Source organism: Notolabrus celidotus, chromosome 11, assembly GCF_009762535.1.
Source record: "Notolabrus celidotus isolate fNotCel1 chromosome 11, fNotCel1.pri, whole genome shotgun sequence".
Classification (NCBI taxonomy): Eukaryota; Metazoa; Chordata; class Actinopteri; order Labriformes; family Labridae; genus Notolabrus; species Notolabrus celidotus.
In genome coordinates this window covers 1,747,002-1,818,932 of record NC_048282.1, presented here as the reverse complement: position 1 = coordinate 1,818,932, position 71,931 = coordinate 1,747,002, and the positions used below count along the sequence as shown (strand labels likewise).

Sequence of the window (71,931 nt, the reverse complement as noted above, 5' to 3'; positions counted from 1 at the left end):
CCTCACAAGGGTAAAGAGCTGGTCCACTGTCCCACGGCCAGGAAGAAAACCACATTGTTTTTCCTGTATCCGAGGTTCAACTTCAGGCTGGAGCCTCTTTTCCAGCACCCTTGAGTAGACTTTTCCCGGGAGCCTGAGAAGTGTTGTTACAGCCCTTGGCAAATGATGAGACGTACACTTCGATAGTTGCAATATATTTATTTTCCTTCAGTACAAACCGTGAAACTAAAAGCAAACAAAGAACATTTCAACTCACGTACAAAAATAAATTAACTTTCATTTAAAAACAGACATACCTCCCTTCGCCTACCAAGGGTGCAAAACATTCATAAGTGTAACCATAGTTTCATAGCAGAGTTTCATAGCAGAGTTTTATTGTGAAGGGGCGAACCCAGCCGTGTGTTGTACTTCCTGTGTGGCGACTACAACACAGGTGACGGTGATTCAAGCAGTCCCTTATGAGCACTGCACGGATGAGCAGCCACCACGAGCGCAAGCTGATTAAGACCCCCTGGAACGCACCCACCTCTCATGGGAGAGGAGAAGAGGAGAAGAGGGGAAGAGGAGAAGGAAACTCTGCTGAGGATTTGCATGGTCAGGTTTTTTTTTGCACCCACCAGGAGTTGGAGTGTGGATTCGGTGGACAGCGAACAGTTAAAGGGTTACATAAGCCTGGAGAACCATTTGGACCACGGACCACTACGAAGCATCCCTGACTGCACACACCCCACGCCACTCGCACCGATCACTGCTGCTGCTCTGCCCGATCACAGCTGCGGCTCAGCTGCTGATCAGCTGTGATCCTCTGATCAGCTGGTTGCGCGGAGATGCAGCCGTACATTTAAATTCCAGAGCAGTTCTGGGGTACCCGCTTCCGATCCGGAATCAAATGAATTTAATTGGGCATTGCTGGCCACTTACAAGTGTGATACCCCTAGAATTGGTGCTCACTCTCTAGTCCCCCTTTTTAAAAATGGGAACCACCACCCCAGTCTGCCACTCCACAGGTACTGTCCCACACCTCCACCGACATTAAAGAAGTGTGCCAGCCAAGACAGCTCAACAATGTCCAGAGCCTTCAGCATCTCAGGGCGGATCTCATCCACCCCCGGCGCCTTGCCATTGAGAAGCTTTTTGACACCCTCAGCGACCTCTGACAAGGAAATGGGAGAGACTTCCCCTGGGTCTTCAGACTCTGCCCCTTTCTCAGAGAACGTGCCAGCTGGATTTTGGAGTTCTTCAAAGTGTTCCTTACACCGCATGACAATATCCCAAGTCTGGATCCGCAGTTCTCCACCCCTGCTGAAAACAGCCTGGGTCCAGCCTTGCTTTCCTTTCCTGAGTTGCCTGACGGTTTGCCAGAACCTCCTTGAGGCCAACGGAAAGTCCTTCTCCATGGCATCCCCGAACTCCTCGCACACCCAGGCGTTTGGATGGTGGATTAAGATGTGATCAAACTGAGTCCTGTCTGTAAAATGGGACTGGAGCTTATCCTTGATCTTAACATGCTCTTTTTATAAAAAGTCATTTGTTGTGAATAGAGGCTATATAGCTTTACAAGTACAGTACAGTCCATTTACCATGACTCTAGATTTTTCAGCGAAGGAGAATTAGCACAGCAAGAGTGTAAATGTATCATCCATTAAAATCACTCTCTTTTTTTCCAATGTATTCGGTGTTTTTTCCTATGACTGCATTTCCTGTCATTGTTGGCCTAACAGACAACAGGTTTTACTGACTCATCATCATGCACTCTTCTCCTGCTCTCTCCTTCTTCCTCAACAGGCTTTCCTTATGGGAGTTAGACAAGCTGGAGGAAGATGCTGGTCATCCTGCAGGACAGACAAGAAGTGACTTCACCATGGCAACATCCAAAAACAAAAGGAGCCACTTCCTGTTTTGACTGACTTAGCACTTAAACCAAGGTAATGCTGAGTAGTCTAAGTGTTTTGGCAACTAGCTTCAAGCCTACTAAACCAGACTGATCTGACTTTGGGAATGTGTTTAACTTTAAGTTGTTGTTTTTTTTTTAATTAGTTAATTCATTTTGTATTTCACGTTATATGCATAGACTGTATAAATAATGGACGTAGTGTTACGGCTTGAGCAAAGGACCAGGACCCAAATGCAGAGTACAGGGAAAAAATTATTTATTAAGCAAAAAACCAAGGTTCAACTAAAGCGCCTTGCGGGTAAAAACAACTTAGAAAAAGTACAAAACTAGGAGTAACACAAAATCACCCAAAAAGGGGGAAAAAGGTTCTATCAAAAAAATCACAAACAAAAAACTAGGAATCAATCCTCTGGAAAACACTCGAGATAAGTACACAGAAAAGCGTGGCTTGAATCTCCTCAGGAGCAAGGCTACAACGGGACATGGAGCATGCGGCTAGAGGAATAATCTGGCACTGGAGGAGTGTTTGGTGGTGGCTTAAGAAGCCAGTGCTGATGAGGAAATCAGGGACAGGTGTGCCTGATGAGCCTCACTCCTGAGGAGACCGGCCCCGCCCCTACCCATGCAACCTGCAGGCAGAGAGAGAGAGGGTTAGGGCAAATAACAAAAAAATCAGGACCATAACACGTAGTATCTGTGATGTCACCCATCTGTCTCTGAAGCTCTGTTTTGATGCCAATCATCAGCGGCAGCCATATTGGAAATGCTGAACTCAACATAACTGCTGTTGAGCGAGTGTGAGGTAATGTTTTTTATTGCCCACTGTAAAAAAGCACAATAATTTTGCACGTGTTATTTCTGGGCGTGTTGCGGGTGATCTACTAAGACTGCATGCGCAAATGATAACGAGTGCAAAAGTGGTGCAGACCGCCCTTTAATGAGGATTTTGCGTGTGCTATCGGCTGTCTCCATGAAGAGTTTGAGAGAACAGAGTGGCTTTAAGCTTCTACTCTACTCCAAAACGCAATCAGTGTTTTGATGGTGTTTAGAGAGCAATTTGATGAGGCTAAGTCTGCCACTCTTGCTCTACCTACTTAACTGGGAAGTCAATCACAGTTTTGAAACAACCAGGGCCAAAAAAGTAAGGCGTCACTTGGATGAAGACAGTCGCCTCACTGATGCAGAGAGCAACTTTCGAGTGAACATTTTTAATGCCTGATATCATCATCCAGCAACTGTCCCAAAGATTCACCAGCTTAAATGGAACTGGGAACATGTTTGAGGCAATTCACCCCAACACACTGCTGCAAGCACGAGATGAGGAGTTACGCAGAGCTGCCTGGCAGCTTAGTGAGCGCTCATTCTCCAAGTTAAAACTAACTAAAAACCCCTTGAGGAGACTGAGTGGACATGTCATGTTATCTATTGAGATTGATAAAGCAAAGAAAATGGACATACAGTGCATCGTGGACAAGTCCGCGGAGCTTAAGGCTCGTCCAGACAGTGGTGAGTAGGCCGAGTACTTCATATAGATTTTTTGTTTGTATGTGAAGATGTGGGCCGCTGTGCCAATTTTACTAAACGGTATATCTGTTGATACAGTGACCTACTGTGCTCTTGTTAGTGGAAAAAGTTAAAGTGGGTGTCAGAATGATGCGGTCGCTATCCGTGGTGCTGAACTGCTTTGAATTTCTGTTGTTTTATTATTTTTATTTTGTTCTCTTGGTTTGATTGATTAAAAAATGTAGTAATGCTTGTAAGCCCTCTCTGTTGCGGGCATGTTGTAAAGCGATGTTATGATGAGCTTTACAGTGACAGCAGCCATGTGTGCGTAACGCTGTGCCAGTTTGCACCTGCCTTTCAAACGTGCTAAATATAGACGCAAAAACAGCGCCCGCTATCTGCTTCAGGTTTGATAAATCACATTGTGTGTGCTAAATGTTTACATTTGCATCTCCTCCTCCCAGTATTTTGTGCGTTCTGATGATCTACATGTGTTCTGCATATTCATGAAGGCAAACACGCTAAATGGATAGCGAGTGCTATTTTGCTCATTGGAAAGACGCAATCCTCGGTGCACCCGGTTAGTACGTCAGCTTTGCGTGCGCTATCAAGTTTGCACGTGTTTTTATACACGCAAACCTTTAGTAGATCGGGCCCTTTGTTACTTGTCTTGAAAGTTCTATATAAGTATTATTATTATTAAAGAGGCGGGCTTTGAGCCTCCTAGCCAACAGCGACAGTGTTCCCGGCCGCCTGTCAATCAAGTCAGCTGTGCCTCTCATAATGGGAAACTCGTAATCTTAATATCTTCGAAATTGCTGCATTATAAAAAAATTCACCCCCAGTGTGTGCCGATCGAGAAATGAGCTATCCAAACTACACTCGTTTTTTGAACCAGGCTGTAAACATGTTTATTTCTGCTGTAAAGATCGTCTTTTTTTAATCGGTGTGTATGTAGTTTCCGGTTCTTCAGGAGCCAGCCTCAAATGGATCCTCAATGAACTGCAGTTTTTTAGCCCAACAATTGGCCTGGAAAAATCAATTCAGAACTTTTAAGCATACTGTAAAAGTCAGAAGTGCTCTCATCAAACACATTTATTTTTTCTACAAGAACACATTGATCTACTCCTTCATATAAAGTTTCAGCCAAAACCACAGATTTTCTTCCATAGGATATTTAACTGAGCTCTAATCCCACTGCAGGGAGTCAAACTAAGGTTTTGGATTTTAACTCCAGAGCTGATTGAGAGGAACTCGGGCTGTGGGATTACAGCGAGTGAAAATAGCACATTACATTATCAAAACATAACTCTTGCTTTTCAGAAACTTTTACTCTAATCTTATCTTCTCTGTCCTAAAACCCAGAAATAGTTTCAAATCTAAATCCAACCGTGAAGTGGAAATGGATTTGACTGGAGGCAAGGTGCTCATGGTGTCATGCTATCTACCAAGTCAAACTTGAGAGGCTCTGAGGCAAAAGATATGTATCTGTAAGTGTGTGTGTGTGTGTGTGTGTGTGTGTGTGTGTGTGTGTGTGTGTGTGTGTGTGAACAGTCTACAGTAAGCTTTCTTAAAATGGTTCAGTATTCAAAGAAAGCTTTACGAGGTCTTATGTGAAAGTTGCCACTGAAGACACGACTGTTCTTCTGTGTCTGTCCATCTCCGGGAAACCTTTAGTGTTATGTAAGAGGAGCAGGGGACAGATGTAAGATCCAAATATCACTGTATGTACAGTCATAATGATGCAGGTAGGGGTTTATAAGAGTGCTTAAAGCCCCTGTGAGGAGTTTTTTTACATGGTTGTGAAACAGATTGAAACTAATAACAAAGCTTCTTTATGATCTATAAAACAAACCAAGACCATCAGCAGGGAGACTGATCATTTCTATACTGTAACTTTTAATGCCTGAATGACTGCTGCGAGGGGTAGGTGTCAAACCAGATGTTTATAGCACACCAGAGAGACAGCCTTTCTTTGCATTTTTAACCAGAAACTGTCAATGAGTGACACGAGATCAGCTAATCAACAAGATATACACTTCCAGTCCAAAGTTTGGAAACACCTTCTCATTCAAGGGTTTGTATTTATTGTAATGATTGTAAACACTGTAGATTAATACTGAAGACATCTAAACTATGAAAGAACATATATGGAATTATTGAATGAACCAAACAGTGTTAAACAAAGCAGAATCTGTTTTATATTTTAGATTCTGTAAAGTAGCCCCCTTTTTCCTTCATGACAGCTTTGCACAGTGTTGCCTATTTAGTGACTTTGTCGCTATTTTTAGCGACTTTTCAGACCCCTCCAGTGACTCTTTTTCAAAAAAGCAACTAGTGACAAATCAAGTGACTTTCTCTGGTGTCATTGGAGACTTTTGGAGACTCTGAAATGAAAGCATGTATCGTTCTCAATGAGCAGCGGGTGCTGCAGTGCCCCCTCCCCTGTCTCAAAGCACTCACAGACGGCTCAGTCCTAGTCCCGCAGCAGTCCCTCAGAGCTGCAGTCAGAGCAGAGATGTTAACCGCTCCAAGTCCACACTGCAAATGAATCGCACATGTACGAAGACACCGCTGGCTGATCCAGTTAGATTGTTAATGTATATTGTATGCAATAAATATCTTGAAAATCATGTTGTTGAAAACTTAAATGATTTACTTTGATTTTTTTTAGGCTCCTAAGTGTAGTTATAAATATATTTAGGGTGTTTTTAACCTCTTTTTGTCTCTCCCTCGTCTGTTACAATTCAGATTATGCAAATTAGGTGATGATGTCATTTAGCGACTTCTAGCAACTTTTAGGACTCACTGAGGAGTTGGCAACACTGTTTGCACACTCTTGGTATTCTCTCAGTCTGCTTCATGAAGTGGTCTCCTGGAATGGTTTCTAATGAACATGAGCCTTGTCAAGAGTTCATTTGTAGAATGACTTGCCTTCTTAAAGGTGACATATCACGCTTTTTTCATCAATATGTATTGGTCTAAGAGGTCCCCAAAACATGTCTTTAAAGTTTATGCTGATTTTGGTCTGCCTGAAAATCCCTCTTCTTCAGTCCTCCTCAGAACACTCTGTTTTCCCTCTGACCACGCCCCCTCAGGAAGTGGGTGTGCCCTCGGCTCTCCGGCACGTTGATCTAATGTTTACATGTTGGCTGAATATACACGGCTGCTCAGAGATCACGTTACTTCAACCCTCTGAATCTGATCCAGAATCTGATCCTGACGGAGAGGCGCCTGCAGCAGGACCTTTCTGAAGGATTGGTCACAGATTTAGTGTTTTTTGTTGTTTTATTTATCAGTATGTAGACGTGTGTCTTGGTACACAGCTAAGAACATGAAGCTATGTGGCTATGCTAACTAGCACTAGCACTTATCCATGATAAATAAAAATCATCCACTAGATCTTCAAATCTGCAGACGTGGGGAGTAAAACCGACCTTTGTGTTTATTAAGACAGCCTACAACTAGCATGCCTCCCTCCTAAGCTCCTTGTTAGCACACATGTGTGCAGGTAATGAAAAACAGAGGAGGGATTCAGTATTATTTTATACAGTCTATGGGCTGAACAAGCTCCGAGCTCTGACTCCGTGACAGACTGGATATTGTTGTGACGTAACAAAAACACTGAAAACTGAAACGGCTCGTTTCACACACATTTACAGAAAGGTGGAGAAATCAGAACAGGGGCAGAATGGATTTTTTTCATTCTCGGGGGGTTTGTAGACATGCCAGGGACACATATTTCAGGTAGAGAACCATTAAAAAGTCAATTTTGCATGATATGTCACCTTTAATGTGTTTGAGACCATCAGTTGTGTTGTTCAGAGGTAGGGTTAGTACACAATGGATAGCTCTATTTGTAATCCAGATTATGGCAAAAACAGATTATTTCATAGTTTGGATGTCTTCAGTATTAATCTACAATGTTGAAAATAGTCAAAATAAATACAAAACATTGAATGAGAAGGTGTGTCCAAACCTTTGACTGGTAGTGTACATCTTTGCCCACAGTGGGCACCGAAATCAACAATAACCAAACGTTCCTCACAGCAGCTCTAAGTCTATTTAGAGATCCAACACCATAATAAACCAACACCCTCAGAAAACATCCTCCCCAGATTTCTTTGACGTTCCAAAAAAGTAGGCTAGTTCCTCAGTTCTGCCACCATGTTTCATTATTTGTGCAATTTGCAACTGCAGTTTTAAGTCAGTGGGATACCAATCAATCAATCAATCAATCAATCAATCAATCAATCAATCAATCAATCAATCAATCAATCAATCAATCTTTATAAATATAGCACCAAATCACATCTAATGTTATCCTCAGACTCTTTCCAAACAGAGCAGGTCTAGACCGTACTCTATGTTCTATTAATAACAAAGACCCAACATCAAGACAGGATCAGATCCAGTCCCATCTTACAGACAGGACTCAGTCTGATCTCATCTTAATCCACCATGAGCAGAGCACTTTGCAGCATTTAGCAAGTTACAGTGGCAAGGACAAACTTCCTCTAACAGGCAGAAACCTCCAGCAGGACCAGACTAAACATTGAATTTAAGTAAAATCTCACATGGACTTACTAAAAAACTACAGTTCTGGTTCAGAGCATTGAGTGAATGACTTTCCCCTATCTCCTTTGGTTGTAAACAAAAAAATACAGCTTAAAGACAAACTTGATGGGCGTTAACAAGTTTGAAGCCTACTCTTAAAAGTAGAGAGGGTGTCTGCCTCCCGGACTCTGACTGGTGAATGATTCCAGAGGAGAGGGGCCTGATAACTGAAGGTTCTACCTCCCATACTACTTTTAGAGACTTTAGGTACGACCAGCAGGCCTGCATAGATTTTTTCAACCAAAGTTATAATATCACTGTATGTACGTGTGAGCAATCACAGTCAGAGCTCTGCTCCCTGCAGAACCTTGAGTTCCCGGGTAGAGACTGTGCTCGACGGTGGGGATCACGAGTTTCTGAGCTGGAGATCTCCTCTGTACAGTCATGGCCAAAAGTTTTGAGAATGACACAACTATTAATTTTCACAAAGTCTGCTGTTTCAGTTTTTGTAATGGCAATTTGCATATACTCCAGAATGTTATGAGGAGTGATCAGCTCAACTGCAATTAATTGCAAAGTCCCTCTTTGCCTTGAAAATGAACTTTATCACCAAAAACACATTTCCACTGCATTTCAGCCCTGCCACAAAAGGACCAGCTAACATCATTTCAATGACACACAGGTGTCACACACATTAACAGAGGTGTGGGTGTTGATGAGGACAAGGCTGGCGATCAATCTGTCATGATTGAGTGACTGGACACTTTAAAAGGAAGATGGTGCATGACACCATTGTTCCTCATCTGTTAGCCATGGTTACCTGCAAGGAAACACGTGCAGCCATCATTGCATTGCACAAAAAGGGCCTAACAGGGAAGTTTATAGCAGCGAGTAAGATTGCACCTCAGTCAACCGTCTATCCAATTATCAAGAACTTCAAGGAGAGAGGTTCAATTGTTGCCAAACAGGCTCCAGGGCACCCAAGAAAGTCCAGCAAGCGCCAGGACTGTCTCCTGAAGGTGTTGCAGCTGCGGGATCGGGCCACCACCAGTGCAGAGCTTGCTCAGGAATGGCAGCAGGCAGGTGTGAGTGCATCTGCACGCACAGTGAGGCGAAGACTTTTGGAGGAAGGCCTGGTGTCAAGGAGGGCAGCAAAGAAGCCACTTCTCTCCAGTAAAAACATCAGGGACAGACTGATATTCTGCAGAAGGTACAGGGACTGGACTGCTGAGGACTGGGGTAAAGTCATTTTCTCTGATGAATCCCCTTTCCGATTGTTTGGGGCATCTGGAGGAAGGCTTGTTCGGAGAAGACGAGGTGAGCGCTACCATCGGTCCTGTCTCTTGCCAACAGTGAAGCATCCTGAGACCATTCATGTGTGGGGTTGCTTTTCGGTCAAGGGAGTGGGCTCTCTCACAATCTTGCCTAAAAACACAGCCATGAATAAAGAATGGTACCAGAACGTCCTCCGAGAGCAACTTCTCCCAACCATCCAAGGGCAGTTTGGTGATGAAGAATGCCTTTTCCAGCATGATGGAGCACCTTGCCATAAAGCAAAAGTCATAACAAAATGGCTCGGGGAACAAAACATTAAGATTTTGGGCCCTTGGCCAGGAAACTCCCCAGATCTTAATCCCATTGAGAACTTGTGGTCAATCCTCAAGAGGCGGGTGGACAATCAAAAACCCACAAATTCTGACAAACTCCAAGCATTGATTATGCAAGAATGGACTGCCATCAGTCAGGATTTGGTCCAGAAGTTGATTGACAGCATGCCAGGGAGAATTGCAGAGGTCTTGAAAAAGAAGGGTCAACACTGCAAATATTGACTTATTGCATGAATTCTGTGTAATTCTCAATAAAAGCTTTTGATACTTATGAAATGCTTCTAATTGTATTTCATTATACCATAGAAACATCTGACAAAAACACCTAAAAACCCTGAAGCAGCAGACTTTGTGAAAATGTAATATTTGTGTCATTCTCAAAACTTTTGGCCATGACTGTAGAGCATGGTCTCCGCTGGACAGGGGTTTCTGGGGATCCAGGACTCCGCCAATGGTTTGTGCCTATCTTGATACTTCATTAGATAGTGCAGGTTTCACCTCTGTCATGTATTGGTTAGACAGGTCACATGACAGAGGTGAAACCTGAACTATCTCGTTTTTTTTCTCGCAATATGTTTATTGACATTTTTTCATTTCATACAGGAAGATTCAGGTACATAGACAAAGACTCATCCAGCATACACACAAACACACACACACACACACACACACACACACACACACACACACACACACACACACACACACACACACACACACACACACACACACACACACACATAAAACAGGAACAAAGGTACAAAAGCAGGATGCAGCCAATGAGGCTCCATCAATTTAAAAAATGCAGAGAGGAACTTGTGCTCTTGAACTGAGACCAGATGAAAATAACACATGTACGACAGTTGGACATTTTGAGTCCGTACCAAGCAGTAACCTCCAGTCTCAAAATATGAGGCCAATGCTGAAGTGCTAAAAACTGCAGTTCATCGAACATCCACTAGAGGCTGGCTGCAGAAACACCAGAAACCACATACACACCCATTCAAAGAAGACGATCTTTACAGCAGATATAAACATGTTTACAGCCTGGTTCAAAAGATGATTTAGGTCTGAAGAGCTCATTTCTCTATCAGCACACACTGTATGGGGTGAATTTATTTATGACCTGTTATTTTCGAAGATATTAAACTTACGAGTTTTGACCAAATAAGGACATGGCTGACTTGACAGGCTGGAACCCTGTAGCTGCTAGCGAAGAGGCTAAAGGCCTGACACTAGCTCAAAAGAAGTTATGTTGAGTTCAGCATTTTCCAATATGGCACCCGATGACGATCAGCTTGAAATCAGCGCTTCAGAAACACATGGATGACGTCACAGAGAGTACGTCCATTTTTATGTCTGGCTCCCAGTTACTCTCAGAAGTCCTTGTTCAATATTCCACTCCTTGTCTACTCAGATCATCAAACCTAAGCCTTCTCTCCATCTCCCGTTTTAACTGCAAAGCAAAAGGTGATTGTGTGTTTGCTGTCTATGCCTCCTCCCTCTGGAACCAGCTCTCCCTCAATCCATCATGAATCTGTAGACTGCTTCAAGAAGTTACTCATAACAACTCATCTGTACAGACACGCCTTCATGTAACCCTCAATCTGAGTCTTATGGTTGTTTATTGCTTTGTTTTTTTGGCTATAATTTACATGTGTTTTGATTTAGTGATGCTTTTATTTTTGTACTTGAGAAGCACTTTGTAACCAAATGTGATATTACTGAACTCCTACTTCCTTAACCACCATGAAGCGTTTCAGCAATAAAAAAATCAGACAGTAAAAAGTGCAAAAAAGGCATTTCCTCCCACTCAGTCTGAACTTTTCTATTTTATGTCTCCACTCCTATTTCTGAAACAGACAACCAAAGGTTAAAAACAAAACCCACACGAACACAACAGAAGCTGCACGATTTCTCCCTGGCCTGCTCAGAGCAGACACATTGTCTCTTAGATGTAAATCTAGACTTGAAAGGTCTTGTTCTGAAATAGCCTCTCAAAGAAAGGAAAGTGAAAACATTGCCAAACAATCAAAGAATGCCATGGGAGTCGTTTGGAAATTATTCTGCCATAATGCCACCAATCATCACCGACCCCTCCCTTTAAACAGGCTCTCAGAATCAGAATCGCCAAGTATGCTTGAACACACAAGGAATTTGACTTTAGTAAACTGTGCTCTCTTTGTACAAGGCATAAGAATAAGAATAAGAATAAGAATAAAACCTACAATAAAAAATAAAGTAAAAAATATAATAACAATAACATCAGCTATAAATACAAAGAAACAACAAATAGGCTTGACTAATATGTACAGGCTAAAATAATATGATAAAGTGCAGTGGTGAGTTGCAGAGGTAGTTTTTACATTATAAAATAGTAGTTAAATAATACAAAAAATAGAAATATGGAATTCTGCTTGTAGAATTGTTGCATTGTGTATCTACATGTATATTTACAGAGAGTATTTATCTGACAGGTATGACACTGTTATGGTTTAGTGTTCATCAGAGTGACAGCCTGGGGGAAGAAGCTGTTCTTATGGCGGGTTGTTTTGGTGCACAGTGATCTGTAGCGCCTACCGGAGGGGAGGAGTTTGAAGAATTTGTGTCCAGGGTGTGAGGGGTCAGCGGTGATGTGACCGGTACAAGTCCTGGATGGGGGGCAGGTCGACACTGATGATTTTTTCTGCAGTCCTTATAGTCCGTTGCAGTCTGTGTTTGTCTAGTTTGGTTGCAGATCCAAACCAGACAGTGATGGAGGTGCACAGAACAGACTGGATGATGGAGGTGTAGAACATGATCAGCAGCTCCTGGGGCAGGTTGAACTTCCTGAGCTGATGCAGGAAGTACATCCTCTGCTGGTCCTTTTTTCTGATTCTGTCTATGTGGGAGGTCCACCTCAGGTCCCGGGAAATAGTGGATCCCAGGAACCTGAAAGAGTCCACAGTAGACACAGTAGAGTCCACAGTAGACACAGTAGAGTCCACAGTAGACACAGTCCACAGTAGACACTCACAGAGTCAGAAGCAAGAAATCCCAAGAGAATGAAGTCAAGCTTCTTTTACAGCAATATTACTATTTATCAATGTGTAATGAAACACATGATTCACTAGGGCTACTCAGGAAATTGAATCAGTAATACAGATAAAATAAAAAAGAGGGTGTTGTAGTGGGAGCAGAGGAAAATTTGATCTCTTAGGGAAAGGAGCCCTCTTGTGGTGAATGTGTAGGAAACAGAGAAACAATAAAACAAGCTCATTCTAAAACCTCATCACACATGAAAGATAGTATCTGGATATGTAGGAACAAAAACCTTTATTTTCATCATGATTTCATACAAATGACGACACAACAAGCCATCTTACATATAACACACACACACACACACACACACACACACACACACACACACACACACACACACATACATAGAGAAAAATTGCAGAAAATTACAAAGCATATACAAATGGTGCAGACAGGGAGAAAAGATAAAAAAGAAAAACAGGACATCCAAATGCAGATTAATATTCATGATTTAGGGGTGGAGAAATGCTTCTTATATAAAAAGGTTTTTAGTGAGGATTTAAAAGCAGTTAAGGTTGTGGCAGTGGTGGATGGCCAATAGAGGGCGCTAGGGCGCCGCCCCACCACCCACCACATTACCAGACATAAACAAATTACATTAAAATGAAATTATAAAATAATATTCTGAACTATATGTATATGTATTTTTAGATGAGCGAGATAAATATGAAATAGTTAATGATGAGTAAAGTTGTTTATTAATCTGTGTTGTCTGATTGGTGACGTGTTTTCACCCTGGGTGCAGAAATCTTTGTCCATAGACTCTGGTTAAAAGGACCACGTCTGGGCTCACCTTCCCGGCACCCAGAGCTGTATGCAGCTGGATGGGGCCGACGTCACAGCCGTCTGTCATAAAGTGCGGCTGATCGTCAGGTCGAGCTCAGTCGAGCCGTGGGAGTTGGAGACGATGGGACAGAGATGCAGAATGGAGAAAGAGAAATGAAATAATTCAGTGAAATCACTTCAGACATCACCTTTAGAGAGGAGAACGTACCAGGAGAAGCTCCACGTGAAAGAGGGCGGACCCGATCAGCCCAACATCACCACTAATCAGCAGTCTAAAGACAGAGGGAGACAATACACCCGGTCTTTTTAAACCAGGACCTGGTTTAGCAGCAAGGCTTGGCTAACTGCATCTAGTGAGGCTAGTGCTTTATTCTGCTTTCCCTGCCTCCTTCTCCAAACGTCAGGATCTGACCCAGCATGGATTAAGACAGGTATTACTGATTTGAAGCACTTTTCAGAAAAGACAAAGAAGCATTAACAAACTGGGATCCACGTGGAAAATGCTCTGTGACGAGCCATGTTTGGAAAACTTAACATTTCATGTCAGCTTGATGAAGGCTACAGGAGAGGGATCTGTAAGCACAATGAGGAGGTTGACAAAAACAGGCTCATCCTATCTAAAATAATAGACTGTGTGAAGTTCTGTGGTGTGATACCTTAGTACATGTTGGCTTGCTGTTTTTGAGTTATAGCCCCCCCTTGAGAAAACTCCACCAGCAGCCACTGGGTTGTGGAGTGTCTAATCGGCAGGGAGTTCCACAGTCTTGGATCTCTGACTGAAAAGGCCCGGTCACCTTTTGTTCGGGATCTCACCCAGCAGAGCTGCATCCACAGATCTGAGGGGCTGCCCAGGCCCAAATGGGGTTAAAAGGCCTCTTAAATAGTTTGGAGCCTGTCCATTTAAAATTCTAAAAGTAATCAATGAAATCTTAAAATCTGCACAATAAAAAAAGGCAGCCCATGTAGGTTGGCGAGGACAGGAGTGATGTGTTGGTATTTTGTTGTGCCTGTTAAAATTTGCCTTGCGCTCTCATAATCTGCTAAACATTGACATGTCGTACAGTCCAGTTAAAGGTCATAAAGGGAAATAAAGGGAGTAACTTCTGCTGCACTTCACGTCATGAACACTGCTATCAAAACACTTTCAAATGTGTTCCTTTACCTCAGCACTGAGCAGGCCCTCGCCAAGCCACGCGAGTTCTGTGTGAAAAAATATCCATAATTCATAGCTGCTGCTGCACCTGAGCCTGCTGCTGTGAATACTAAATGTACACTTAAAACTAACTGGTCTGTTGGCAGATTTTCTGTCAGTGTTATTAATACAGCTCCCATCACTTAGGCCTTCAGTGGACTGAAAGAAAAGAACCCTAAACAAACAACTGTCTCTGGAACTGAACTCAGGGATGACTGAATATGTGATGATAATGTTGATTTGTTAAAAAGACAGAATTCATATTTTGTCAGTTCTGTCGAGAAAAAAATCAAAAGCAGTTTCAGTGCTGGTTGGCTTTCACTACATAACCCCGGAGCTGTGCCTCTCTTATTCCATATCTAAAGTCTTAAAGGTGACATATCATGCAAAATTGACTTTTTAAATGGTTCTCTACCTGAAATATGTTTCTGGCACGTCTACAAACCCCCCGAGAATGAAAAAAATCCATTCTGCCCCTGTTCTGATTTCTCCACCTTTCTGTAAATGTGTGTGAAACGAGCCGTTTCAGACTTTAGTGTTTTTGTTACGTAACAACAATATCCGGTCTGTCACGGAGTCAGAGCTCGGAGCTTGTTCAGCCCATAGACTGTATAAAATAATACTGAATCCCTCCTCCGTTTTTCATTACCTGCACACATGTGTGCTAACAAGGAGCTTAGGAGGGAGGCATGCTAGTTGTAGGCTGTCTTAATAAACACAAAGGTCGGTTTTACTCCCAAGTCTGCAGATTTGAAGATCTAGTGGATGATTTTTATTTTTCATGGAAAAGTGCTAGCGCTAGTTAGCATAGCTACATAGCTACATGTCGTAGCTGTAGCTGTGTACCAAGACACACGTCAACATACTGACAAATAAAACAACAAGAAACACAGAATCTGTGACCAATCCTTCAGAAAAGGTCCTGCTGCCTTTCTGGCAGAGGTCGGTTTTACTCCCCACGTCTGCAGATTAGAAGATCTAGTGGATGATTTTTATTTAACATGGATAAGTGCTAGCGCTAATTGGCATAGCCACATAGCTACATGTTCATAGCTGTAGCTGTAGCTGTGTACCAAGACACAGGTTAGACATACTGACAAATAAAACAACAAGGAACACTAAATCTGTGACCAATCCTTCAGAAAGGTCCTGCTGCCTTTCTGGTAGAGGTCTGTTTTACTCCCCACATCTGCAGATTTGAAGATCTAGTGGATGATTTTTATTTATCATGGATAAGTGCTAGCGCTAGTTAGCATAGCCACATAGCTACATGTTCGTAGCTGTGTACCAAGACACACGTCTACATACTGATAAATAAAACAACAAGAAACACTAAATCTGTGACCAATCCTTCAGAAAGGTCCTGCTGCAGGCGCCTCTCCGTCAGGATCAGATTCTGGATCAGATTCAGAGGGTTGAAGTAACGCGATCTCTGAGCAGCCGTGTATATTCAGCCAACATGTAAACATTAGATCAACGTGCTGGAGAGCCGAGGCACATCCACTTCCTGAGGGGGCGTGGTCAGAGAGAAAACAGAGTGTTCTGAGGAGGACTGAAGAAGAGGGTTCTTCAGGCATGCCAAAATCTGATTTCAAAGTGTTTTTTTGAGCATAAACTTTAAAGACATGTTTTGGGGACCTCTTAGACCAATATATATTGATGAAAAAAGCGTGATATGTCCCCTTTAAGACCAGATCCTTGATGGATGTTTTGCTCACCCAGAAAAACTGAATCATACTTAAGGTTTCCTTTTTTGAGCTTTGGTCATTCTGGTTCTTGCTCTCTGATGTGAGAGAATATAGTAGTATTCACTCTAATATATTTTAGAAATTGCACACCCTGGGCGCAGATTTAAGGCTGATTTATACTTCTGCATTGAATCGACGGTGTAGCCTACGCTGGAGGTCCGTGTAGCTCCTGTACTCTAACTGTAATAAACCCTACTTTTAAATCTCGGTCTTCATTGGAGCTTAGGAGAAACAGAACATTAGGGGTAAAGAGAGAGCAGGCATGACAGGCACAAACTAGACCAGCAACGACTGCATTGAAGACTTAAAAGTTCAGTCTACCAGACCCACTGAACCGACCCAGCGTTCCACAGTGGGGTTTAATCAATCAATCAATCAAGCTTTATTTATAGAGCACCTTTCATACAAATGAAATGCAACCCAAAGTGCTCTACAGCGATTGAAACCAAGAAAGAAGCAGAAATGAAACAATGGCAAGACATGTTAGGGGAAGATAATAATAATGATAATAATAAAACTAATAAGAATACAAATTAAAAACAAGAACAACATAAAATAAAATAGAGACCAATGCACACCAAAATAAAATATGTGTAATTAAAATAAGTTAAAGCAGGGGTGTCCAAACTTTTTTCAAAGAGGGCCACATATGATGTTGTCAGAATACCTCAGGGCCAGTGGCTCCTACTGAGACTATGGAATCTTAAATGTTATATATGAAATCTCTATTTAATAAAAATATTTTACATTTTTTCTCAATAAATCAGTAACTAGGAAGTCCTCAGTTCTCCACAAGCCACATATTAGAAAACTTTATCTTCTTCTGGAGGAAAATGTTTTTCATTGGGGTCGGGCAATGTGGGAAAAATATTGTCTCATTGTTTTTCTATGGCAGGATCACGATCTGGATTTCATCACACTTCTTTTTCATGTTGTTTTTAAGACTTTTCTGACCAGCAGACAACAATTTAAGAACAAAATAATTATTTTCCTGAGTTCTGAACAATTTTATGCACCAAATTTTGCCTTTTCTGCACAATTTCATAATATTGATCTTGTCTTGTGTCCTCTTTTGTGTCTTCTGAACTTTTAGTGTTCATAAAGAACATTTTCACATCATGATGAAAACAATCATTTGAAAACCTGTCAGCTTTAAGAGTTCTTGTGTTTCTTCTTTATTGCCGTCTTGCAGAATTCCCAGAGCTTTGGCTTTTAGACAGGTAGTCCATATGAAGCTTTTGGAGACGTTTCTGGATTGACTTTAGTTTTGTTTGTGCGCTTGAAAGAAACTACAAATGTACAGATGATTCAGGAGGTGATTAAGTTCTGTGCTATAAATAACACAATTCAAGATGGAAGCTTGGGGCCATAAATAAATGGACCTTGGGCCGCAATTGGCCCCCGGGCCGTACTTTGGACATGCCTGAGTTAAAGCATCAAAATTAAGAATAAAAATATTTAAAATAAATAGATTCAAAAGGTAAGGATAAGAGTTGAAAAATAAAACTAAGGCTAAAAATATCAATAAAACTGAGTAGATAAATAAAATTAAATAAATGAATGAATAAATACATAAAAATAGAATAAGATAACAGGTAAAATTACTAAAATAATAAAGCAACATTTAAATCAATATTACACTAAAAGGTAGGTAATAAAATTGTTAAACCCTACATAAAAGCCAGACTGAATAAATACATTTTTAGTTTACGTTTAAAAGTCTCAATATCTCTTTTTTTTTTTTTTTCTTTTTCCTCTTGTCTGCATATATATTTCTGGTTTGTGTCATGTTTGTCACAAACTGTCAAATATTAATGCAATTTATTCTTGCAGCAAAAGAAAAGAAAGAAAACCTTTTTCTTCTGTGCTTGTGACTGTGTGCATGCAACCATCACCATCCCTCTTAGAACTCTGGCCTATCTTTTATTGGCAGCTAATATCATGTTCTGTAAAAGAGGGCGTGCACACCTAGGTGGGCCAAAAAAAATAAAAAAAATAAGAGAAAGTGAAAGAAACATTACGTAAGGATATACAAAGGGACAGGGAGAGAGAAGGAGAGAGAGACCTAACACACTTAGATGGAGAGGGACCATCTCACCATGATGCCAAAAAGAAAATCTGTGTGGTGATACTAATGATTAAGAAACCCTTAGTGTCCACAATCATTACTGAAGCTTGGGTCGCAGAGGGTTGCCGCCGTGCTGTGTTCTATTTGTGTAACAAGACCACCACTGGTGTAGATGAAACCACCTGGGTCAGACCAGCCGAGCGGTACGGCTCAGCACCCGGGCCGCGAGAGCAGTCAGACCGAAGGACCCAACCCGCCGCGGGAGACCCAGGCCAGGGGACAAGCCAAGGACCCAGACCGGAATCAAGCAGGTACCGCCGGAGCACCCAGGGCGACCGCCAGGTCACCCAGTAGGAGGAAAGGGGGGCGAGGGGGGAGAGATCCCGCAGCCCCCCCAAGGGACACCCCCACAACACCACCCCCACAGCCCCCCAAGACGGAGGGGGGGTCTCAATATCTCTATCAGTGCCTCTCAGATCCTCCGGCAGGCTGTTCCATAGTTTGGGAACGTAGTGGCTGAAAGCAGCGTCACCAAATGTTTTAGTTCTGCTCTTAGGAACAGCTAAAAGAGAGGATGTGGTTATTCTTAAGAATCAATTGTCCAAAGAGGACTGGATTGAGCATCAGTTTTTTTATAGCCCTTCTGTACATTGGATTTTAAACATTAGAAAAACCATTGAGTTTCACAGGTTTATTTAGTATTTAGTACTACTTATTTAGTATACTGTATTTTGGGGCTTTAAAACCTTTATTCAGAGATAAGATAGTGGATAGAGTAAGGAGCTGGGAGGAGAGGGTGGAGTATGACATGCTGCAAAGTGCTGGATTCAAACCCTGGTTGCCTGCTTCGAGGAACGAAAGGCTGATTTATACTTCTGTGTCAAATCGACGGTGTAGCCTACGCCGGCAGTCAGCATAGTGTCGTATCTGGACCGCCCGTGATGTGTAGATGTGGAAGGAATCTTCGTGACACTGGCTTGCTTGTTTAGTAATACATTTATTACAAGAAAACAATACCAGTATCCGACAAGCACCGCGGAATGCCTGGAAGACAGCTCTGCAAATCTGCTGACTCCCAGAATGTTGTTGACCAGCACCTTTTATAGGTCTTTGAGCCAATGACATAGCCTACTGCAAGCCCAAACTTATCTTGATCTCTAGTTGTCTACTATACCCTCCTGGGCTCTGCTAGCCTAATGGTTACAAACCTTGTCCATGCATGTCACTAAATTGGAAGGGGGTCTCAACCAAAATTCCTTGAATGTCTGGGGCAACATAGGTTTCTCTTTGACTTGTTTTACATCAGTTACTTATTTCCTATCAGATACTTCAATAGCTCCCGTACTTATGCAGAGGCCCAAGCACGTAGCTATCATGCACCTCCTCCAAAATGTTACTACTCATAGAATCCACGAGGACTATAAGCCCTGTGATTGGTCCGCTCGGCAGCATTGTTTTTCCCGCATTTACAGGACTTCTGGGATCTTGGAGATCGGCTGCACATCAGCCGTGTATTTCATCTCCTCCTCTCTATTCTTCATGTAATCATGTCTGTATGATAAACAGCAACATGTATCAGCTGTAGATTAACAGAACACGCTCTGAATCTCTGTGGAAAAGGAAACGGAGATCGTGGCGGGGCTGGAAACAGGCGACCGGCTATCAGAGAGACCACACTGCCCTCAAAGGTTTCAGAGGAGAATTGCTGCGTCAGCCCCTGTTGTGTAGGGGCGATGCAGAAGTCTAAATCAGCATTTAGCCTAATAGCTGAACTGCACACCCATATTGCTTCGATTAGCTTAGAATTCAACCCCAGCCTGCGGCTTATACCCAGCATGTCATTCCCCCACTGCCTCTCCCAGTTTTCGGCTCTATCCACTGTCCTCTCCTCTCTAATGAAGGTGCAAAAGTCAAAAAATAAATATGAAAAAAATAAATGAAATTGCACCTCCTGTATGACATGTTTAAAAACGGTTAATAACATGCACATACATATACCTTGTAGTCAATCTCACACCAAAGTTCAAGTGCAAAGCAACATTATTTTTTGTAAAATCCACAAAAGAGTTCTGTAAATATACTTTAACTTATACATTGTTTGAAAAGTATACCAATAAATCATAAAAAGCTGCAGAAGCAAATTAAGACTCCACCTCTGTTTACAAGACATCATACAGTTGTATTTGTCTCTGCTGCAGGGTAAGGTTTGAACTAATGCCCGTCAGCCTAAAATCTGCTGTTCAAGTTAGAAACAGCTAAAAAAATACGAACAAATAAGAGATTATATTATCAAAACAAGGCAGATAACAGCTACAACAAGGTAAATACAAAAAAACAACGTACATTTCTAACACATCCTGACAGCTAGAACACTACTGTCAGATACTGTTCCCCCTGTTTTAAATGGTCAAATCTAATGATATCAGCCTGAAAATCACAGGACCTCTCTGTTGTGGGGAAAGAAGTCAGTAGTATGAATTTGAAAGATGTGTGAGCCTCCTTTCCTAGGGAACAGTATCTGACAGTAATATTCCAAGCTGTCAGGATGTGCTTTACTTGCTATAATGGAGCTGGACACCAAATATGATAAAATGGCAATTTATATTTAGCCTATAAATCAGGGGTGTCCAAACTTTTTTCAAAGAGGGCCACATATGATGTTGTCAGAATACCTCAGGGCCAGTGACTCCTACTGAGACTATGGAATCTTAAAAGTTATATATGAAATCTCTATTTAATAAAAATATTTTACATTTTTTCTCAATAAATCAGTAACTAGGAGGTCCTCAGTTCTCCACAAGCCACATATTAGAAAACTTTATCTTCTTCTGGAGGAAAATGTTTTTCATTGGGGTCGGGCAATGTGGAAAAAATATTGTCTCATTATTTTCCTATGGCAGAATCATGATCTGGATTTCATCACACTTCTTTTTCATGTTGTTTTTAAGACTTTTCTGACCAGCAGACAACAATTTAAGAACAATATAATTATTTTCCTGCGTTCTGAACAATTTTATGCACCAAATTTTGCCTTTTCTGTACAATTTCATAATTTTGATCTTGTCTTGTGTCCTCTTTTGTGTCTTCTGAACTTTTAGTGTTCATCAAGAACATTTTCACATCATGATAAAAACATTAATTTAAAAACATGTCAGCTTTAAGAGTTCTTGTGTTTCTTCTTTATTGCCGTCTTGCAGAATTCCCAGAGCTTTGGCTTTTAGACAGGTAGTCCATATGAAGCTTTTTGAGATGTTTCTGGATTGACTTTAGTTTTGTTTGTGTGCTTGAAAGAAACTGCAAATGTACAGATGATTCAGAAGGTGATTAATTTCTTTGCTATAATTAACACAATTTAAGATGGAAGCTTGGGGCCATAAATAAATGGACCTTGGGCCGCAATTGGCCCCCGGGCCATACTTTGGACATGCCTGCTATAAATGAATGAGCACACTTTCTTCCAAATGTCCATTATATTCAAAATGAAAAGTCTCTCACAAATACAACATTTTTTTATTGATAGAAATAACAGTAGTTGTTTGTGTTAATAAAGACATATAAACACAAACGAAAATGAACTTTATCACCAAAAACACATTTCCACTGCATTTCAGCCCTGCCACAAAAGGACCAGCTAACATCATTTCAATGACACACAGGTGTCACACACATTAACACAGGTGTGGGTGTTGATGAGGACAAGGCTGGCGATCAATCTGTCATGATTGAGTGACTGGACACTTTAAAAGGAAGATGGTGCATGACACCATTGTTCCTCATCTGTTAGCCATGGTTACCTGCAAGGAAACACGTGCAGCCATCATTGCATTGCACAAAAAGGGCCTAACAGGGAAGTTTATAGCAGCGAGTAAGATTGCACCTCAGTCAACCGTCTATCCAATTATCAAGAACTTCAAGGAGAGAGGTTCAATTGTTGCCAAACAGGCTCCAGGGCGCCCAAGAAAGTCCAGCAAGCGCCAGGACAGTCTCCTGAAGGTGTTACAGCTGCGGGATCGGGCCACCACCAGTGCAGAGCTTGCTCAGGAATGGCAGCAGGCAGGTGTGAGTGCATCTGCACGCACAGTGAGGCGAAGACTTTGGGAGGAAGGCCTGGTGTCAAGGAGGGCAGCAAAGAAGCCACTTCTCTCCAGTAAAAACATCAGGGACAGACTGATATTCTGCAGAAGGTACAGGGACTGGACTGCTGAGGACTGGGGTAAAGTCATGTTCTCTGATGAATCCCCTTTCCGATTGTTTGGGGCATCTGGAGGAAGGCTTGTTCGGAGAAGACGAGGTGAGCGCTACCGTCAGTCCTGTCTCTTGCCAACAGTGAAGCATCCTGAGACCATTCATGTGTGGGGTTGCTTTTCGGTCAAGGGAGTGGTCTCTCTCACAATCTTGCCTAAAAACACAGCCATGAATAAAGAATGGTACCAGAACGTCCTCCGAGAGCAACTTCTCCCAACCATCTAAGGGCAGTTTGGTGATGAAGAATGCCTTTTCCAGCATGATGGAGCACCTTGCCATAAAGCAAAAGTCATAACAAAATGGCTCGGGGAACAAAACATTAAGATTTTGGGCCCTTGGCCAGGAAACTCCCCAGATCTTAATCCCATTGAGAACTTGTGGTCAATCCTCAAGAGGCGGGTGGACAATCAAAAACCCACAAATTCTGACAAACTCCAAGCATTGATTATGCAAGAATGGACTGCCATCAGTCAGGATTTGGTCCAGAAGTTGATTGACAGCATGCCAGGGAGAATTGCAGAGGTCTTGAAAAAGAAGGGTCAACACTGCAAATATTGACTTATTGCATGAATTCTGTGTAATTCTCAATAAAAGCTTTTGATACTTATGAAACGCTTCTAATTGTATTTCATTATACCATAGAAACATCTGACAAAAACACCTAAAAACCCTGAAGCAGCAGACTTTGTGAAAATGTAATATTTGTGTCATTCTAAAAACTTTTGGCCATGACTGTATAAACCTGTAGATCTCGACAGTCCTTTTTTATTACATTTGCTACATAAAGGTGCCGGTTGAGTGAGGTTGTTCAATAAAACAAAGTTGTGAAATAATTCTTGCTTGTATTGAAGCAGATTTTAAACCCCAACTCAAACTATTAACATCAATCAAACCATACATATCAATATGCAGTCAGATGATCTGGACAAACCCCTTAGGATCAGAGTAATACGATCAGGTCGCCTCATGTTGATCTATAACAAATGATATCTTGTTGTTTATTTCACACCCTGCCTTCTTTAGTGTTGTGTGTAAATTTGACTAATGTTCATGACTGCAGGAGACAACGGGTACACACAGGGCTTCTGTTTTCCTTTTTCAAGGCTGTAGTAGAAGCATTAGCTTGAATTAATAGAACAGTTAAAAACAGCATGTAAGAGGACATGCTTGGGGATTTGTCCTGCAGTAGTTTCTCAAAGTCAAGTTCCTGATATTGATCCAGCTTTAAAAGATGTGTTAGTATTTATATCTTGAATGCTAAATAGGAAGCTAGTAAGCTTTGTTTTGACACAAGGGGAGTCTTCTTCAGTGTCACAATACTTAACATCCCTTCAAACTGGTCTCACTCTATTTACTCTGGTTATCTTGTCTAGTCCAGGCCAGGCAGGGATGGTAAGCAAGCTACTGACTCTGGCGTCAGTAGACGTCTACGATGGCTTAGTCATTTTAGGGCTGACCCTCATGTAGTAGCCTGTCACCAAACTTTGAGTAGCAAACTGTCAAAGCAGTACTTTTTACGTAAAAACATTCAGAGGCTTGGTTTACTGACTTTGTGGGGCAGTGGGTCAATTAATTTGAGCTGAGCAGTTATCAGGCCCCTGTCCTTTGGAAGCATCTACCATTCAGGGTCAGGGAAGCAGACACCCTCTCTACTTTTAAGAGTAGGCTTCAAACTTTCCTTATAGGCTTAGACTGCTGGGGGAACTGACACACTGGGATCCTATCTCACCCCCTTCCCCCCAAACCCCTCACACTTAATTTAACTCTCCCTGTCCCATTAAAGTTACTAACCATAGACCTTTCTGGAGTCCCTGAGCTCCCTTGTCTCGTAGGTTCCTCTGAGCTGCCGTAGACGTCCTCCTGCTGTGGACGTTCCAGACTCCAGCTGAGACGGACGTGCTGGACTCCAGCGGCAACAGCTTCTACTACTCATCTCATCACTATCACTGCTCCCTCTCTCTCTTACTCCCCTCTATCCCTCTTTCCAGACCCAACTTGGTTGAGGCAGATGGCTGTCTAACATGAGTCTGGTTCTGCTCGAGGTTTCTGCCTGTTAAAGGAAGTTTGTCCTCTCTGCTGTAACTAGCTAAATACTGTGAGGTGCAATGCTCATGGTGGATTAAGGTGGGGTCAGACTGAGTCTTATCCTGTCTTGGTGTTGGGTCTCTGTTCATAATTTGACATAGAGTGGTCTAGACCTACTCTGTTTGTAAAAGAGTCTTGAGATAACGTTTGTTGGGATTTGGCGCTACACAAATAAAGATTGATTGACTTCATCAAGAATGAAGCATTAATTCACTAAAGAATTGCATTATTTTTGCGCTTCATTGGAGCCAATTTCCTCCTACAACAGGACAATGACCCAAAGCACACTTCCAGATTATGCAAGAACTATTTAGGGAAGAAGCAGGCAAATGGTATTCTGTCTGTAATGGAGTGGACAGCACAGTCACCAGATCTCAACCCCATTGAGCTGTTGTGGGAGCAGCTTGACCGTATGGTACGCAAGAAGTGTCCATCAAGCCAATCCAACTTGTGGGAGGTGCTTCAGGAGGCGTGGGGTGAAATTTCTTTAGATTCCCTCAACAAATTAACAGCTAGAATGCCAAAGGTCTGCAATGCTGTAATTGCTGCAAAGGGAGCATTCTTTGATGAAAGCAAAGTTTGAAGGACAAAAATATTATTTCAACTAAAAATCATTATTTCTAACATTCTCAATTTCATTGACTATATTTTCTATTCATTTTGTAACTCATTTAATAAATAAAGTGTGAGTTTTCATGGAAAACACAAAATTGTCTGGGTGACCCCAAACTTTTGAACAGTAGTGTATGTATATATATATATATATATATATATATATATATATATATCTATATATATATAATAAGAACTTTAAAATAGTTAAACGTAGAGCTTAATATAATGCACTGTTCAGCGAATTTGAAAATAACTGTGAACATTGAGAAAACAGGAGAGAAACCAAACACACACACTATACTTAGCCTCAAGGTCAGGGAGAAAAGTTAGTTTATGAAAAATAATGTTTGTATAAATTCCAAAAACTTTGCACATATACCTTCATGCATTGTTCAAACACAACTTGGGTCTTTCTTTAGGTCTGTACTAACATACATTTTAAATTCAATTTGAATAGTTAAACATGATGACAAAAACACACAGTGCAGGTCGCTGCTGGGTCACAGCCTCAGCGGAGAGGATCAGTATATAAAGAAGCTGTCTCTGTTCCAAGTCATTCAGTGAATCTACCTGCTGGTTTGATCGTCACTACAAGGTAAAGTTTTCACTTCAGCCATATTGAAAATGTTCTTACTGTGTTCATGATTACTTAAAGGGTCCACATGCAGACTGTTTTGGTTTGATTCATCCGGTGATGTCAGCATACAGCAAAGAAAGATGAGGAGAGAGAAGATAAGATATTCCTTTATACGTCCAACAATGGGGAAATTTAAAGTCTTACAGCGAGTAAACAAGAGCTTATAAGTTAGTAATTGTTAAAAAAAAAAAATTAGCAATTAAAAAGTAAATTAGCATATCTTAAGAAAAAGTATGTACAGAACTAAATAAGTAACATGATATATATTTACAAAGCAGAAATACATTAAGAGATGTGAAAGAGATAAAACAGTTAACCTCATACTGACACAACATTTATATTTTTTGCATTGCATTAACTTCTCAAATATATCTTCACACAGATGGCTTCAGGTCTTTATTTGGTCGCAGTTGTCTGCCTGACTGGTGGACTGTGGATTGGTGCAGATGTAAGTTAATCTCAGTTTACTCTTTTTCTCACATCTGAACCTTAAACCTCGTATCTATCACATTTCTGTTGCCTGATCATCATATTTTTAACCTCACACTCAAAACTTGAGTCAAAAAGTCACATTTAAAGATGAATTCAATGCTAACTGTGTTTTCTTTATGTTTACAGGCAGCAGTGAGTGCAGGTTGGTAGAGTTCTATGCATTTAAATAACATTACAACTGAAGCTTTGTGACTCTAGATAAAGCTCAAGTGCTTTTAGTTATTACTGTTTTTAAACTGCTAGCTTCTAGTTTGATTGGTTAAAAAAAATGACTTTTTTAACAGCAAAAGGCAGAGGTCCTATTTGACTTTAATGGTGAAATATTTTAAAATTACTTTCTCTTTTATATTAAATACCTCTTGTTTGTTTGGGTGTAAAAGAAAGTAAGTTTTGATGCTTACAGTCCTGTTTTCACTGACTTAGACTGCTGAATAATCGGATGAGCTTTGGCCAACAAATGTCACCCTAAACATGATAAAACATGACTGTCCTGTGGTCTCAATGTCATATTACCCAGATGGCTGCAAGAGCTGCCCCGCTGAATGGACTCAGTTTGGAGACCACTGTTACATGTACAACTTCAGTCCCAAGGATTGGGCTGATGCAGAGGTACTTTTTGAAACATCAGAATTACTCCCACTGTGTGTGTGCTTTAAAACAGCTTGCTCTTTAATATTCATAAAGATAACGCCAACATCAGTTTCTGAGACCTCTGCGTCATCAGTGTGATATATTCTTTCAGTAAAAACCTGAAGTATACGATCAGAAACATGCAGTGCACTGATAATCCACCAGGTGTGAGTAATTCATGCACCAGAAGGACGTCATTTGAGACATCCAAAATGTCAGCTGTGGATCAGAGACCCACTCCAGGTTTTTCAGGGATATTTTTAACAATTTAAAAAAGTTTGGATTAAAAAAAACTTTCAAATTGTTCCTGAAACTTCAAGAGGAGTAGTTACTGGATTGATGTAAAACTAATTAATTTTTCATTACTTAATTTATAGTCAAACCGAGTTGAAAATGTGTGTATAAAATGAATACAGCAGGTATATAAGGACATTTATTTAGATTATTATTAGTCAATCATCATTTTATTACATTTCATACATTATTCCATAAAGCAACATACAGTCTTTTTATTATTTAAGAACATGTTTAAATGACATAATGAGGTATATTTAGAGTAGAAATTGAGATATTTATAATGTATATTTTTATATATGTAACCTGCTGTATTATGATGATTGATGACTTGTTGAATGTTGCCATGGCTCCCTAGTAAATAATTATATTTTGGTTATTGAATTCAACTACAAACTGAACAATTCAGAGAAGAAATATACAATACATTAGGTTTTTTTCTGTGTAGTAGATACAGAATATGTATGACGTTGTTGTGCAATATGGAAAAAAAAAATTCTGTGCTGAAATTACTTGGGTTAAAATTTGAAGGAAACTCAAAGTTTAATAGGCTAAAAATGTTGTTTTTATATGTTTTAGTTTGTTTAAAAAAGAAGAAACTTTTACACCGAAATGCCTGATGTATCACATATGATACAAATGAAAACTCAGATATGAAAATTGCTATTTAATTTCTATTCTTTTCTTTTTGTCAGAAGGTCCAATAAACACTACATTTTCACAGAATTAGAATTTTCTGGTGATAATTTAATGGTTCAGGCTTTACAGGGTTAATAATCATAAAGTCAAACATGTTTTTTCCACTTTGTCATTATCACTCCATGATTTACATTTTCATCCCTCCCTCTTTCTCTGTTCCTCTCTCTCCGTCTTCCTCATCAGGTGTCTTGCGTGAATCATGGTGGGAATCTTGCTTCAGTGCATACCAAAGAGCAGTATGACTTCATCAGAAGTGTAATTAAAACAGCTACTGGAGGCGAGGCACAAACTTGGGTTGGAGGCTATGATGCAGCCAAGGTTAGTGATATAATATCAGTTTCATTTCACCTTACTTTATTTATTTATTTATTTATTTATTTATTTATTTATTATCTAGTTCAAATTTAAGTCACCTTTTATTGATTTATTTATTTATTAATTATTTATTTATTATCTAGTTCAAATTTAAGTCACCTTTTATTGATTTATTTATTTATTATTTATTTATTATCTAGTTCAAATTTAAGTCACCTTTTATTTATTTATTTATTAATTATTTATTTATTATCTAGTTCAAATTTAGGTCACCTTTTATTTATTTATTTATTATTTATTTATTATCTAGTTCAAATTTAGGTCACCTTTTATTTATTTATTTATTATTTATTTATTTATTATCTAGTTCAAATTTTAGTCACCTTTTATTTCTTTATTTCTTTATTTATTATTTATTATCTAGTTCAAATTTAAGTCACCTTTTATTTATTTATTTATTTATTATTTATTATCTAGTTCAAATTTTAGTCACTTTTTATTTATTTATTTATTATCTAGTTCAAATTTTAGTCACTTTTTATTTATTTATTTATTATCTAGTTCAAATTTTAGTCACTTTTTATTTATTTATTTATTATCTAGTTCAAATTTGAGTCACCTTTTACTTATTTATTTATTTATTATTTATTATCTAGTTCAAATTTTAGTCACCTTTTATTTATTTGTTTATTATTTATTTATTATCTAGTTCAAATTTAAGTCACCTTTTATTTATTTATTATCTAGTTCAAATTTAAGTCACCTTTTATTTATTTATTTATTTATTTATTATTTATTATCTAGTTCAAATGTTAGTCACTTTTTATTTATTTATTTATTATCTAGTTCAAATTTGAGTCACCTTTTACTTATTTATTTATTTATTATTTATTATCTAGTTCAAATTTAAGTCACCTTTTATTTATTTATTTATTAATTATTTATTTATTATCTAGTTCAAATTTTAGTCACCTTTTATTTATTTATTATTTATTATCTAGTTCAAATTTTAGTCACCTTTTATTTATTTATTTATTTATTATTTATTATCTAGTTCAAATTTAAGTCACCTTTTATTTATTTTTTTATTTATTATTTATTATCTAGTTCAAATTTAAGTCACCTTTTATTTATTTATTTATTAATTAATTATTTGTTATCTAGTTCAAATTTAAGTCGCCTTTTATTTATTTATTTATTTATTTATTTATTTATTTATTTATTTATTATTTATTATCTAGTTCAAATTTTAGTCACTTTTTATTTATTTATTTATTATCTAGTTCAAATTTTAGTCACTTTTTATTTATTTATTTATTTATTTATTTATTTATTATCTAGTTCAAATTTTAGTCACCTTTTATTTATTTATTTATTTATTATTGAGTTCAAATTTAAGTCACTTTTATTTATTTATTTATTTTAAGCATAGCCCCTTATTTTCTCTTTATGGTTTACTATTGTAATTTAATGTTTATTATCTTAGAAATTATTGTGGCATATACGTATTTCTTTAACATTATTCGGTTTCTATCTGAAGGGTTGGTTTTCTTTGGTTTAATAATTTTTGATTCCTGTTTTATTTTTTGTATTTCTGTATGTTTTTCTTAGGAGGGTGTGTGGCTCTGGAGTGATGGTTCCAAGTTTGAGAAGTTCACCTTCAAGTTCTGGGGACCCCATGAGCCAAGCAATTATCAGGGCAAGGAAAATTGTCTGGAGATCAACTTCAGAGGTATATCTTTTTTTGTTGATATATATTGTTTATTTATTCATTCTCTTTATTTCATCAAACACCAGATTTGGACATTTAAGAAGAGACAAGTCATCTTTTTGTGACTAATTATCTAATGCAACCTTATTTTGCTTATGAATCACGTTTTGTTATTTAATCATTAGATTGAGAACAGAACACTTTTGTAATTTCAGGACATGTTTCATTATTCTCTAGAAATGTATTCACATAAAATACTCATTACATCACTCAGTTATGTAAGAGATCATGTATGGTTAGCAGGTTGTTGTGGGAAAAAGAATCCCGACAGGGTGGTCAAGACCCATGTCATGTCTTACACAACTTCTCTGCCTGTTGCGGTGGATTGAACATGAAACTGTCCTCATTCAGCTCTCCTTCTTCTCTGAGCTCTGTGGTTCACACACCTTTAAAAAGAAACTAATGTCACAACTTTGAACCCTGCTGCTATCATCACCACCGCTCATGGTTTAACTTTCTTTGTAGAGATCACTAACCTAAAGTTTCTCTCACCTGCTCCACTCCTTCATCAGATTGATGGACAGGATCCAATATGGAAACATCTGTAGCCTGATGATTTAGCATGCTAACGGAAGCTAATGTTTTAGCCACAGGGTTTAGATGCTAACAGAAGCTAACAGTTTCCCTTCACCTTATGGTCTATGGTGTCAACAAGCAGCAGCTAAATGTGTCTGAACTCTTTTCTGTGGATTGATTTGACCTGACGTGTGATCAGTTTGTCTCTGGTGTTGCTCATGTTAGTGAAAGTTAATAACCGCTGTCAAAGGGTTTGGACCAATCAGAATCAAGCGTCTTACCCAACTGGAAGATCAGTAAGAGAAAATAAGTAATTATCTCCAACCTTTATCAATTCTTTCTTTTCAATCCCAGGTAGCGCCAATGACATAGCTTGCAACGCCAAGCTGGGTTACATGTGTGGCATGGGTCTGTGAAGATCGCCGTTTATTGCTGTCACCTTTGCTGTCCAGATGATGTCACCTCTACCAGGAAGTCGCTCCTAAATGACATCACTGCTGACAGATCTTTAACAGTTTTGATTTGATTGATGTTGAATCAATAAACTGATTTAAAGTGACTCATCATTCCCTTCATTTCTTTTATCATCTGGATATATTATGAAGAAAATCACATTCCTGTAAAGAAGAAAATCAAGCTCAATGGGCCTCATTCACTAACAGTGCGTACGCACGAATACGTGCTTCAACCGTGCATATGAACGTTTGAAGCACAAATCTGGGATTCCTCAGATCATGCGTACGCACAAATGATGACGACCAACTCTCAGAAAATGTGAACACATACTCTTTGAATTAAATGCATGACATATTTAAAACTACTTTCAGTAAAAGAAAAAAAAACAGAAAACTGTCATATAGCTATCTGGCAAAAAGAAAGGCAGAAAACTCATCACATTTTCTATTTTCAAGGTTTTATTTCAAGGTTAGCTACTATTTTTGTTGATATTTTTTATTATAATGTGTAAAATGTACTATTTTAGACAACTTAAAAAAAAACATTCTGGAAGACATCTCACGACCCCCACATTTGTGTCTCACGACGACCCCCACTTTGGGAACCCCTGCTCTAAGCTGATCCATCAATGTATTTCACATTTACCATCCTGCACAGAAGAGCCATCACATTATTTGACCACTGAGGCGATAACTCACCCTGCTAAGAAAGTCCATCTGCAGGAATAACACCCACCCCCCCGAGGAGGCCAGCGGGGAAAGTCCCCACCTTTGATGGGTTAACACCCATCACCCACCCTGACATGCAGGAAACAGGAAAGTTCAGATTAGACAGCAGCAGGATGATTTGTTAACATAGACCACACTACATCTGGTTGGTTCAGTACTTCTAAAAGTAAACACCTATAACTGGCAGATTATTGGAGCAGAGACAAGGGGGAAGAGGTGGGTGAGGGGGGGGGGGGGGGGGGTTGTCAGTTGGATGAATAATGACTTCATGAAGCTAATAGAGTGTGTAGTATACAGTCATGGCCAAAAGTTTTGAGAATGACACAAATATTACATTTTCACAAAGTCTGCTGGTTCAGGGTTTTTAGGTGTTTTTGTCAGATGTTTCTATGGTATAATGAAATACAATTAGAAGCATTTCATAAGTATCAAAAGCTTTTATTGAGAATTACACAGAATTCATGCAATAAGTCAATATTTGCAGTGTTGACCCTTCTTTTTCAAGACCTCTGCAATTCTCCCTGGCATGCTGTCAGTCAACTTCTGGACCAAATCCTGACTGATGGCAGTCCATTCTTGCATAATCAATGCTTGGAGTTTGTCAGAATTTGTGGGTTTTTGATTGTCCACCCGCCTCTTGAGGATTGACCACAAGTTCTCAATGGGATTAAGATCTGGGGAGTTTCCTGGCCAAGGGCCCAAAATCTTAATGTTTTGTTCCCCGAGCCATTTTGTTCTGACTTTTGCTTTATGGCAAGGTGCTCCATCATGCTGGAAAAGGCATTCTTCAACACCAAACTGCCCTTGGATGGTTGGGAGAAGTTGCTCTCGGAGGACGTTCTGGTACCATTCTTTATTCATGGCTGTGTTTTTAGGCAAGATTGTGAGAGAGACCACTCCCTTGACCGAAAAGCAACCCCACACATGAATGGTCTCAGGATGCTTCACTGTTGGCAAGAGACAGGACTGATGGTAGCGCTCACCTCGTCTTCTCCGAACAAGCCTTCCTCCAGATGCCCCAAACAATCGGAAAGGGGATTCATCAGAGAACATGACTTTACCCCAGTCCTCAGCAGTCCAGTCCCTGTACCTTCTGCAGAATATCAGTCTGTCCCTGATGTTTTTACTGGAGAGAAGTGGCTTCTTTGCTGCCCTCCTTGACACCAGGCCTTCCTCCAGAAGTCTTCGCCTCACTGTGCGTGCAGATGCACTCACACCTGCCTGCTGCCATTCCTGAGCAAGCTCTGCACTGGTGGTGGCCTGATCCCGCAGCTGTAACACCTTCAGGAGACGGTCCTGGCGCTTGCTGGACTTTCTTGGGCGCCCTGGAGCCTGTTTGGCAACAATTGAACCTCTCTCCTTGAAGTTCTTGATAATTCGATAGACGGTTGACTGAGGTGCAATCTTACTCGCTGCTATAAACTTCCCTGTTAGGCCCTTTTTGTGCAATGCAATGATGGCTGCACGTGTTTCCTTGCAGGTAACCATGGCTAACAGATGAGGAACAATGGTGTCATGCACCATCTTCCTTTTAAAGTGTCCAGTCACTCAATCATGACAGATTGATCGCCAGCCTTGTCCTCATCAACACCCACACCTGTGTTAATGTGTGTGACACCTGTGTGTCATTGAAATGATGTTAGCTGGTCCTTTTGTGGCAGGGCTGAAATGCAGTGGAAATGTGTTTTTGGTGATAAAGTTCATTTTCAAGGCAAAGAGGGACTTTGCAATTAATTGCAGTTGAGCTGATCACTCCTCATAACATTCTGGAGTATATGCAAATTGCCATTATAAAAACTGAAACAAGCAGACTTTGTGAAATTAATAGTTGTGTCATTCTCAAAACTTTTGGCCATGACTGTATGTACATAGTCTTCATGATGTCACCCATCTGTTCCTGAAGCACGCTTTTAAAGCCAATCGTTGGTGTTATCCATATTGGAAATGCTGAACTCAACCTATATTCGTTCAAGCTAGTGTGAGATAAGAGGCGGGCCTTTAGCCTGTGATTTGGCGCCATACAAATAAAGATTAATCAATTGAATGTGATTGATTGATCACCTCAGTTCCACCTTTCTGTCTGTTTCTATATTGACGAAAAGTTAAGTCAGCACTTTCAATAAAGCAACCACCATCCTTTAGTTTCAAAGAGCCTTTTCAGAAACCAACGAGTGATGTCACTGAGACTCTGTTTTACAAGCCAAACAAACACTATTTATTCTTTGTGTGCATGTATATACCTCATGCAGCCCTCAGCATAAGTCAACACCCCAGATGAGACACCCACGTTGAAAAAAATCCTCATTATACTGTATATAAACTCCTGAACATCCAAAAGAATTGAATTGAAGAGCTTGATATGAGTCCTCATTTTACACAAGGATGGGCCAGATTAATAATCCTGCAGAATATGGTGCTACAGTCAGGTAGCCCTACACATTGTGTTGTCAGCATTCCTAGAGTCACATTTGTTCACTTGTTACTTGATAATTTAGCATATTTAGGCATGCATTGACATTTAGACACTGGATTTGACCGGAGCCTGTACTTCTTTCCTAAAGGCCAAATTCCACCAGATCCGTGTCCGGTCCGCCTCCAATCCATCACAGCACCGGATCTGATAGGTTCCTGTTCTAGTTAATCTGTTAACTTCCACTGGATCCACTTCGTTGCGTTCCGGCTGCGTCTCTGATCCAGCAGGTTGGAACACAACGGATCAGATACACAAGACTTCTATTTGTCTCAACAGAGCAGATGGAGCGGGACAGGAAGTCAGGTTTCACCAAAACAAAATGAAAACATCCTGTTAATTTTCAGAATAAAACACTCTGTGTTATCACCAGATCGTATTTCACTTAACTACAACAACAAACCAAAGTCATGATGAGCGGAGCCAGGCCTGGAGTCAACAGGTCAGAGGTTTTCAGAGGACCAGAAAGACAACATGGATGAGGAGAGGAGGAGGAGAATCCTTAATTCAGTGATTACCGAGGGAAAACCTCAGTCACATGACTCCAGCTTTAAGTTGACCAAAAGTGAATGTCTTTTTTCAAAACATTAACTTATACTTCTTTAAAAAGAGCAGTTTCCATTTCAATAAACAAACATAGAGCCTTTTATTACAACCAACGAGAGGATAAATACACTATCGAAGACAAACCAAAACTTCATATAACATAAATCCTTTTTACAATTACTTGTAAAATAAAATCTGCATTAAAACTTAAAAAACAGCTTTTCTTCAATCATGTAAAACATTCACCTCATCCAGTATGTACAGTTTTTACATCATCCACTAGAACAACAAAATGATAAACTTACACTTAATGCTGACTGAAAAAAAAAACACGGATACACCAAGCAAGCACAATCTAAATATGTTTTCACTTCCATGTCTACAGAATCTACCATCACATTAGAATAAAGTAGCAGTAAGTTGTGGAAAACATTCAGAAAATGAAGAGACAGCATGTTTATTATTAGAACTCCATTTCCAAGAAGGCTGAGACGCTGTGTGAAATGAAATTTAATACAGAATGTGTTGATTTTGTAAAGCGCTTGAATTTAAAAACATACAAAGATAACATTTAAGGTACGAACTGAGAAATAAATTGTTTTGGAAAATTCTGTCCATTTCAAAATCAATGCCTGCCTCCAGAGTCTTTCTGAAGTAATGACAGGATGATGTTCAACTGTGTGTGAATGACAGTGCTGGCAAATAATGCAACACATTATAATAATTACAATATTTCTCCAGACAGAGTTGTAAAGAATCTGGGGATTAGATTGCCTACCACAAATGATACGAAAAGACTCAGAGAATCAGGGGCGCTGTAAGCCTAGTGAGTTAAACATGCCCCACGTACAGAGGATATAATCCTCATGTTGCATATCTTCCCTCCCTCTCTTCTACCTACATTTCCTGTCGCTCTCCAGTTTTCCTATCAGATAAAGGAGACTTTGGGGCACCAGTATCCTAGTAGTCCTTAGTGCAGCGGTCGCTGGTTCAACCCCCGGCCTCAATTATCTGCTGCATGTCTTCCCCGACTCTCTACTCCCCACATTTCCTCTCTCTTCAGTTGTCCTATCATCCATCCATCCATCCATTATCCATCCACTATCCGCTTATCCCGTTGGAGCTGGAGTCTATCCCAGCTGGCTTCGGGCGGAAGGCAGGGTACACCCTGGACAGGTCGCCAGCCTATCACAGGGCTCAGAGAGACAGACAACCATTCACGCACACACTCACACCTACGGGCAATTTAGAGTGATCAATCAACCTGAGCATGTTTTTTGGATTGTGGGAGGAAGCCAGAGTACCCGGAGAGAACCCAAGCATGCACAGAGAGAACATGCAAACTCCACACAGAAAGGTACCCGCCCAGCCGGGGATTCGAACCAGTAACCTTCTAGCTGTGAGCATAGACTGTATAAAATATGGACGTAGTATCCGTGACGTCACCCATCTGTTCCTGAGAGCTGTTTTGAAGCAAATCGACGGCAGCAGCCATATTGGTAATGCGGAACTCAACTAGGCAGAGTGTGACGTAGTGTGAGTCTCTTAGCCAATGGCTGTGTGTTCCCGACCGGGAGTCACGTCAGTCATGTCCTTATTTGGGCAAAACTCATAATCTTAATATCTTCTTAACCGTCACGTTAGAAAAAAATTCACCCCCTGTACAGTGTGTGCCATTAGAGAGATTAGCTTCATAGGGCCAAGCCGTTTTTTGAACCAGGCTGTAAACATGTTTATTAATGCTGCAAAGATTGTCTTTTCCCCATTCATGTCTATGTGGTTTCCGGTGTTTCTGCAGCCAGCCTCAAGCGGATTTTCGATGTATTGCAGTTTATATCACTTCCGCATTGGCTTCATCGTTTGAGACCGGAGTTTGCCGCTTGGCTGTGAGGCAACAGTGCTACCCACTGCACCACCGTGCAGCCCGTTGTCCTATCAAATAAAGTCAAAAATATAACCCCCCCCCTCCCCAAATTCTCTCTAATATAAAAACAGATGCAGAGAATCTAAAGTCTGATTTATATTTCTGCGTCAAATCGATGGCGTAGTCTACGCCGGTGGTCCACGTACCTCCCGTACTTACACAGAGGCCTACACACATGACTGACATGCACCTCCTCCAAAATATAACTACATGAGAATCAAAACGGACTGCAAGCCCTGTGATTGGTTGGTATTGTATGTCCTGCATTTACAACACTTCCGGTATCCCGCACATCAGACACTCATTTCATCTCCTCCTCTCTATTCTTCATGTAATCATGTCTGTATGATAAACAGCAACATGTATCAGCTGTAGATTAACAGAACACGCTCTGAATCTGTGTGGAAAAGGAAACAGAGATCGTAACGGGGCCGGAAACAGGCGACCGGCTATCAGAGAGACCACACTGCCCTCTAGTGTTTCGGAGGAGAACTGCTGCGTAACACGTACACATCGACGCACAAGTATGTGGAGCTTATGTCCACGTCAGCCCCTGCTGCAGGGGAGACGCAGAAGTATAAATCAGGCTTAAATCCCTCTCTGTACCCAGGGAACTGGATCTTAAACCGATACTGAACAGCCATAACGTTCAGGTCCTCAGACAGCACTGGGTAAAAAGAAGAGGAAGTGAAACACAGAGGTTAGCATTACCCTCCCTGAACTTTTCAGAAACATGAGCATTTAATTTTCCAAAACAAGAAAGTTCATCAGCTTCAACACTTTATAAGTTACTGATGTAATATTTCTAATTTAATATGTTTTTTTTCTGTTTGATGTCCTAACATTCACAACAGCATACCAACGATTTTTTGGAAACGGAGTTGAATATTTGCTACATAAAGCTACTGGCAACTGAGGATGTGTCATAAACAAAGGTTGCTAAACGCTTCTAGCTTGAGTATACTTTAAACCCCATCCTGAACTGATCCATTAAAAAACAGTTTTCTTTTTGTGCAGTCACACAGTCCCGTAAAACATGGAGAGGCAAGGACATTAAATGTTAGAGACATGCATCTCTCTTCACAGTATTCAGTAGGGCACAAGTATCTGTGTTTATTTCAAATGCAAACATGGTATTAGTAGTCCTGCTTTGTTTAGTGCATGAGAATCAGACTGACGTTCAGGCTGCAGGAGAGTACAGGCAGACACAGTGCTTCTCTTTTTGCTGTAGCCGCAGCATTTGCTTAAATAAATATGACGGTTGAAAACAGCATGCGAGTGTAACAGGATACGCTTACAGATCTGCCCTACAGTAGTTGCTTGAATTCAAATTTGTAACATTGACCCGACTCTAAAAGATATTTGTTACCATCAATATCTTGAGTGCAAAAATAGGCAGTAGTAGTCTAGCTTCAGGAGAACAGGAGGGGAGCTGTTTCAGTGTGACGTAAAGTGCTGTAGAACTCTCCTGGTTCTATTTCCCGGGGGTTATCTTCTCCAGTCCAGGCCAGGCAGGGATGTAGTAGCGTGGCAAAGTGCCCTCCATGAGCCTTTCCATCCATAACCCCAGGCGGTCCAGCTTATGGTGGATCTGCAGGGTGGACATGCTGCGCGATCTGTTGGATTTGCGTGGTGGATGGTCATCCCTGGGACCTGGTCTCAACCTTCCCCCTGCGGTCCCTCCCTCGTCCTCTGATGACTTATTGTCAAGGTCCTCCCCGGTATAGACGGGCTTAAACAGGCACAGGTACTTTTTGTAGCCGTTAAGCGCCAGCACAAAGCCGGTGTAGTCTTTCTTGTGGTTTCCTCCATCATCCTCGTCAGCATCAATCTGTATGGGGTCCTGGGCGTACTCCAGGAGTGTGTGCATCCACTCACTGTGCTTGTCGATATTCAGGAAGGAAAAATGCAGCGTCAGGCTCCTAAGGGAGGGTTGAAAGAATGCAAAGATGAAGATATGTTTGATGCACAAGAAGTACAGCGGTGGCCAAAATGGTCAGAACACTTGGCATATTTAAGAGGTTTCATTTGGGTTGAATCAGCCTTTAAAATATCCATAAAATGAATGCAATATCTACAAAGTCATCATCATGCTCTATAAACCATAGAATAGATCCATCATAAGGAGGTTTAGGTCATTTTATCTCACCGTCAGTCACACCATCATGTTCCTTCACAGAAGAAACCAGAGCACCTGTGTAATCGTGGTCAGGTGTGATCGTGGTTAAACCGATGGTGATGTAAGAATCTGAGGACACAGCGGTGTGGTTCTTGTGAATGTAGAAGGCCTCTCCTGCTCATTAAGTGATGGTAACATCAGGGTATTTTCTCTGAGGCCACACCAATGTGAAGCATCTCAACATGTCATCCTCAGGGACAGGTGTCTTATTGGGCCTGGATTTATTCTCTAAGAGGACCCTAAAGTCTCTAACAGTAGTATGGGAGGTAGAACCTTCAGCTATCAGGCCCCTCTCCTTTGGAATCATCTACCAGTCAGGGTCCAGGAGGCAGACACCCTCTCTACTTTTAAGAGTAGGCTTCAAACTTTCCTTTTTGATAAAGCTTATAGTTAGAGCTGGATCAGGCTTGGACCAGGTCTTAGTTATGCTGCTATAGGCTTAGACTGACACACTGGGATCCTATCTCACCCCCTTCCCCCCCCTCATCACTCGGGCTACGTTCCAACTGCAAGGCTTAAAGGTGACATATCACGCTTTTTTCATCAATATATATTGGTCTAAGAGGTCCCCAAAACATGCCTTTAAAGTTTATGCTCAAAAAAACACTGAAATCAGATTTTGGTCTGCCTGTAAACCCCTCTTTTTCAGCCCTGCTCAGAACAGGCTGTTTTCTCTCTGACCACGCCCCCTCAGGAAGTGGATGTGCCTCGGCTCTCCAGCACGTTGATCTAATGTTTACATGTTGGCTGAATATACACGGCTGCACACAGACCCGCGTTACTTCAACCCTCTGAATCTGATCCAGAATCTGATCCTGACGGAGAGGCGCCTGCAGCAGGACCTTTCTGAACCATTGGTCATAGATTTAGTGTTTCTTGTTGTTTTATTTGTCAGTATGTAGACGTGTGTCTTGGTACACAGCTACGAACATGTAGCTATGTGGCTATGCTAACTAGCGCTAACACTTATCCATGATAAATAAAAATCATCCACTAGATCTTCAAATCTGCAGACGTGGGGAGTAAAACCGACCTTTGTGTTTATTAAGACAGCCTACAACTAGCATGCCTCCCTCCTAAGCTCCTTGTTAGCACACATGTGTGCAGGTAATGAAAAACGGAGGAGGGGTTCAGTATTATTTTATACAGTCTATGGGCTGAACAAGCTCCGAGCTCTGACTGACGTTACAGACCGGATATTGTTGTGACGTATGAAAAACACTGAAGTCTGAAACGGCTGGTTTCACACACATTTACAGAAAGGTGGAGAAATCAGAACAGGGGCAGAATGGATTTTTTTCATTCTCGGGGGGTTTGTAGACATGCCAGGGAAACATATTTCAGGTAGAGAACCATTAAAAAGTCGATTTTGCATGATATGTCACCTTAAATGCCCAATTACGATTTTTTGCTCAGATCCGATTTTTTGTTTGCCTGTTCACATTACCATCTATAATCTGACCTGTATCTCATTCCAGTGTGAACTGTTTGCGGCTCCGAACTGCCCTGAATGCACAAAAGAACAGTAACCATGACGTCACATGCAGCTGTTTCACAAATATGGAGGAAGTCAGCATTTTGGCCTTTGTTACAAAGTATTCTTGCAGTGGGAGCCAGAGAATGAATAACCAGGTGCAGAGGAGGTCAAGTATAAAGAAAAAATATTTAGATGGACCAAGACCTCACTGTCCCTCCATTGACTTGTTCCATCGTTGCGTTCCTCCATTTTTGCAAGGCAGAGTATCAAATCCGCCTTAGCCTTTCACACTGAGGTTGCATTGAAAAAAATCAGGGGTCTCATTTATAAAGGTTGCTTACGCACAAAACGGGGCCCGAAACTGTCGTATGCCAGTTTTCACGCTAAGTTTGTGATTTATAAAAACAAACTTGACATGAGAATGTGCCTACCGGTTAGCAAACTATCACCTATGTGTACGTACATTTTAGAGGCAGGGGGGAATTGGCAACGCAGTTGTTAAGAGGGAGAACTGAAGTCAGATTATATTCTAATGCCTTTTACACATTTCATTTCATTGAATAACATATTATCAGACCCGCATCACCATCATCACTAAGACCTGCATATTCTATTTGTATGTGTGTCTGTGGTGAGTCGTTTCCATTCCTGGGTTTTTGGAGTACGTACTCTTTTAGTAGGGATTCTACGCACTCTTTTATAAATGAGACCCCAGATCTGTATCTGATTCAGGACCACATGTGGAAGTGGTCTAAATCTGATTGGAAAAAAATCTGATTTTAGGCCAGATTTGAGTGTTCACACTGCCTCTAAAAAATCTGACCTGGTCACCTGACCCCCAAAAAATCGGATTTAGGCCACTTTTGCCTGCAGTGTGAACATAGCCTTACTCTAACTCTCCCTGTCCCATTAAAGTTACTAACCATAGACCTTTCTGGAGTCCCTGAGCTCCCTTGTCTCGTAGGTTCCTCTGAGCTGCTGTAGACGTCCTCCTGCTGTGGACGTTCCAGACTCCAGCTGATACGGACGTGCTGGACTCCAGCGACGACAGCTTCTACTACTCGTCTCATCACTATCACCGCTCCGTCTCTCTCTTACTCCCCTCTATCCCTCTTTCCAGACCCAACTGGGTCGAGGCAGATGTGTGTCTAACATGAGTCTGGTTCTGCTCGAGGTTTCTGCCTGTTAAAGGAAGTTTTTACTCTCCGCTGTAACTAGCTAAGTACTGTGAGGTGCAATGCTCATGGTGGATTAAGGTGGGGTCAGACTGAGTCTTATCCTGTCTTGGTGTTGGGTCTCTGTTCCTAATTTGACATAGAGTGGTCTAGACCTGCTCTGTTAAAAGAGTCTTGAGATAACGTTTGTTGGGATTTGGCGCTATACAGATAGAGATTGATTGATTGACACGAAACATTCTTCTAACTATGGCTGGAACTTCCTGAGACAGAAGGAATCTACTGGAACATGAAAATGATGGACTGGACCCCTCAAAGACCAGACCTCAACCACATCAAGCAAATCTGGGCTGAGTTGGAGAATAAAGCAGACAGATGTATTGAACATTCAAAGGAATGGGATAACATTAGTGTTGAAGTTCTCAGGACGTATATGGACACTATGTCAGAGAGATGTGCTGCTGTGATGGACACACCAAATATTAAAGTTAAAAGACGCACATCAGGTGATATTTGTTGGGCTCAGAGCAACTAGCTGCATGTTTCATGAACATTATGAAATAAAAGCGTTTTTTGGAGGCAACAAAAAGGTGAATATATTCAGATCTGTCAGGTGTTCTAATCATTCTGGCCTCCACTGTATGTCAAAGTATGTTGTCCACATGATGAAGAGTTCATGCTCAGCCTACCCGGTGAAGGAGTACACCTCTTTGGCGAACTTGCTAAGCAGGATGTTCTTTGAAGCATCAGTGAGCACCAGCACGATGTTCATGTGTCCTGGCCTCAGCTTCACCAGGTTGCTTATGTAAGTGATATCCGTCAGCTCCGTCACCTCCACAAAATTCTTCTTCGGAGGTCGACTGAAATCAGGAAACAATTGAAGAACTCAAAGACAGAATTATGAATCCTTCATCTGACAAAATAAGAACGATGAAAGTGTATTCTTACCTTGAAGCACTGTTGGCCCCTGATGACCCGTTTTCTGCTTTTGATCCATCCTTTGCTTTCGGTTTAGTCTGCTTTTCTTCACTTGAGTCACTGGGAAATCATGTCCCCATTAGGGAGAGAAGAGGACAGTAGTTAAATTAAATCATTATTATTGGGCTTTCTTTGATCTAAAATACTAATATATCGTTTTATGGACGTGTAAAACATTTTAAAAGCATCCCACCTGAAGGCCTGGATGACCACGGTGCCGAACAAGATGAACAAGGCCGAGAAGATAAGAGACAGAAGAGGCATCATCTCACGCCTGCAAACCATCAAAGATGTTTCAGTGCAACAAAACACTCAAGAGGTGTTTTTATACCAGGTGGAAGATATCTGTGTGAATAGGGCTGGGCGATAATTTGATAACGATAATTATCTTGATATCATTTTTCTCTATATAAATATAAAACAAATTCGATACAAATTTGATATAAATAATCCATCGACTGTATAATAAATAGACGTAGTATCCATGCCCTTACCCATCTGTTTCTGAAGAACTGTTTTGAGGCCAATCGAGCCATATTGCTGCTGGCGAGCCATTTTGACGTAAAGAGGCGGGCTTTGAGCCTCCTAGCCAACAGCTACAGTGTTCCCGCTTGTCGATCAAGTCAGCTGTGCCTAAACATGTAATTACACCCCCAGCCACTTCAAATGGAGTGCGCACTAATGAGCTTTAAACGCTAGTTGCCACCCAACATTAGACAGAAGAAGAAAACTGCATTGAACAGCCAATCATGTCGCAGGGTGAGAGGTAGGCGGGGCTTAAAGTCGTTCGGAGCAGAATGTAATCACAGCTGAGACGAGCGACAGCGACACTAAAGAAAACTCAAAACCTAGCAGCTCAAAGCAGAGTCGTTAGTCTGACACTGAGTCGACTCTGTGTTAACTATTAACTTCATACACTTCATTAAATCTACTTTCAGGATGTGGGTAAAGGAAGAGCACAGAGACTACTTCTACTGTGAACACGTTTAATGTCCACCACGACTGTAGGACAACTGAACACTGAATAACCGTGATGCATTCACTGCACTGTGGGAAACAACATCACTCTGCCCAGAACCCTTAGTAAACTTAAAGGAGACTTCCCAACTCAAACAACACTCTATAAACTGACACACAGAATACAATTGTATATATATTTGTTGTAAATTTAAAGGTGACATATCATGCAAAATTGACTTTTTAATGGTTCTCTACCTGAAATATGTTTCCCTGGCATGTCTACAAACCCCCCGAAAATTAAAAAAATCCATTCTGCCCCTGTTCTGATTTCTACACCTTTCTGTAAATGTGTGTGAAACCAGCCGTTTCAGTTTTCAGTGTTTTTGTTACGTCACAACAATATCCGGTCTGTCACGGAGTCAGAGCTCGGAGCTTGTTCAGCCCATAGACTGTATAAAATACAACTCAACCCCTCCTCTGTTTTTCATTACCTGCACACATGTGTGCTAACAAGGAGCTTAGGAGGGAGGCATGCTAGTTGAAGGCTGTCTTAATAAACACAAAGGTTGGTTTTACTCCCCACGTCTGCAGATTTGAAGATCTAGTGGATGATTTGTATTTTTCATGGAAAAGTGCTAGCGCTAGTTAGCATAGCTACATAGCTACACGTCGTAACTGTAGCTGTAGCTGTGTACCAAGACACACGTCGACATACTGACAAATAAAACAACAAGAAACACTAAATCTGTGACCAATCCTTCAGAAAGGTCCCGCTGCCTTTCTGGCAGAGGTTGGTTTTACTCCCCACGTCTGCAGATTTGAAGATCTAGTGGATGATTTGTATTTATCATGGATAAGTGTTAGCGCTAGTTAGCATAGCCACATAGCTACATGTTCGTAGCTGTGTACCAAGACACACGTCTACATACTGACAAATAAAACAACAAGAAACACTAAATCTGTGGCCAATGGTTCAGAAAGGTCCTTCTGCAGGCGCCTCTCCGTCAGGATCAGATTCTGGATCAGATTCAGAGGGTTGAAGTAATGCGGGTATGAGCAGCCGTGTATATTCAGCTAACATGTAAACATTAGATCAACATGCTGGAGAGCCGAGGCCACATCCACTTCCTGAGGGGGCGTGGTCAGAGAGAAAACAGACTGTTCTGAGGAGGGCTGAAGAAGAGGGTTTTTCAGGCAGACCAAAATCTGATTTCAAAGTGTTTTTTTGAGCATAAACTTTAAAGACATGTTTTGGGGACCTCTTAGATCAATATATGTTGATGAAAAAAGCGTGATATGTCACCTTTAAATCAAATTATGGAAATAACCTCAACCTGTGAAAAATAAGAAACTACAAACTAAAACTTCACAAAAATCTATTTTACACTAAAGACCTGCTTCCTGTTAGCAGCGTCAGAAATGATGGATTCAAGAAGTTCACCAGAAAGCTAAATCCAGATACAAACTAACAAACTGTCTTCAACTTTCACTCAGGAGGAAAAATCTGACTTTACATTTAAATGAAATAATGATTTGATATTTATCGTGAAAACGTAATTTTCAATATCGCCCAGCACTATGTGTATGTGTGGAATTGAGTTTTGTTTAACCACATTCTGTAATCACATAGTTAGCATCAAAGTCTTTTAAAGCAGAATTGGTCCAACAATGTAAGAAAAGTTAGAGTGTATTAACTCACCAGTTGTTATGAAGGATATCATCAATGACTTCAGAGAGGTAATCACAGGAAGCATAGACCCATCTGATAACAAACATCTACAGAGGAACATCATGAGTTGTAGTAGGAGACGTTAACAGATCATAACCATCAAAACACTCTTCATTATGAGAGGACTCACAGAGGCAAACTCGTTGTTGAGCTCAGGCAGCATGGCGTCATGGACCAGGATGGACGGGTCCTTCTGAAGTCTCTCCAGCTCCTCTGAAAGACGCTGCTTGTCTTCCTCACTGCCATTCCAGGCAGTGACCGGCTTATACAAAGCCTTCCCTGCAGTGTTACGCCTCTCCAGGATCAACACCTGAGGACAGAAGAAGACAGGGTCCCCATCTCAATGTCCACACCGGCACACTCACTGACTCTGAGGCGCGTTCCCGCTCAGTCTGTGAGGGTTTAGGGCTGTTCAACTGTCAAGACGTCAAGGGTGTGAGGGATCTCTCTCAGACTTTTTGAGCCCTTTATGCCCCCTTTCCATAAGTGGTCATTTCAGCAGACTTAGCGTAAGGGAATTACCCATAATTCATAGGACTGTGACGTGAAACACGGGAGTCCTGGCTGATGCATGGAGGGGTAAACAAACTCCATAACAGGATATTTTAAAAATGAAAGACAGTAAACAAGAAGCATAAAAGGTGCGACCACAGAATGTTTGCCTGTAAGTATAAATATAGGAAACAGCCTTAAACAGCCTACATCTATTTATCTTCAGACATATAGGCTACAGTATCATTTATACATTTATAGTTATACATTTAAAATACTGTGGTTCAGCAGTCTGTACGGTAAGAGCCAGGATCAGTTCCCCCCTCAAGAGCCTTGAATTTGAAGGAAGTAAAAATTGTGCAATATAAATTCTTAACACTTTTAAGGTGAGCTACATGATGTCATGCAGGTTACGTGAGAAGTTTCAAAGTGCTGTTCCATTCCCAGTTCTACAGTTGTTGAGCCGTCAACAACTTTCTAGGTGACGTAAATGAAGTCAGGAAGGGCTCAGGGTTCATGGGGGACATGAGATTCAGACTTCAAATATAAAGTTGAACAATACCAGGATCTATTAAGTCCAAATTTATGATGTCACATCCTGTTCTGCCTGGCAGTGGGGAAAAATGTCTAAACTCAATACTCAATCTCAACTCTGGGCACTCATTTAACTCTCCCTGTCCCATTAAAGTTACTAACCATGGACCTTTGTGGAGTCCCTGAGCTCCCTTGTCTCGTAGGTTCCTCTGGATCTCTGCTGCTGTGGACGTGTCAGACTCCAGCTGCTACAACTTCTACTACCCGTCTCACCACTATCATCTCTCCCTCTCTTCATCTCCCTCTATCCCTCTCTCCAACACGGTCTTAGCAGATGTGTGTCTAACATGAGTCTGGTCCTGCTGGAGGTTTCTGCCTGTTAAAGGAAGTTTGTCCTTGCCACTGTAACTTGCTAAATGCTGCAAAGTGCTCTGCTCATGGTGGATTAGGATGAGATCAGACTGGGTCCTGACTGTAAGATGGGACTAGATCGGATCTAAACCTGTCTTAATGTGGGGTCTTTGTTAATAACAGAACATAGAGTACGGTCTAGACCTGCTCTGTTTGGAAAGAGTCTGAGGAGAACATATGTTGAGGTTTGGCCAAGCGGCAACCTCCAGTCTAAAACTATGAGTCCAATGTGGAAGTGTTAAAAGCTGAAGGTCATCGAGGATCCACTTAAGGCTGGCTATCGGAAGTACCGGAAACCACATACACACCAACTCAAAGAAGACGATCTTTACAGCAGAAATAAACATGTTTACAGCCTGGTTCAAAAAACAAGTGTAGTCTGGATAGCTCATTTCTCGATCGGCTCACACTGTGAGGGGGGTGAATTTATTTTTAATGCAGCAATTTCAAAGATATTGAGATTACAAGTCTTCCAATGAGAGGCACAGCTGACTTGATTGACAGGCGGGAACACTGTAGCTGTTGGCTAGGAGGCTCAAACCCCACCTCTTTACCTCACACTAGCTTGACAGAAGCAATATGGCTGCCGCCGCATATTGGCCTCAAAACAACGCTTCAGAAACAGACTGGTGACGTCATGGATACTATGTCTATTTATTATACCGTCTATATAAATAAAGATTGACTGATTGGTTAATACACTTTTTCCACAGCTTATCAAAGCAGTAACTTTAAACCTGTTTTTGAACTCCAACATGTTGAGTATATTTCATGTGTAAGGTTACCTGTGGATGTGACTGAGTACTGTCCTTGTTCTGCACGAGGGTGTCACAGAGTGGTTGTTGTAGCCGTTGGTACACATAAGCAAATCTAATAACTTCCTTTGCATTGGACGTGGCGAACGACAGAAACGCCTGGTTCCCAAGAGAGAAGGTCTCTTCATCGCCTGTGATCAGCAGGACACAGTATCTACAGGGACAACAAACAGGTTACAACACCACAGCAAGTGCCAGAATATCTTTTCTGTATACTTTAGATCAAAGGGGTATTTCTTAAAGTGTCTCCTCTCTGGAATAGCAGATTGAAAGACTAATAAAAGGTTCTCTTACTTCCTGCGTCTGTGGAACTGTTTGACAGGACACAGCTCATCAAACAGTTTCTGATTGACCAGCCGAGGTGCGAGGAGAAATTTGTTGTTTGACATGAACTCATCTATAATTTGCTTCTTCAGTCCTTTAGCCTGTAGAGGTGACGCAGAACCAGAGAGAACAACGTTAGGGGATGTTTCTGTGACAACACAAATCAAACTACATCAAAGATTTCACATCAGTGAAGGTGCTGATCCGTCCTGCTCCTGGGATATACCTGTATAATGTCAGCAGGCTTGTCAATGTTCTCTTTGAAGACCAGCATGGTTGGAGCGTACGTGTTGATATTAAACTGTTTCTGCAGATCGGCGGTCTCTGAAAGGCCCTGATCCACGTAGCCAAACTGTAAGTAGTCCTTATAAGCAAAAGCTGTGAGCTATGGAAAGGCAGAGATAAATTACTGACATGTTTGTGTTGAAATAACTCTCAGTAACTCATGAGGTGCATGTTACATTAATAAAACTGTCCATGGCCTACTTTGTAGAGCAGAGGAACTACAGGAACTTGGTCGAACAGAAGCACGTGTGGCTTGTTGAGCTCATGCCAGCTGTTCAAGAACTGCAGGTCGTTTTTGTCTGTGACCTGAAACATAAAAAATGAATCAAATCAATACTACCAATAAATCATCTGTGCGTCTTTTAGAATTGTGATCAACATTTACCCGATCTACAAGTCTCTGAGGGAGGAGGTCTTCAACAAACTGCCTCAGGTGCTCCTTTGCTACAGCATAATGGAAAAACGTGACTTTCCCATTAATGACTCCCAGTATCGACGGGGTGCGATGAGCACCAAGATGATTCGCCAACCGTCTCTCATAGCCAACATCCACCACACCGATCCCGACACCTGTAAGGACGGGGGAGCCCCAAAACGTACACACATCAGTCTTTTCACTCCGCCTGAAATCCAAACACTACATGAAGGATAACTTTGAATAACATAGAGGTTCATTCCAAACCTAGACCCTCCATCTCCTGCACCACCTCTTTCCACACAGGCTCGATGTGGATGCAGCTGAAGCACCAGTCAGAGGTGATCTTGATCAGGTACGGCCTCTTGTAGCTGTCAGGCACCACGTCACTGACGTACTGGTTGAAGTGTAAAATGTACCTGCTGTCAGTAAAGTCTCTGTGGTTCTTGCTGTTGAAGGGAAAATTGAAGAAGGACTCGTCAAAGTAAAAGCTGTCATGGCGGTGACCGTAACGACTGCTGCCGTATGGTTGGGTGTCGTCAGTTTGCCCGTATCGGTCATAATTGGCCCGTTTCTCTTCATTGGACAAGATCTACATGTGAGGTTAAAAAGATCATATTACAGACGTGATAAATATGATGATGGGGGAGTTTAGTTTACACATCATACTACAACAATGTTACACATATATTCAAACACATATACAGTGGGGCAAAAAAGTATGTAGTCAGCCACTGATTTTGCAAGTTCTCCCACTTAGAAAGATGAGAGAGGTCTGTAATTTTCATCAGAGGTACACTTCAACTATGAGAAACAAAATGAGAAAAAAAATCCAGGAAATCACATTGTAGGATTTTTAAAGAATTGATTTGTAAATGATGGTGGAAAAGAAGTATTTGGTCAATAACAAAAGTTCAACTCAATACTTTGGAACATAACCTTTGTTGGCAATGACAGAGGTCAAACGTTTCCTGTAAGTCTTCACCAGGCTTGCACACACTGTAGCTGGTATTTTGGCCCATTCCTCCATGCAGATCTCCTCTAGAGCAGTGATGTTTTGGGGCTGTCGCTGGGCAACACAGACTTTCAACTCCCTCCACAAATGTTCTATGGGGTTGAGGTCTGGAGACTGGCTAGGCCACTCCAGGACCTTGAAATGCTTTTTATGGAGCCACTCCTTCGTTGCCCGAGCGGTGTGTTTGGGATCATTGTCATGCTGGAAGACCCAGCCACGTTCCATCTTCAATGCTCTCACTGATGGAAGGAGGTTTTGGCTTAAAACCTCACGATACATGGCCCCGTTCATTCTTCCCTTAACACGGATCAGTCGTCCTGTCCCCTTTGCAGAAAAACAGCCCCAAAGCATGAGGTTTCCACCCCCATGCTTCACAGTAGGTATGGTGTTCTTGGGATGCAACTCAGCATTCTTCTTCCTCCAAACACGACGAGTTGAGTTTTTACCAAAAAGTTCTATTTTGGTTTCATCTGACCACATGATATTCTCCCAATCCTCTTCTGGATCATCCATATGCTCTCTGGCAAACTTCAGACGGGCCTGGACATGTACTGGCTTAAGCAGGGGGTCACGCCTGGCGCTGCAGGATTTGAGTCCCTCTCGGCGTAGTGTGTTACTGATGGTAGCCTTTGTTACTTTGGTCCCAGCTCTCTGCAGGTCATTCAACAGGTCCCTCCGTGTAGTTCTGGGATTTTTGCTCACCGTTCTCATTATCATTGTGACCCCACGGGATGAGATCTTGCCCCAGATTGAGGGAGATTATCAATGGTCTTGTATGTCTTCCATTTTCTTGTAATTGCTCCCACAGTTGATTTATTCACACCAACCTGCTTGCCTATTGTAGATTCACTCTTCCCAGCCTGGTGCAGGTCCACAATTTTCTTCCTGGTGTCCTTGGACAGCTCTTTGGTCTTGGCCATGGTTGAGTTTGGAGTCTGACTGTTTGAGGCTGTGGACAGGTGTCTTTTATACAGATAACCAGTTCAAACAGGTGCCATTAATACAGGTAACGAGTGGAGGACAGAAGAGCTTCTTAAAGAAGAAGTTACAGGTCTGTGAGAGACAGAAATCTTGCTTGTTTGTGGGTGACCAAATACTTATTTTCCACCATCATTTACAAATAAATTCTTTAAAAATCCTACAATGTGATTTCCTGGATTGTTTTTCTCATTTTGTCTCTCATAGTTGAAGTGTACCTCTGATGAAAATTACAGACCTCTCTCATCTTTCTAAGTGGGAGAACTTGCAAAATCAGTGGCTGACTAAATACTTTTTTGCCCCACTGTATACCTTTCAAACATTTAAACATGCAGCCCAAAGTGCTTCACAGAATAACAGAGAGACAGAAAATAACAACAATGTTAAAAGTATAAAAGACTTGATTATAAATAAAATACTTAAAAATAAAATAAAATAAAATCAATACAATAAGTAATAGTGGAAAGAAAAGTTAAAAATAAGGTAGCGTTAACAAGATCAGATGAATACAAGAAATAAATAGATTAATAAATAATTAAATAAGATAAACAAATGTTAAAGCAATGATTCAAATAATAATGATTTAAATAACAATTAAAAGAATAAAAATAATAATGCAGTCCAGGGCTAAATAGAAAATTACTCCAAATTAAAAGCTAGTTTAAAAAGGTAAGTCTTAAGTTTAATTTTAAAAACACTCAGAGAGCTCCTAAGCTTAGGGGCATAAAAACTGAAAGCTCTTTTGCCGATGCTTGTGTGAGACACATGTGGAACATTTAAAAAGGAAGCATTCATGGACCTCAGTGATCGAGCTGGAACATGAAATGACAGGAGATCAGTGATGTATGGAGGAGCGAGGCTGTTAGGAGCTTTAAAAACAAGTAAAAGGACTTCAAAATTCTAAGAGAAACAGGGAGCCAGTGCAGAGTTTGAAGAAGAGGAGATATGTGATCTGATTTCTTTTTCCTTGTTTAAACTCTGGCAGCAGCGTTCTGAACAAGCTGCAGTTTTCTGAGAGATTTTTTGGGCAAACCAGTAAAAAGGAAGTTACAGTAGTCAATGCGGCTGGTAATAAAAGCGTGGGTTACAATGTCGGCATCTTTCTGATATAAAAAAAGGTCTGACTTTATGTTTCTGAGATCATAAAATGAAGTACTTACGACCTGGTTAAAATAAGCATTGAAATTAAAATCTGAATCTAAAACCACTCCCAGGTTTGTGACCTTTGATTTAATTTGTTAAAATCTCTCAGAGTAGTCTGGAGTTGTTCTCGGGCTGCTTTGGGTCCTACTAAAAGAATCTCACTTTTGTCTTTGTTTAATTTTAAGAAGTTCTTGCTCATCCAGATGTGTCCGGTGTGTTCATATGTGTCCAGTGTGTACATATGTGGGATGAGGTGCACCATTATTGTGAGGCTGGGTGGATGTTTATTGGTTATTGTGTTTATACATGTATTCTTGTACAGACGGTGGCAACAAATCTCCTTATTAAGGACAGATAAAGATCTATCTATCTATCATTGATGTCAGAAAGGCAGGCGGTGAGGGAGTGAAGAGTGTTTGGGTCACGGGGTGAGACAGAGATGTATAGTTGGGTGTCGTCTGCATAGAAATGGTAATTGGGTAATTGATGTGATGACTTGAGATGATGTGTCCGAGAGGTAAGATGTATAAGGAGAATAAAATAGGTCCAAGAATCCTTCCTTGAGGAATTCCATAGTTAAAATCGTGTGTCTGAGACACACAAGCACCGAGGCTGATAAACAGAACTGTCTGTTAAAAAGATAAGAACTAAACCAGGATAAAACACGATCAGAGAGACCAGCCCACTTCTCATGTCCTTTGATTAAAACATTGTGATATTGATGAACTCCTTTAGAACAATGACTGACCTCATAGGATTTGGTGATCTTGATAAACATGTCCTCAGCACCTGGACTCTTGTTTTTGTCAGGATGCCTTGGAAAGAAGATTCTTCTTAGTACAGCACCTCCTGATGTTCTGAAAACAGCTGAGTGCGATGGGAAATATTTACCATTCTTTTGCCAGACGCTTGTAGACCTTCTTGATCTCTGCCTGGCTCGCACTCCTGGTCACCCCTAAGATCTTGTATGGGTCCATCTCAGGCCCAGCTTGTGATGCTCCTGCCAGCAGCACCGAGAGGACCACCACCAGGACCAGCGGCACAGACATCTTTGACCCCACCATCACTGTTACCTGTGGCACATCACAAAACCAGAGACTCAATCTTTAAACGGCAGACACAGCACTTCTTCATGCTGAGGTTAGCTCTGTGATGATGCTAAGAGAGAGAGGTACAGTCAGGGAGCTGGGTAGAGAAAGGAGATGACATGTCAGATATTTAATTCAGCATTAACATTACAGTTTATCTGACAGGACCTGACTGTGACAACACATTTCCTCGAGTTAACATGCAGGTATTAGTGTCATGAGGGTTATTGTCGTTGCTCCATAGGCTAGCAGTCTCCACGCAGCATCTCTGCAGCAGTCACCTCGAGCAGCAGCAGTCAGCCAGCTCTCCGCCACATGCTGGGAGGAGGCTGAGGTCTTCTGCAGCGCGTCGCTTCACGCTGATGTGAAAAAACAGCCGAATGTAGAGACTGGGTTCTACAGCATCCCACAGCTCCGTCAGGACAAGCTGCTGTCAACCAGCTGCTGCGAGGCAGCATCTATGGAGGAGAGGGGGAGGGGCCCGCTGCCGAAAGGACCTCTGGGAAACTGAGTGTTTAATCTCGTATCGTTGGGAAGAGGACAGTTTATTTATTTTATCTTATTTTATTTTATTTATTACTTATTTTATACAGTCTATGGAAGAGGATTAGGGCCACCAGAGAAAGAAAAAAAATTGAAATTTCGAGAAATCAAACTCGAAATTTTCGATAATAATAATAATAATAATAATAATAATAATAATAATAATACATTTTATTTAAAGGCGCCTTTCTCGGCACTCAAGGACACCGCACAGATACAAGGACATACACACACACACACACACACACACACACACACACACACATATATATATACACATACATACATACATACATACATACATACATACATACATACATACATACACGAATTTACATTAAAGGAAACAAAATCAAAGTCAAAATGAAAACAATATAAACTAACAAAGTGGTAAGAAAAAATAGAAACAATAACAAAATGACAGTGCAATTGGAGTCAGACGGAGTAGGCGGTTTTAAACAGATGAGTTTACAGTCTATGGTTTTGAGTTGTGATTTGAAATGGGGGAAAGAATCAATGTTTCTGAGTTGAGGTGGTCATGAGTTCCAGAGACGGTGAGCAGAGCGGCTGAATGCTCGGCTCCCCATGGTGGTGAGACGGGCGGAGGGGACAGACAGGTGTATGCAGGAAGAGGATCTGAGGGAGTGGGAACATGGAGGAGGTCGGACAGATAGTGGTGGGCGAGGTTGTGGATGGTCTTTAATGTTAACAGGAGGACTTTGAATGCAATGCAAGGATATCCTTGCATCTGCTCGCTGACGTAATGTCACATCACGTGAACAACATAAACATGTAAACATCACGTGAACAACATAAACATGTAAACAAGTATATAGAATCTATATCCTTGCATCTGCCCGCTGAGTTGAATTTCTTGTTTCTTGATAAACACAATCACCTCCTCCAGCAGTGTGCTGCTTTCTTCTGAACAGCCCCAATATACAGCAATGTCTTTTTTTCAAAGTCTTTCAATAATGTGATGATTCTAAGCTAAAATCAGTAGTATCACCTTATTGCTGAGTTCAAGTAGGAAGTACAGTTTGATAAGGCTGTCAAGTGGGTCCATGATGCAGTGAAATGGGCAAAGGGCAGCTTGTTAACAATCCACCAATTAGAAGTTATCTTGTAAATGTATGACTTGAGAATCTCTGAAATTTCGAGTTTTCTTTCTCGAAAATTCTAATTGTTTTATTTCTCTGGTGGCCCTAATCCTCTACGCAGTCTCTCACTTCTTCATTAAATGTTTGGTTTGTTGCACTTTAAGTCGTTATATTTTTTCCAGTGAATGTACAATAATATGCTAATCGTTTGGAAACGGCGCCCTGTGCATGAAATCAAACGCACCCATGTTTTCATCTCTGTCCTCTCTCAGGGAACCAATAACAGCCCTCTCTCAGGGAACCAATCACAGCCCTCTCAGGGAACCAATCACAGGCGGCGCTGATGTAAACACGGAAGCAGCTAATGTAACCGAGCTCGATCCAGCCGTCTGAAAAAGGAAATTAGAATAAGGTGGAACTGTCTTCAGGCGACACAGGTGATGTTTATGAACATTTAAGGCTGTCGACTGACTTCATAACCAGATACAGAGTCTTTGTTTAGTTCTTTTGATAGTTCTCCTTCGCTCGGGTCGTCGGTATAATACAGAAAATACAGAGAATGGAGGAAAGACACAGGAAGATTCTTCAACGCAACAGGATCAACCTGGTGAGGGACCTGGACCCGTCAGACCTCTATGACTGCCTGTATGAAAGAGGAATTTTCACTCAGGACATGCTCGATGAGATCAAGGTAAGAGGAGGGTTTTAGATGGATATCTTTTGTTTGTGGGTTACAAGTGGTTCACAGCTGCTCCTGTGTTTCAGAGCTCTGGGACCAGACTAGACCAGGCTAGACAGTTAGTCCGAGATTTGGAGACCCGTGGGAGTCGGGCCTTTCCGTTATTTCTCGAGTGTCTTCGGGAGACAGGTCAGCACAGTTTAGCAGAGCTCCTGCAGAATGGAGCTCCAGCTGTTCATATACAACCTGCAACACCCACCCGCCCTGTGGTCCAGCCTCTCAGGCCCCTCCAGCCTCTCCAGCCCCTCCAGCCTCTCAGGCCTCTCCAGCCCCTCCAGCCTCTCCCAGTCAGTAAGTGCTGCTACACCACTATTTACCTTTAAACTCAGGGAGCAACATGATCTGTAACACTCCTGTTTAGTAATATGGACCAGTGTACTTAAAATCTACTAAAATCTAAATAAATTCACAAAATAAAAGCTTTATTATAAAGTCACACCTTCTATTGTCTATTTCTATTTGTTCTCAGAGACACTTTGTTACTTGTATTGAAAAGTGCTATACTAATAAAAGTATTATTATTTTTATTAATGTTATTATTATTACTCTACTGAAGCGTTTTGCATTCACATGAGAAAAAAATCAAGAATCAATGAGTTAATTACTAAATCCACTCTGTTTTTCTCAGAACAGGCCTTACGTCTAAAGAGTCCTCAGGTGCCTGCGCAAAGTTTACAAGCTAATCACAAAACCCTCTATGTTACTTAGAGACACTAGTATCTCCCAATGTCTTAAACCTAGAACAAAATAAAACTGGATTAAACTGGAAAGCAGAGGCATGTTTACTTCCTTGTGTGGCCTTGACGTGCTGTTGGGATTTTACTATAGAGGTATGTTGTTAATTCAGAAAAACAGAGCAGTTTTTTTTTTTTACAAACATTTTTCTCATGATGATTAACTCATTAATACAGAAAACAGAGCAGAATCTTTTTTTCTCATGTGAACGCAATACACTTCAGTGTTACTCAGTGTAATCTTTTGTTTCTGTAAACTCTTTGTTTCTTGAACAGCACCTCCAGTAGACATTGGCATACAAATAAAACATGACGTCACTGCCTCTCCAGAGCAAAGGCCTAACACAACTCCCACTCCATGTAAGTAATGCAATCTATCTTAACATTCGTATCAGTCTATTATTTATTTAAAGTGTGTTTCTGCATTGGGTATCAATTGCTATACTCAATAATGGGTTAAAAATGAGCTGTTTATTTACAGAAGATAGTCTTTTATAGATGTAGGAAAACTCATCCAATGCTGACACGCTGCCATGTCTTTGTTTTGTCTTGTTTTGTTTCCTTGTTTTTGTTTCTTGTGTGTGTGAAAACTACTAAATAAAAAGGATAAAAAAAAACATTGGTATCAGTCTGTTCATTTTCCTTATGCTAAACACATAATTTTGCTTTATATCACAGCACCTGAAGGAGAGTACATACGGCCGAGGCTGCCCAGCAGAACCAGACGAGATAGTATCAAGGTGAGCACTGTTTAATTATCTAAGTACTTCACAACCAATGGAAGCTTGCTGTGGAATCAAATAAATATAACAACAACAACAACAATAATAATAATAATAATAATAATAATTATTAATATTATTATTATTAGTAGTAGTAGTAGTAGTAGTATTAGTAGTATTAGTATTATTATTGTTGTTGTTATAATTATTTGATAATTATAATAATAATAATAATTATAATAATAATTATAATAATAATACTAATTATACTAATAATAATAATAAAAATTGACTTTATTTGTATATTACCTTTAAAAACAAATGTTTACACAGTGCTTTGACAAACACAGCATGGCAGGATTCAGAAGACAAAATAAACCTTTGAAAGACAGAGAGCAGTGCAGAGATTCTAACAATGCAAAAAGATTTAAAAGAATAAACGTAAATTAAACAGAATTAAGTGGTCAGACAGTACACCAATAAATCACAGTTAAATAGGTTTTTCAAAAATCCATTCATAAATAAATAAATAAAAAGAGAAAAGTAAATAAAAGCATTAATGGACAATAGAAAGGTTTTAAGAATAAGATGACCACATCACATGGGAGAAAATGGAAAATGGAACAGGATGAATTAGGAAAATTAAAATAATAAAATAATAATAAAAAATAAACGATAAAACAATTATTAATAAAATTAAATGATCAAATAAAATTAAAACAATGAATTAGTTGGATAAAAAATAAGAATGAATACAAATAAAAAGCGGTTAAAAGGATGATGATGATAAAAGCAAGTCTTTAAATGGGTTTTAAGAAGAGATTTAAAAGACGTCACTAAACCACTAGAGATATTATCTCTTTTATATCAGAATCAGAATCAGAATCAGCTTTATTCGCCAAGTATGCTTGAACACACAAGGAATTTGACTTCAGTAAACTGTGCTCTCTTTGTACAAGGCAGAATATGAATAAGAATAAGAACTACAATAAAAAATAAAATAAAAATATAATAACAATAACCTTAGCTATAAATACAAAGAAACAACAAATAGGCTTGACTAATATGTACAGGCTAAAATAATATGATAAAGTGCAGTGGATATGTGCATAAGCTTCCCTTTTTGACAATTTCTGATTGTTTGCTTTATTATATGTCTATATTTGAAAAGTTCAATAAAAACATGTTGAAAAATTTAAAAAAAAGATGTCCCTGACTCTGCAAGCCATATCTCCTCAGTGAGGTCATTCCAAAGTCTAGGGGCGGTGTTGATAGAGAGCGTGATTCCCCTCCGATTTTAGCCTCGACTTTGGAATGACCAATTGATGCTTTATTCCATCCCAGAAAACATATTCCCAGCATGCCACTGTCTTTCTTTTATTCATACCAGAGCTATAAAATGGATGCAAGCCCATGTGGACATTGCCTCATCATAAACAACGTGGAGTTTGACCCTCAGAGTGAGCTGAGCAACCGCAAAGGATCCAACATAGACTGTGACAAGCTGGAGAGAAGATTCAAGGCCCTCAACTTTATTGTGAAAGTTAAGAACAACCTTAAACAAAAAGTATGGACCATTTATTCATGTCCTCTTCCTGAAACAAGATCTAAAACTGTGTTAGTAAACTGTTTTTATTTATTCCAGCAAATCAAACATGAGCTGTCAGCTTTATCGAAGGAGGACCATTCACAGTATGACTGCTGTGTGGTTATTATGCTGTCCCATGGGACCGAGGTAGGTTAACCTCATCCATATCCTGATTGTAATACTGCTCCTGATTACTTTTACGATCAAACATTGATTCATTTTTATATTCACAGGTGAGTCACAACCGCTTCCCGGGTGCTGTGTACGGTGTTGACGGGCTGCATGTCCCAGTTCAGCACATCACAAACTACCTGAACGGCCGGCACTGTCCCTCCTTACAGGGCAAACCCAAACTTTTCTTCATCCAAGCCTGTGGTGGAGGTAACCTACATTTCAAAATGATCTCCATGAATCAACACAACTAACTAATAATAGTATAAAATCCATTATTCCACTTACCCTGTGTGAGGTCACAAATGCGTCTAAAGTGGTCTTAAAGGGACACATTTCTCTCCTTCCTGAAGATGAAAGAGACACGGGGTTTGAGATGTCTCCTGATGAGGTTACACCATCCTTCGGTGGAGCCGATGATCAGACTGACGCCATTCCAATGTCATCCAGCAGCGACTCTCTGAGCATGTCAGATGAACCGGATGCCAGAGCAACGCTGCCAACCCCTAGTGACATCCTGGTGTCCTACTCTACTTTTCCCGGTGTGTGTGCGCGCCCGTGTGCGTGTGCGTGTGCGTGTGTGTGTGTGTGTGTGTGTGTGTGTGTGTGTGTGTGAGCTGCATGCATACAGTCGTGGCCAAAAGTTTTGAGAATGACACAAATATTATATTTTCCCAAAGTCTGCTGCTTCAGGGTTTTTAGGTGTTTTTGTCAGATGTTTCTATGGTATAATGAAATACAATTAGAAGCATTTCATAAGTATCAAAAGCTTTTATTGAGAATTACACAGAATTCATGCAATAAGCCAATATTTGCAGTGTTGACCCTTCTTTTTCAAGACCTCTGCAATTCTCCCTGGCATGCTGTCAATCAACTTCTGGACCAAATCCTGACTGATGGCAGTCCATTCTTGCATAATCAATGCTTGGAGTTTGTCAGAATTTGTGGGTTTTTGATTGTCCACCCGCCTCTTGAGGATTGACCACAAGTTCTCAATGGGATTAAGATCTGGGGAGTTTCCTGGCCAAGGGCCCAAAATCTTAATGTTTTGTTCCCCGAGCCATTTTGTTATGACTTTTGCTTTATGGCAAGGTGCTCCATCATGCTGGAAAAGGCATTCTTCATCACCAAACTGCCCTTGGATGGTTGGGAGAAGTTCTGGTACCATTCTTTATTCATGGCTGTGTTTTTAGGCAAGATTGTGAGAGAGCCCACTCCCTTGACCGAAAAGCAACCCCACACATGAATGGTCTCAGGATGCTTCACTGTTGGCAAGAGACAGGACTGATGGTAGCGCTCACCTCGTCTTCTCCCAGCAAGCCTTCCTCCAGATGCCCCAAACAATGGGAAAGGGGATTCATCAGAGAAAATGACTTTACCCCAGTCCTCAGCAGTCCAGTCCCTGTACCTTCTGCAGAATATCAGTCTGTCCCTGATGTTTTTAGTGGAGAGAAGTGGCTTCTTTGTTGCCCTCCTTGACACCAGGCCTTCCTCCAAAAGTCTTCGCCTCACTGTGCGTGCAGATGCACTCACACCTGCCTGCTGCCATTCCTGAGCAAGCTCTGCACTGGTGGTGGCCCGATCCCGCAGCTGTAACACCTTCAGGAGACGGTCCTGGCGCTTGCTGGACTTTCTTGGGCGCCCTGGAGCCTGTTTGGCAACAATTGAACCTCTCTCCTTGAAGTTCTTGATAATTGGATAGACGGTTGACTGAGGTGCAATCTTACTCGCTGCTATAAACTTCCCTGTTAGGCCCTTTTTGTGCAATGCAATGATGGCTGCACGTGTTTCCTTGCAGGTAACCATGGCTAACAGATGAGGAACAATGGTGTCATGCACCATCTTCCTTTTAAAGTGTCCAGTCACTCAATCATGACAGATTGATCGCCAGCCTTGTCCTCATCAACACCCACATCTGTGTTAATGTGTGTGACACCTGTGTGTCATTGAAATGATGTTAGCTGGTCCTTTTGTGGCAGGGCTGAAATGCAGTGGAAATGTGTTTTTGGTGATAAAGTTCATTTTCAAGGCAAAGAGGGACTTTGCAATTAATTGCAGTTGAGCTGATCACTCCTCATAACATTCTGGAGTATATGCAAATTGCCATTATAAAAACTGAAACAGCAGACTTTGTGAAAATTAATAGTTGTGTCATTCTCAAAACTTTTGGCCATGACTGTACATCTGTGTCTATTTTTCCTTGAGCCACATAGAAACCTTACATAGAAGTATTCTGAATGCTGCTTTGCCCCGTGTTTGTAACAGGTTATGTGTCTTGGAGAGACACCCAGTCAGGTTCCTGGTATGTGGAGATGCTGGACCATATTCTGGAGGAAAACGCTGCCACTGATGACTTGGTCACGATGTTAATGATGGTTAGTTGTATCTTTTATATCAACAAAATAGGCTCAGCAAATAATGAGCCTTTTGAGCTTTTTGATTTAAAATAAAAAGTCTAAGTGCTGGCTGCTCTTATTTTCAGGTAAACCACGAAGTTTCCCAGAACTCTGCCAAAGGACTCTACAAGCAAATGCCTGGTTCCTTTAACTTCCTCCGCAAACTTCTCTACTTTCAAGCCCAATCGTAGCGGCACATAGCCATCACTTTAAGGATCACTTTCAGGATCACTTTCAGGGACTTGAACTGTAATGACTGTAATGTCTCTGCTTTACATCTCAGGGGAGTTTCAAATTGTATAAATGTGCTTGTAAGTGGACTATCACTGTCTTACTCTGCATTTGAACTGTTTTTAATGTCTTATATCAATCAAGTGTTATTGACTTTTTAGGATGTTTCTATGTTGTAAAAATATGGCTCAGGGTACATTTTATTCTTGGTGCCTTTTTTTTTAACATAGCAGCTGACAGTTTTCAAAATATAGACAATCAACATTGCTGAATCTTATGTTAAGCCTGGTTAATGTGTGGGTCTTGTAGAGCTATAATGTGAATATGGAGTTTTAAGCAATTACAAACTGGAAAGCAGCCTCATGAGAGCTGAATGGGTCCTGTTTTCTGATTAAATTTCCTATTGAATAACTTTATGTAAATACAGCTTTGATGGAAAATGAGTATTTGTTAATTCTTTTTTTTTTTTCTTTTTTTGGGCTTTTGGCCTTTATTTGTTAGGACAGCTGAAGAGAGTCAGGAAATGTGGGGAGTAGAGAGTGGGGGAAGACATGCAGGAAATGGTCAACCAGCCGGGACTCGAACCAGTGACCCCTGCGACGAGGACTGTAGCCTCTGTATGTGGGGCGCGTAGACCGCTAGGCCACCAGCACCCCCAGAAAATGAGTATTTGAACATTTTCACAACTGGTGCATACTTTATATGGATAACAATATCTGGCCACACCTGTTAATTATTTAATCCAGGTGTTTTAATCAGACCCCTTCTCTCCAGTGAAGGACAATCTTAATTTGTCAACAGTTTTGTGAAAGTGACTGTGCCTCAGTGCACAGAGCACAGACTGTAAAGACATGGTTTGATCAGTTCACTGTGGATGAACTGGACTGGCCCGTACAGAGCCCTAAACTCAACCTCTGGGATGACCTGGACGAGAGATTGGGAGCCATGTCTTCTCGTCCAACATCGGTGCCTGACCTCATCAACGCTCTGCAGAATGAACGGGCACACACTCCCACAGAAACACTCCAAGACGAGGGGAAGCTGATAGAGCTTCAAAAGAGGTACCAACTCAATATGTGTTTATACAAATGTAGCACTTCTTCACACTGACGTTAGCTTGTGATGATGCTAAGTGACAGAAAAGTCAGGTAGCTGAAGAGAAAGGAGTGACATGCTCACTAAAGAGGTGAGGCAAACAAGGCAAAATCCTTCTTCTGACCTACAAAGCTCTTACTGATCAGACACTTTCATATCTTAAAGAGCTCATAGTGCCCTATTACCCCTCTAGAACACTACGCTCCCAACATGCAGGCCTGCTGGTCCTACCTAAAGTCTCTAAAAGTAGTATGGGAGGTAGAACCTTCAGTTATCAGGCCACTCTCCTTTGGGATCACCCAGTCAGGGTCCAAGAGGCAAACACGCTCTCTGCTTTTAACTGAGTCTTATCCTGTCTTGGTGTTGGGTCTCTGTTCATAATTTGACATAGAGTGGTCTAGACCTGCTCTGTTTGTAAAAGAGTCTTGAGATAATGTTTGTTGTGATTTGGCGCTATACAAATAAAGATTGATTGAAACGAGGAAATTTGTCAGCTTTTAATTCAGACACAATACTGTTTCTCTGACAGGACCTGACTGACAATATCTTCTCTGGAGGAATGGTAACATTCACTTATTTTTGTCATTAGTGTTAGTTGTGTTCTTCAGTGGCTTTCAAGTATATGTTTTTTAATACAGTGTCATTACAGTCCCTGTTGGCGTCTGAATACTTTGTCCATGTTGTGTTTATCTGATCATCATATGGCCTCAACCACAAACATATGAAATTCAATGAATTAAAAAATATTTCAAGGCCCAAAGGTTATAACAGGAGTGAAAACAAATCTTTTGTTTTTGGGCTACTTCATTGTTACCGTATGTTCTGTCGAAGGCCTCCAGGTGATGTAACTTAGCAGTGAGTGTTACTCTTGACTCTCTTCTGTTCTTGTGGTTTGTCCCAGCTTACTCTAGTCTGAGTGTATCAGTATGTATTAGTGAGTACTATAGAACAATATGAGGAACAAAAAGTGTGTGATGTAATTTGTGTCTGCTGGCTATTGGCCACAGTGACATTTTGAATGGTTTCAAAGAATTAAGTACAATGGGTTCTGCTTTTTACCATATGCTTGAAAAGTGTGGTACAATAATGATCATTTAGATAATAATAATAATACTTTTACACTTATGGAAAACACACAGTTCAAAAGTACTTTGCAAACCAAAGAGGATGTTGAAGTGAAATCCTGAAGTACAGACATACAGGCATACATACATCTACATATACTCAAACAACACAAACCAGTTCACATTCACACACAAAGCATGATGCACAGAATTAATAAACATGCTGACCTACAGGAACAAGTGTTTGTCAGCCATTACATATTGGGGAAGACTGTTCCAGACTTTAAGGACTTCCTCTGCAAAAGCACAACCACCTTGATTTGAACTATGAATGAGGAACTGATAAAACGCTTGGATCAGATGATCTGAGAGGACGGCTGATTAGGGCCAATATTCTTTTTTTCTATTTCTTTTTTCTCTTGTCTGCATATATATTTCTGGTTTGTGTCATGTTTGTCACAAACTGTCAAATATTAATGCAATTTATTCTTGCAGCAAAAGAAAAGAAAGAAAACCTTTTTCTTCTGTGCTTGTGACTGTGTGCATGCAACCATCACCATCCCTCTTAGAACTCTGGCCTATCTTTTATTGGCAGCTAATATCATGTTCTGTAAAAGAGGGCGTGCACACCTAGGTGGGCCAAAAAAAAATAAAAAATAAATAAGAGAAAGTGAAAGAAAGATTACATAAGGATATACAAAGGGACAGGGAAAGAGAAGGAGAGAGAGACCTAACACACTTAGATGGAGAGGGACCATCTCACCATGATGCCAAAAACTCTGTGGGGTGATACTAATGATTAAGCAACCCTTAGTGTCCACAAGTGTCTCATTACTGAAGCTTGGGTCGCAGAGGGTTGCCGCCGTGCTGTGTTCTATTTGTGTAACGAGACCACCACTGGTGCAGATGAAACCACTTGGGTCAGATCAGCCGAGCGGTACGGCCCGGCACCCGGGCCGCGAGAGCAGTCAGACCGAAGGACCCAACCCGCCGCGGGAGACCCAGGCCAGGGGACAAGCCAAGGACCCAGACCGGAAGCAAACAGGCACCGCCGGAGCACCCAGGGCGACCCCCAGGTCACCCAGTAGGAGGAAAGGGGGGCGAAGGGGGAGAGATCCCGCAGCCCCCCCAAGGGACACCCCCACAACACCGCCCCCACAGCCCCCCAAGACGGAGCCAAAGGAGGGGCCAATATTCTTTTATGCATGCAGGTTCCTCTGCCCACCAGTTAAAACTTGAATTCGATTACTGGAAGCCAGTGAGGGAGGCCAGAATTATTGTAATATGGGACTGATAACCAGTACTGTTAAAAAGAAAATACAAGCAGCAGCAATTTTGGACCCTTTGTAGATGCGCTACTGTAGGATGGGTAATGTCTGTGAAAAGAGAGGTACAATATACAAAAAGAGGAAGAGTACAGTGCATAAGAATCATGGTGTGTTTGGCTGTTAGCTTTAGTTTGATTATAGCAATACTTCAACCAAAGAAGCTGTCCTGAATGAGTTCAGTCTGAAATTCAAACATTGATCATACAGAATACCAAGATTACATGGACCTCAGTTTCATCAGTATTGAGATGCAGGACGTTTTCTAACCACCAGTTAGAATCAGAGGTTGGACAGTTGTGAAGGATTTTGAAAATGTTAAGGTCATTTGTTTTAAATGAACAGTACAGCTGAGTATTGTCAGTGTTGCGATGGTATGAGGCGTCATAAGCAGACTGAAGCAGATCAACCCGGATCAGTTGGCAGTAATATCCATACAGACTGTGAGCATAGCAGCAACTTGTCTCTTAGTAGTTGCATGCATTTATCAACCTCTCTTCTCCTACAGTTATTATACTTCTATGAAAACTGGAATTACTTAAGAATCAAATATAATGATATACAGGCATGCTAGCGTTGCTGCAACCATTAAGTTATAGCATGGGAGTCTTAGCTTGAAACTCCTACCCCCTGTAGATGGTACAGATAAGTCACAGAGGCCAAGGCTCCCTGATGCAGCCCTTCTTTAATGACCCTTTGCTGCCTCCAGAGGTCCTCATAGAGTCAGCTGTGGTTTCACTGCATTCCCATGTCTCTCACCTCACATACACAAACATTGTTTTTAACTATGTTTATGCCTGCTATCTTACTCTACAAAGAAATAAGACATTTTTAAACAAATCATCAAATCATTGTTTTTCATACCTAATGCATGGTCCATGATAGATGCATGCATGCATACACAATCTTAATTGATCCTATGGAATGTTGAGGCATATACTGCAGATTACAACACACATAAACTCAGGAAATCTGTGGAACCCCTGTACATATTTATATTAAACCCTCTCCTTTGGAATCATCTAACAAGTCAGGGTCCGGGAGGCAGACACCCTCTCTACTTTTAAGAGAAGCATCTCAACATGTCATCCTCAGGAACAGGTGACTTAGTGAAAACTGATGGAATCATGGATAAGAAAGCAGACCACAACTTCTGGTGAGGCACAGAGTACCATCTGAGAGTCGTCTTATTGGGCCTGGATTTATTCTCTAAGAGGACCCTAAAGTCTCTAAAAGTAGTATGGGAGGTTCAGTTATCAGGCCCCTCTCCTTTGGAATCATCTAACAGTCAGAGTCCGGGAGGCAGACACCCTCTCTACTTTTAAGAGTAGACTTCAAACTTTCCTTTTTGATAAAGCTTATAGTTAGAGCTGGATCAGGCTTGGACCAGCTCTTAGTTATGCTGCTATAGGCTTAGACTGCCGGGGGAACTGGCACACTGGGATCCTATCTCCCCCCCCAGGAAAAGACTGGGTAACAACCCACAGTAGATTGGAGATGACTGGAGAGACAGTGGACAGCACAGAAGAGTGTTATGATTTGGATTGTTAGTTTAGTGTTTAGAAGTCTGTTTTCCTGCTGTGGTGTTGTTTTGTTTGTTTTTCCTGTGCTCCTTTCAGAGGCTGGGCGTGGTCACCAGGCGCTGGGCTCTCCACTCACTCACCTCTGATCCGTCTGCTCTTGATTAGCTGCCTCATATCAGCTCTGGGCCTGTATGCACGTCCGGCCATTCCACAAACAGGACCATTAGTCTTAATGTACCGTTATGGAACGGCCCATTTGGCCTTGGCGTTAGCCGCATGCACGACAGCAAATAATTGGCCAATTAACTAATTGCGCCATGAAAGCAAGGCTGGAGCAAAATGTCATATGACCCCGATCCAACAAATTCAAATTGCGCATGCCTACTACGCATAAACAATAATAAACATGGCGAGCAGTACCGTTGTGACTGAGAGAAGATCAAGAAAAAACAACTTTTCAGCAGAAGAAATGGACATTTTATTACAAGAATATAGAATGAACAAACAGCTGTTATCAGCAAGTCGATCATCAAAGAGAACAAACAAGGAGAAAGGGAAAGTTTGGCTTCAGATCTTGAACCTGGTAAATGCGTGTGGTGTTTCTGAGCGCGCTCAGTAGAAGACCTAAAAAATAAAATCAGCAACATGAAAGCTGCTTTGAGCAACAAGCACCGCCATCAACGTGGTCCAGGTGGAGGACCACCTGTCCCCCCATTGAAGGATGAGGACTTGAGTTCAGAGTTGTTTGGGAAGGATTCACTTCACAGTGTTTCTGTAAGGTTACCTAAGAATTATGTTGCATCTCCTAGATCTAAATTTGCTGTATATTTCAACATCGTCATACTTTTCCAAAGGATTGGTTCAATCCCTAAATATCCGTTGTCTTTGTATATTTGGTCTTAAACGATAACACATAAGAATGATGTCCTCCATCCTTTAAACAGCCTAACAGGTGTGGTAATCCTGCTGTTAGCACCTGTAATGGTGGGGTCTACCTCCATTAAATGTAATGCTTTGTTGGGGTGTTAACCTGGCTCATGCAGACCACTAATCCATTTTTCTTTCACCATTAGTACAAACGGTCTCTCTGTCTCCTGTGCCTCCCTCCACAGAGCCTCAGTGATTAGCTACTTGCTGCCCAGCCTCAGCCACATCAAGCTGAAGCCTTTACACCTCAACAATCAAGTCTCCGGGCCTGGTTCTACCCAATTCATTATTCTGTTTAAAAAAAATCCCTCTCTTACAACCTCTAACACTAGTCTGGGGTCTTGCATTTTGAGTCCTGTTGAAAAACTTTGGTACAAAGCATAACAGAAGAGGGCCCAGTTTGGGTCAGTGCCCCACAGCCAGGAAACCATTAAGCCCCAAGAAACCCAGAGAAGGTTGGGAAAAAGATTGTAAGTAAGATGGGCCAAGGGTTATTGGCCCACACAAGTGACTTGACAATGAGAAACATCTGTGGAGAAATTTGCATGGATCAATGCAGCCTTAAAATCCATCATACCAGAATGAAATGCTTACAGCTGAAGGGGCTGCAGCACACACACTGAGAACCTGGTGTGATACAGGAGAAGCCAGATCAGGAGTCACCCCATAGGGGTCCAGTCCCACTATGGGATTTTTTTAGAAATGTAGTGTTGGAAAGTGAACTCCTGACTTGTTTACAACGCACGGCCGAAGCTACTATGGGAAGAAAGCAATGAAGAGCCAGATGAAAGGAGGCCGGCAAGGTACCAGGAATTGGTGGAGGAGTGCCAGGAAAGGCCCAGAAAGACGCAGGATGAGCACAGTATTGGCTGCAGAGGCTTTGTGGGACTCTCTCTCAGCAAAGTCCTCCACCAAATTATATGTCAGGTCCAGTGGTGTAAAGGAACGAAGTAAAAGTACTTTGTTACAGTACTTAATACAGTACTCAAATCAAGCTGAGGCTCAGCAGATCACACACAGCCTGTGAACATTCGTCAGTCTCAACAGCATGATGGAAGCAGCCTCATCCACTGGTGATAGTGGAGATACCGCCACACCTCCGCCTGTTAGTTGTGCTTCAGGAGAAGACAGACACCCATGGCCATACCTAAAAAACCTTTTCACTTTAGTTGGGATGAAAGATTCATCCTACAGGATGAAGTTCCTCCTGTGTTTGCAGAAAAACACTGAAATAATGGTGTTCCAAAACTAACCGTCAAACCTAAAAACACATTGGGGTAAGTAATTATAACAATAATAATAATAATAATAATAATAATAATAATAATAATAATAATAATAATAATAATAATAATAATAATAATACATTTTATTTAAAAGCACCTTTCTCAGCACCCAAGGACACTTTAAAGAGAGATTAAAAACACAATAAATAAAATAACACAGTATAATAAATATAAAACAACAAGCAAAAGTAACACCAAGTTCAAATGAAGCAGTGAAATTATACAGAGAATGCAGTTTGGAACAGATGGGTTTTGAGTCTTGATTTGAGGAGGGGTAGAGAGTCAATGTTTCTGATGTCTGGTGGGAGTGAGTTCCAGAGTTGGGAAGCAGAGCGACTGAAAGCAATGAAGTAAGTGCAGTAATAAGTATGGATACCATATTGTCAATCCTGAAATCGTTCCCTGCTGTCTGCAAGCTGTCTGTGCAGCTGAACACACCTCGACCTGCCTCTGCAGCCTGGGAACGAATATTTAGCATGGCAGGACTTCAGCCCACAAAGAGCACAACTGAACTCTTGCAAGTTTAAAACCAACTTCTGCTGAAGATGAACTGCAAATATGTGGACTTTAATCAAGGAAGAGAGGGAGCAGGGGGAGAAAAGGAGGGAGCACGGGAGAAGGAGGGAGGGGGTAAGAGGAGAAGGGAGGGAGGGAGGGAGAATTAAACTTAATAAAGCCTGTGAGAGAAATAACTGTTTCTAGCTGTTTTGTTTCTTTGTACTTTGACTTTTGATACTTAAGAACATTTAATTTGACCTCCTTTAAGACTTTTACTCAAGTATTTTTTAATGGGTGACTTTCACTTTTACCTGAGTAGATTTCAAGTAAGATATCTTTACTTTTACTCAAGTATGGCTTTCAAGTACTTTATACACCACTGGTCAGGTGCAGCAAAAACAGAGCCATCTGATCTGTGAGAGCCCAGGAGAAAGCAAGGAGATGGCTTTGGGTTTAGAGGGCTGATGCCTGGGTGGTTGCTGCTTGAGTTGCTTGGGCCAAGAGGGATGAGAGCTGTTGTGAATTTAAAAAGCTGGAGCTGACAGTATGCAACAGGGTTCCCACGCGTCCTGGAAAACCTGGAAAACCTGGAAAACCTGGAAAACAGTTGACCAGTTTTCCAGTACTGGAACACACCTGGAAAATGGGAGACAAAGTCAAATGTCCTGGAAAATCACAGAGTGTCCTTGAAAATTATTCTAACATGACTGCGTGTGTTCTGACAAGGTTAAAAAAATAATCAATTTATGCTCTGATCCTCTGATTATTGTTATTTATTAATTTCAATAAGACAGCTTCCAGATTCCTTTGCTGGCTCTTTTGTTTTTTACTTAGCCAATTTTATATTTTTAAGAAAAGAGAAAGCTGAGATCAGAGTTGCCCATCATTGTGACTTGGTTGCACTAATAAAGTGCTTTTCATCTGTGGTTGCATTATTCTATAATCAATTTGCCATCATTTTTAAGCATGTAAGAGATGATTTCATAGATAGCCATACACTACACGTCTTTCAGTGTAGACTTCCACTGAGAGGAACATATTAGACTATTTAGGAACTAAATTAGGAACTACATTTAGACTGTCATACCAGCTTGATCATCACTTAAAAAGTCCTTGAAATGTCCTGGAAAATGATCTCTGGAAAAGAGTGGGAACCCTGATGCAACTATAAGGTCTCTCAGAGGTAATACCATTTATACTGACTTCAGTTCATCACATATAATGAATATAGCTGACAATGATGTGTTGGATGAAGACATTTGACTCCTGGTAATAGTAAATGGACTTGTACTTATACAGCGCTTTTCTAGTCTGTCTGACCACTCAAAGCGCTTTACATTACTTGTCACATTCACCCATTCATACCCATTCACTCACTGATGGTAGAGGCTGCTATAGTAAGGGACCATCAGTATTAGTTAATCTCATTCGTTCACATTCACACACCTCTGAACAACAGAGGATGCAATTCTGGGTTCAGTGTCTTGCTCAAGGACACTTCAGCATGTGACTGCCGGAGCTGCCGGAGCTGGGATTGACTCTACCAATGACTGACTCTACCAACTGAGCCACAGCTGGACCCACTCCTGGCTGGGTCTCACTTCAAAAAGAGGTCAAATAACAAGTTTTGTCCGTCCAATCTTTCTTACCCTATTTGTACCTTTGTATATTTGTGTCTCACTTTCAGTTTTTCACTTTTGGCTGCAGTTGTTTTGATACTTTCACAACTACAGAAACAGTTTCCCAGACAAACAGTTACACAACATACCTCCCCCCCACATCTGGGCACTGACTAAACCATGTTGGCTAAAGCTTCATTCTTTCTGTTTTCTTCCCTTTTGGATGCATTTTTAAAATCAGCTCCAGCCATCGTTATAAGCACATTGGTATTTCCACACCATTTGAGTTGTTTTTCAAACTCTCACTCAGCTGTGTATAAACTAAGAACAAACTCCAGATAAGACAACTTTGGTATATGCTGGTATATTCTTGAAAACTGCATAAGTGTGTCGTAAGAACTTTTATTTTCTAAAGACAGACTGGTGAAAGAGCGCTCATTGTAAATAAATCATGTGAAGAAAATACCAGCCCTCAGTTTACTGTCTTACAAAAAGAGAGCCCATTAGTTGACTGTTTGATTGTGGTACAATGCATTTTAGTTTTTAACACTGCTTTCATGATACTATCACATTATACTGTAACACCTGGTTTATTCTCATGTACTGTACAGTCATGGCCAAAAGTTTTGAGAATGACACAACTATTAATTTTCACAAAGTCTGCTGTTTCAGTTTTTATGATGGCAATTCGCATATACTCCAGAATGTTATGAGGAGTGATCAGCTCAACTGCAATTAATTGCAAAGTCCCTCTTTGCCTTGAAAATGAACTTTATCACCAAAAACACATTTCCACTGCATTTCAGCCCTGCCACAAAAGGACCAGCTAACATCATTTCAATGACACACAGGTGTCACACACATTAACACAGGTGTGGGTGTTGATGAGGACAAGGCTGGTGATCAATCTGTCATGATTGAGTGACTGGACACTTTAAAAGGAAGATGGTGCATGACACCATTGTTCCTCATCTGTTAGCCATGGTTACCTGCAAGGAAACACGTGCAGCCATCATTGCATTGCACAAAAAGGGCCTAACAGGGAAGTTTATAGCAGCGAGTAAGATTGCACCTCAGTCAACCGTCTATCCAATTATCAAGAACTTCAAGGAGAGAGGTTAAATTGTTGCCAAACAGGCTCCAGGGCACCCAAGAAAGTCCAGCAAGCGCCAGGACCGTCTCCTGAAGGTGTTACAGCTGCGGGATCGGGCCACCACCAGTGCAGAGCTTGCTCAGGACTGGCAGCAAGGCAGGTGTGAGTGCATCTGCACGCACAGTGAGGCGAAGACTTTTGGAGGAAGGCCTGGTGTCAAGGAGGGCAGCAAAGAAGCCACTTCTCTCCAGTAAAAACATCAGGGACAGACTGATATTCTGCAGAAGGTACAGGGACTGGACTGCTGAGGACTGGGGTAAAGTCATTTTCTCTGATGAATCCCCTTTCCGATTGTTTGGGGCATCTGGAGGAAGGCTTGTTCGGAGAAGACGAGGTGAGCGCTACCATCAGTCCTGT

General features: G+C 41.0%; 3 protein-coding genes across 7 annotated transcripts; 2 read left to right on the top strand and 1 right to left on the bottom strand.

The window, feature by feature from the left end:
- Positions 1-25,865: 25,865 nt before the first annotated feature.
- LOC117821872 (galactose-specific lectin nattectin-like) lies at positions 25,866-31,297 on the top strand. The gene is made up of 7 exons (XM_034696413.1): positions 25,866-25,979; positions 26,404-26,469; positions 26,640-26,655; positions 27,031-27,122; positions 28,320-28,454; positions 30,063-30,183; positions 31,093-31,297. Exons 2-7 carry the CDS (start codon positions 26,404-26,406, stop codon positions 31,152-31,154), a joined length of 492 nt encoding a protein of 163 aa, XP_034552304.1. The 5' UTR covers positions 25,866-25,979; the 3' UTR covers positions 31,155-31,297.
- A 5,676-nt stretch (positions 31,298-36,973) lies between these two features.
- On the bottom strand, positions 36,974-53,353 carry LOC117821974 (dnaJ homolog subfamily C member 16-like). Of its 2 annotated transcripts, none has more exons than XM_034696563.1 (15): positions 53,029-53,353; positions 52,664-52,845; positions 52,521-52,587; positions 48,904-49,228; positions 48,607-48,791; positions 48,423-48,527; positions 48,163-48,321; positions 47,907-48,037; positions 47,583-47,766; positions 45,491-45,670; positions 45,331-45,407; positions 42,865-42,945; positions 42,642-42,731; positions 42,383-42,553; positions 36,974-38,784 (listed from the first exon to the last, which is right to left on the bottom strand). In XM_034696563.1, exons 1-15 carry the CDS (start codon positions 53,044-53,046, stop codon positions 38,337-38,339), a joined length of 2,403 nt encoding a protein of 800 aa, XP_034552454.1. In that variant the 5' UTR covers positions 53,047-53,353; the 3' UTR covers positions 36,974-38,336. The 2 variants fall into 2 exon arrangements, with proteins under 2 accessions (XP_034552454.1, XP_034552455.1); XM_034696564.1 differs by having other exon boundaries at positions 53,142-53,353.
- Positions 53,354-54,826: 1,473 nt separating this feature from the next.
- Positions 54,827-61,527, top strand: casp9 (caspase 9, apoptosis-related cysteine peptidase). 4 transcript variants are annotated; one of them, XM_034696768.1, is made up of 11 exons: positions 54,827-54,940; positions 55,006-55,194; positions 55,269-55,533; positions 56,253-56,336; positions 56,655-56,716; positions 58,089-58,265; positions 58,344-58,433; positions 58,520-58,667; positions 58,811-58,999; positions 60,723-60,832; positions 60,940-61,527. In XM_034696768.1, exons 2-11 carry the CDS (start codon positions 55,063-55,065, stop codon positions 61,042-61,044), a joined length of 1,362 nt encoding a protein of 453 aa, XP_034552659.1. In that variant the 5' UTR covers positions 54,827-54,940; positions 55,006-55,062; the 3' UTR covers positions 61,045-61,527. The 4 variants fall into 4 exon arrangements, with proteins under 4 accessions (XP_034552659.1, XP_034552660.1, XP_034552662.1 ...); XM_034696769.1 differs by having other exon boundaries at positions 54,831-54,940; positions 54,993-55,194; XM_034696771.1 differs by having other exon boundaries at positions 54,832-54,940; positions 55,051-55,194.
- The last annotated feature ends 10,404 nt before the right edge of the window (positions 61,528-71,931 follow it).

Bases quoted from the DNA above. Each gene is read 5' to 3' on its own strand.
- LOC117821872 (XM_034696413.1), top strand. From the start codon at position 26,404: ATGGCTTCAGGTCTTTATTTGGTCGCAGTTGTCTGCCTGACTGGTGGA. The intron at 27,123-28,319 runs GTACTTTTTGAA...CTTCCTCATCAG, and splicing joins AGGATTGGGCTGATGCAGAG to GTGTCTTGCGTGAATCATGG. The intron at 28,455-30,062 runs GTTAGTGATATA...TGTTTTTCTTAG, and splicing joins GAGGCTATGATGCAGCCAAG to GAGGGTGTGTGGCTCTGGAG.
- LOC117821974 (XM_034696563.1), bottom strand. The intron at 45,408-45,490 runs GTGAGTCCTCTC...GTTCCTCTGTAG, and splicing joins TCAACAACGAGTTTGCCTCT to ATGTTTGTTATCAGATGGGT. The intron at 42,554-42,641 runs GTAAGAATACAC...TCCTGATTTCAG, and splicing joins GGGGCCAACAGTGCTTCAAG to TCGACCTCCGAAGAAGAATT.
- casp9 (XM_034696768.1), top strand. From the start codon at position 55,063: ATGGAGGAAAGACACAGGAAGATTCTTCAACGCAACAGGATCAACCTG. The intron at 59,000-60,722 runs GTGTGTGTGCGC...TGTTTGTAACAG, and splicing joins GTCCTACTCTACTTTTCCCG to GTTATGTGTCTTGGAGAGAC. The intron at 60,833-60,939 runs GTTAGTTGTATC...TCTTATTTTCAG, and splicing joins TGGTCACGATGTTAATGATG to GTAAACCACGAAGTTTCCCA.